General features: G+C 52.3%; 2 protein-coding genes across 4 annotated transcripts; one reads left to right on the top strand and one right to left on the bottom strand.

Moving 5' to 3' along the window:
- APOBEC3B (apolipoprotein B mRNA editing enzyme, catalytic polypeptide-like 3F) lies at positions 223-17,512 on the top strand. Its single transcript, NM_001097446.1, is given in 8 exon segments — positions 223-371; positions 2,511-2,661; positions 6,152-6,431; positions 6,836-6,950; positions 15,151-15,307; positions 16,235-16,502; positions 16,750-16,865; positions 17,185-17,512. Coding segments are annotated over 8 exon segments (1,257 nt in total). The 5' UTR covers positions 223-291; the 3' UTR covers positions 17,275-17,512.
- CBX7 (chromobox 7) lies at positions 25,721-45,876 on the bottom strand. Of its 3 annotated transcripts, none has more exons than XM_013997510.2 (6): positions 45,585-45,876; positions 42,947-42,990; positions 35,819-35,884; positions 32,617-32,683; positions 29,264-29,615; positions 25,721-28,869 (listed from the first exon to the last, which is right to left on the bottom strand). In XM_013997510.2, exons 1-6 carry the CDS (start codon positions 45,651-45,653, stop codon positions 28,715-28,717), a joined length of 753 nt encoding a protein of 250 aa, XP_013852964.1. In that variant the 5' UTR covers positions 45,654-45,876; the 3' UTR covers positions 25,721-28,714. The 3 variants fall into 3 exon arrangements, with proteins under 3 accessions (XP_013852964.1, XP_003126060.3, XP_020947133.1); XM_003126012.6 differs by having other exon boundaries at positions 25,721-28,872; positions 45,585-45,875; XM_021091474.1 differs by having other exon boundaries at positions 25,721-28,872; positions 29,264-29,336; positions 45,585-45,873.

The raw sequence follows: 60,948 nt of genomic DNA, 5'->3' as shown, positions 1-60,948 counted from the left end.
CAGCCAGGGGCTGTCCATCCTCCCCTCTTCCTCTGGCATCTTTACTTTCTCTTTCCCTTTGTGTAACATTGGGTCCTGCTGCTCGGAGGGGCCCCGGCTGCATCAGAGGCTGAGCTCTGCCAAGAGGGAGGGCCCAAGAGAAGGTGGGTCTGAGCCTGAGGAAGCAAACCACCCTGGGGCCCTCCCACCCCTGGTGCCAAAGCAGGAAGGAGGTGGGGCCTCCGCTGAGACGGCCTGGGAGGTCACTCTCAGATAAGGGGCTCTTCCTACACTGGAGCCCTGGGGGAGGAAATGGATCCTCAGCGCCTGAGACAATGGCCAGGGCCGGGACCAGCCAGCCGAGGAGGCTACGGCCAGAGGCCCAGGATCAGGTACCGCCACCCGCCCACGCTGTCCCACGAGGCCCCCCTCTCTGCAGCCCTTTCTAGGGCTGTGCCTCTGTCCTCGGCCTCCTCATCCCCAGAGCCCCGGCATTCCCAGCCTCTTTCCGTTCCCTCTCTGGGCTCCTTCTCTGCAGGGCCCACTCCCTTCTGGGGTCTTTGCCCTCTTCTGGGGGGGGGAGGGTGCCCCCACTCTGGCTTCCAAACTGGCCCCTCCTACACCTCCACCCAGCCCCGAGGGTCCTCCTGCCCTGCCCTCGGTCTGAAAGTCTGTCTGTGGGGCTGGATGGTCCCCTCCCTGCCTCTGGGGGTCTGCACCCCCTATTGGTCGGAAATATCTGTGCTGTCTTAATGCTTAGAATTTGGCTAAGGGAGGATGGAAGCCGTGGGTGAATTTTGTTCAAAGCACTTTGATGGATCTTCTGTAGCATTTAAACAGAGAGACTAGTTCTCTGAGGCAAGAAGATAAATCATGTCTTCCAAGAATATCTCCACAGTGAGCAGCAAAATAAATGCCGACTCTTCACAAATCTGGCCCAACCTAGGTGACCACGCTTCAGGTTTATAACCAAACCATGAATGGGGAACTTGGAGGAAAGATGGGGAGAAACCCCTCTGTTTTAAAATTAAGTAGGAGGGAGTTCCCATTGCGACTCAGCGGGTTGTGAACCCAACTAGTATCCATGAGGATGCAGGTTTGATCCCTGGCCTCACTCAGTGGGTTAAGGATCTGGCATCACCGTGAGCTGTGGTGTGGGTCGCAGATGTGGCTCAGAGCCCTGTTGCTGTGGCTGTGGTGTAGGCCGGCAGCTATAGCTCCGATTCGACCCCTAGCCTGGGAACCTCCATGTATCACAGGAGCAACCCTAAAAAGAAAAGAAAAAAAAAAAATTGAGAAAGAAAACCACCTCCAAGGCTGTCCACAGCTGCAAGGTCACATCATGGAAAACCTGGAAATGGCCTTGCCCTGTCAGGGGACCCAGGTCCATCATTTACTGCTCTTAGAGAAGGGCAGGCTCCTTGCCTCTCTGTGTTGCTGTTTCCTCCTCTATAAAGTGGGCATGGCTCCCGCAGGATTTGGGGAGGAGGAGATAGTTCAGATACAAACACTTGGGACACTAGCCGGAGCCTGTGAATGTAGGTGTTAAGCTGACATTAAAAAAAAAAACCAGAAAAACAAAAAAAACCCAAGGAGTTCCCACTGTGGCACAAGGGAATTGACAGTGTCTTGGGAGCGCTGGGACGCAGGTTCAATCCCCAGTTACCTGGCACACTGGGTTAAGGATCCAGCATTGCCATGGTGGTGACTTAGGTTGCAACTGTGGCTGGGATCTGATCTCTGGCCTGGGACTCCATATGCTACAGGGTGGCCAAAAAAGAGAAATAAATAATTAATTAATTAATTAAAAAATATATGCACAAGTAAAAAAAAAAAAAAGCCAACAAAACAAACAAACAAACAAAAACTAAAAAAAGAGTTCCCGTTGTGGCACAGTGGAAGCAAATCCAACTAGGAACCATGAGTTTGCGGGTTTGATCCCTGGCCTCGCTCAGGGAGGTTAAGGATCCGGCATTGCCATGAGCTGTGGTGTAGGTTGCAGACGCATCTCGGATCTGGCGTTGCTGTGGCTCTGGCATAGGCCCGGTGGCTGCAGCTCTGATTAGACCCCTAGCCTGGGAACCTCCATATGCCACAGGTGTGGCCTTAGAAATGGCAAAAGACAAAAAAAAAAAAAACCACAAACAAAAAACAAAACAAATATGCACAAGTGAAAAGTCAGAAGTGAATGGAACTGCAATATTGAAGGCTCTTGTGATTTTGGAGTGGAGAGGTTTTATTACTCTTAGATATTTTTTCTAGTGGGTTGGGGGGATGGGTAGGCAGGCAAACTGGAGTGGAGGTGGGAGGGCTCTGGGAAGGAGCAGTCTGGGCCCCTGTGGGAGAAGTCACCCACCCCGTTGTCCCAGCACCCTCTCCGCTCCCTCTCCCTGCCTGGAAAGTCTTCCAGCAGGGAATTCTCAAGGCCAAAGTGGGGGTTTTGGTCCTGGCGGCTGTGCTCAGAGGGCTCAGCTGGGAGTAACCCCAGGCAACCATCTCTGCTTTTCCCCTTTTCTCTCTTTTGGTCCCAGGAACCCAGAGGAGTGGTTCCATGAGTTATCTCCCCGAACCTTCTCCTTCCACTTTCGCAACCTGCGCTTTGCCTCTGGGCGGAACCGCTCCTACATCTGCTGCCAGGTGGAAGGAAAGAACTGTTTCTTCCAAGGCATCTTTCAAAACCAGGTATGGGCCCGATGACACCCCTAACGTGGGCGGGAGCTGAATAGAGGCACAGGGAGTTCCCATCATGGTGCAGCGGAAACAAATCCAACTAGGAACCATGAGGTTGCGGGTTCAATTCCTGGCCTCGCTCAGTGGGTTGAGGAACTGGCGATCCTGTGAGCTGTGGTGTAGGTTGCAGACGCGGCTCAGATCTGATATTGCTGTGGCTGTGATGTAGGCCCGGCAGCTGTAGCTCCGATTCAGCCCCTAGCCTGGGAACCTCTGTATGCTGAGGGTGCGGCCCTAAAAAGCAAAAAAAAAAAAAGAAAAAAAAAAAGAAAAAAAGAAAAAAATTCTTTTTTGTTTTGTTTTGTTTTGAGTGTCTTGGACCTGCAATCTGAGAACACAGATTCAGGTGCAGCCTAAATTGTGTTCTGCCAGAGGGTTTTATTGGCAAATTGCGGAAGTTTTAGGATGCTTGCACTAATTGTTTTCCCAAAGTTATAATTGGGGGATATAATTACAATTGCAATTCATTGGTTTTCAGAGTATATTATGTCAATACTAGGAAAATGCCTTTTGCAGTGTGTCCGGTTTTTACCAAGAATGCAGACACAGGAGTTCCCGTCGTTGCTCAGTGGGTTACGAACCTGACTAGTATCCATGAGAATGCAGGTTTGATCCCTGGCCTTGCTCAGTGGGTTAAGGATCTGGTGGTGCTGTGAGCTGTGGTGTAGGCTGGCAGCTGCAGCTCCGATTCCATTCCTAAACAGGGAACTTCCACATGCCACAGGTTTGGCCCTAAAAAGTGAAAAGAAAAAAAAAATAATGTAGATACAGCAGTGATACATTCTGTCCTATGCCCTTGCCCAAAGCAATAGTTCAAATCTAGTTCCTGTTTCCAAGATGGGATGAAATTTTAGCCCCCCCAATGGAAAGAGATGTGGTACATATGTATAACGGAATATTACTCAGCCATAAAAAAGAACAAAATAATGCCATTTGCAGCAACATGGGTAGACCTAGAGATGATCATACTAAGTGACGTAAGTCAGAGAAAGACAAATATCACATGATATCTCATATATGGAATCTATTTTTTTTTTTTTTTGTCTTTTTGCTATTTCTTTGGGCCGCTCCCGCGGCATATGGAGGTTCCCAGGCTAGGGGTCCAATCGGAGCTGTAGCCACTGGCCTATGCCAGAGCCACAGCAACGCGGGATCCGAGCCGCGTCTGCAACCTACACCACAGCTCACGGCAACGCCGTATCGTTAACCCACTGAGCAAGGGCAGGGACCGAACCCGCAACCTCATGGTTCCTAGTCGGATTCCTTAACCACTGCACCACGACGGGAACTCCCGGAATCTAATTTTTGAAACGATACAAAAGAACTTATTTACTGGAGTTCCCTGGTGACCTAGTGGTTAAGAATCTGGCATTGTCTCTTCTGTGGTTCTGGGCGATCCCTGGCCCCCAAACTTCTGAATGCTGCAGGATTGGCCAAAATCAAAAACAAACTGACAAAAGTAACTTATTTACAAAATAGAAACAGAGTTACAGATTTTGAAATCACATGGAAACCAAAGGGGAAACGTGGCAGGGGGAGGGGACGGATAAATTAGAAGTTTGGGGTTAACACATACACACTACTATGTTTACAATAGATACCCAACAGGGACTACTGTATAGCACAGGGAAATCTACTTAATACCCTGTAGTAACCTATATGGGAAAAGAATCTGAAAAATAATGGATGTGTGTGTGTGTGTGTGTGTGTGTGTGTATATATATATATATATATATATATATATATATATATATAAAACTGGCGTGCTTGGCTGTACACCTGAAACTACCACAACATTGTCAGGCAACTATACTCCACTAAAACTTAAAAAAAAATACATTCAGTGCCATCTGGGGGCTCTCAGGGGTGTAGGCATCTTCCCACACATTTGCTTCCTAAGTCCTTGGCCCGCAAGGCCCCTCTTTGACCCTCCCGGAACCTGATACCCGATGGCCTTTGGCTTATCCCCCTGGGCCTGTTTAGAGAGTCTGCTGGCAGTGGTTCTCGGATCCTCCTCATCCCTGAGCTTGGCCTCTGGCAGTCTTGGAGGAAAGTGTGTGTTTGGAAAGCAGGGGTCCTTGCCCACCACACCCCTGCCTCCTCTGTGCCCAGGGCCTGTGATCCCACAGGGAAGCACCCATACCCTTTGTCCTGCCTGCCCCCTAGCCAGCTCTGGGTGTCCCCATCAGGTCTCCCTGGATGACGTTTCTTCTCACTTTTTCTACTACCCGGGATTCAAAAAGTTCAGAGGAACCCATGAAATTAATATTGATAATGTGCGAGACAATACAGTCATCCCTCGGTGTGGGGGACAGAAGTTGGCTCCAGGACCCCTGCAGATACCCAAACTCACAGATGCTCAAATCCCTTATGTAAAATGGCAGCTTATTTGCATATAACCTACGCACTTCCTCCCACATCCTTTAGCTCATCTCTAGCTAACTTATAATACCTAATATGGGAGTTACTGTCATGGCTCAGCAGTAACAAACCCGCCTAGTATTCATGAGGAGGCAGGTTCCATCCCTGGCCTCGCTCAGTGGGTGAAGGATCCAGCGTTGCTCTGAGCTGTGGTGTAGGCCACAGACATGGCTCGGGTCTGGCGTTGCTGTGTGGCTGTGGGGTAGGCCGGCAGCTACAGCTCCAATTTCCTAGCCTGGAGAATTCCATAAGCCACAGGTGCAGCCCTGAAAAAAAAAAAAAAAAAAAAAAAAAGGCAAAGCAAAACAGCCTAATAAGATGTAAATGCTATGTCCATACTTGTACATTCAATGCCAATGCTATGTCATAGCTGCCAGCTTGGCAAACTCAAGCTCTGCTTTGGGGAACTTTCTGGAATTTTTTTTTTCCCGAATAATTTCCACAGGTGGTTGGTTGAATCCACGGATGGAGAACCCTCAGATACGGAGGACTGGCTGTAGAGCTAAGCTGTTATTTCAGTTATAGGCATTTTCTCATCCATAACTAATGTACAGCTTCTTCATGAGATGGTTTCCATTTGTTTTTCTTCATAGACTAAGTCACTGAAGGGAGTTGTGTGGTTTCACACTTGTCTCCCATCTCCATTCGGATGAGCCACATCTCAAGGGTCCTGGGGCCTGTGTGGCTGGTGCCTCCCCTGAGGGACAGAGCAGCTCGGCGGCCCTCCCAGGAGACGGCTCCAACAGGCCTGGACCCCAGGGGATGTGGCCGCCAGCAGGTGCTCAGGACACTTGCAGAAGGTGGATGTTGGAATGAATGGATGAGTCGACGAAGGTGGGAAAGGATGATGATGCAAGAAAAGATGGGGAGGAAGGCAAGGGAAGAAGGGCTACATCATCGACAGCAGGCCTCTCGGCTCCCACCCCGAGCCCCTCATCCCCAGCCCCTGCGGCCCCCAGCCCGGCCACATGGCCCCCCCCTCCAGCCAAGAGTGTCCCCTTTCCGCCTTCCTCTCTGCCAGGTCCCTCCCGACCCGCCCTGCCACGCCGAGCTCTGCTTCCTCTCTTGGTTCCAGTCCTGGGGGCTGTCCCCGGACGAGCATTACTACGTCACCTGGTTCATCTCCTGGAGCCCCTGCTGTGAGTGTGCAGCGAAGGTGGCTCAGTTCCTGGAGGAGAACAGGAACGTGAGCCTGAGCCTCTCGGCCGCTCGCCTCTACTACTTCTGGAAGTCAGAGTCCCGGGAGGGGCTGCGCAGACTGAGTGACCTGGGGGCCCAGGTGGGCATCATGTCCTTCCAAGGTGAGTGCAGGGGGGCGGGGGGGGGGCGGTGGAAGGGGGCTAGCAGGCTCCCCCAGGGAGGGTGAGTGGGAGGAGAGCCTGGGAGACAAGGCAGAACTGAGAGCACGCAGCAGGGAGGGGGCGGGAGGGGACCGTGCCCAGGGCACAGGAGGGTCAGCACAGAGACTCCCAGGCCCCAGACCTGATGGCTCGCTCCCGTCTTTTTTTTTGTCGCACCTGCAGCATATGGAAGTTCCCAGGCTAGGGTTGATCAGAGCTACAGCTGCCGGTCTATACCACAGGCAACGTCGGATCCCTAACCCAGTGAGCGAGGCCAGGGATCAAACCCACGTCCTCATGGATCTTAGTCAGGTTCATTACCGCTGAGCCACAATGGGAACTCCTCTCTCCCTTGTGTACCTCAGACTTCCAACACTGCTGGAACAACTTCGTGCACAACCTGGGGATGCCCTTCCAGCCGTGGAAAAAACTGCATAAAAATTATCAACGCTTGGTCACAGAGCTGAAGCAGATTCTCAGGTGAGGCTCCCCCGCCCCCCTCCTCCTCCCCCTCCCTTCTCCTCCCTCCTCAGCCTCCTCCCCTCCCCGGCCCCCAGGCCCTCTGCCCTCAGGCTGCCCCTCTCTCCTTCCTTCCCCCAGTGTATCCCCCTCCTCCCTGGAGGGCTACCCATCTCCCAGCGAGAGACACGCCTCCGCCCATCTCACGCATGAACCATATCCTGTTACTGAACTGAACATAAATGGGCAGGAATATGTATCCGAGTGAAAATCATAAGATTTGAGAAACATCCTTCAAGACAGAGTCCACCTATCAGAGCCTTGATGGCAATGGCTGTATTCACTTGCTAGGGCCTCGGCCGCAAAACCCCACAGACGGGGTGGCTTAACAAGAGGCATCTATTTTCCCACTGGTGTGGAGGCTAGACATCCAGGATCTTACATGAGGTACATGTTGTATCCTCTTGTGGTTTTTTTTTTTTTTTTTTTCTTTTTTCTTTTCATCTTTTTAGGGAGGAACCTGCAACCTATGGAAGTCCCCAGGCCCAGGGAAAGGTTCGAATCGGATCTACAGCTGCTGGCCTACGCCACAGCCACAGCCACACCAGATCCGAGGCTCATCTGAGACCTAACCACAGCTCACGGCAACACCGGATCCTTAACCCACCGAGGGAGGCCAGGGCACGAACCTGCGTCCTCGTGGATGCTAGTTGGATTTGTTACCGCTGAGCCGCAATGGGGAACTCCCTAGACGCCCAAGATCTTGGGGTGCTCACGCCAGGTGGTGAGCTCAGGTCTTCCCATCTGTCCTCTTGCCGCTCTCCCCTAGAAGCCCAAGATCAAGGCGTTGGCCGGTTGGGCTTCTCCTGCCATCTCCCTCCTTGGCTCATATACTGCTGCCTTCTCCCTCTGTCCTCAGGAGGTCTTTCCTTGGTGCAGGATCCCGGGGAACCCCTGGCGTCCCTCTGTGGGTCCCAGTTTGCTCTTCTCACAAGGACATCAGTCCGATTGGATTAAGACTCATTCTAAGAGCCTCCTCTTACTGCAGTGACCTCTTTAAAGGCACTACCTCAAATACAGTCCTGAGGAACTAAACTAAACGTTGGGACTTCAGCATATGGATTTGGGGGGACACAGTTCAGCTCATATAATGACCACAGGCCTCTTTGAGCTGAGCTGGCACCACGAGAGCAGGATCCTTGTTCTGGGTGGTCTCTCTCCAGGTTATGCCCCCCCCTTGACCCAGACTCATCTGCTTCCACTCCAGACCTTGCTGCCCCGAGGGCCCCACCCCCACCCCACGCTCCCTCTGTTGTCATCGTACCCCAGCCTCACCCGGCTCATCTCTCGTGCCATTCCCAAATTGCTGCCAGAGATGAAGCTCTGGGGATGGTGATGGAGAGTGAGCAAGGAAAATATATATATAATGGTTAAGTTCACGTTTAAAGAAGTTTTTAGGAAAAAAGTAGGATTGAGATTATCGGAGCTTGTTTCCACCTGCCCCGCACTTTCCCCCCTTTTGTGCCACCCTGTGGCATGTGGAGTTCCCCCGCCAGGGATCAGATCCGAGTTGCCGCTGTGACCTAGCCCTAGATCCTTAACCCACTGTGCTGGGCTCGGGGACTGAACCTGCATCACAGCGCTGCAGAGACGCCGCAAATCCCATTGCACCGCAGCAGGAACTCCTGCTGGAGCTTGTTCAAAAAGCAGAATAAAAAGCAGCAGGGCAGCCAAGTGTCAGGTCAGAGACCACAGCTCAGTTGCTCAAGGTAGATTAGGAAGCGGTCGTCTGGCCCATTGACCACAGAGCTGACTGCCACGTGAATGCAGGAGGAGGAAGTCAGTGGAGGTTCCAGAAAGGGTGGTGGGGTCTGTGGCAGGGACGGTGACGCGGCGCAGAGGGAGCTGGATGAGTTGGGATTCTGGGCAGGCCAGACACAGAGGAAGGAAGAGCAAGTGGGAAGCTGTTTGGTTTGGATCCATCCATCAAGGCGTCGTGCAGAAAAGGTCTGGATGTGAACTGTCGGTGACAGCAGTCATTGGTCCCTCACTGTCCCTTCCTGTTGGCCCTGCTGCCTGAGGGGCTTGGACAGAATCTGGAGGGGTCTCTGGCTGCTTTGGCTCGTCTGCCTTGATGCTCTCTTGGTCACTGTTTCTTTCAAGGAGGGGGGCACAGAGGGCCATGGTTGTGGCTGACATTTCCTGATGGTCTCGGTTATCAGAAAGGGCCACGTGGCCAGTTTGAAATGTCTCGCCTGGAGCGCACCTCCGTCTCCACCCATCTCCGGCCGCTCTCGGGGATTCTCCAGCATTAGGGAAAGGCCAGCAGAGGGTTTGAGCCTTCTAGCCCATCCTTCCTGCTTCCCAGGCCTGGGGTGGCTTAGCTCTCTGAGTTTGACCAACCCCTCAGTGTGCCACTCGGATCACTTTCCCTGGAAGGACCCAGCTCATTCTAGAATCTTCTGTTGTCTGTGGCCCTGGGCATTAGGACAGATGGAGGTGAAGGGGATACCATTCCTGTGGGTCTTTGAACCTCCTGGGCAAGCTCTTGTTGTCCCTGAGGCCACAGCAGGGCCTGAGGGGCAGAAGAGGGCATGTGCTGGGTCAGAGGGGCAGTGGAGTGACAAGCTGGGAAAAGCTAATTTAGGAATCACATTTGCATGTGATCTGGACGGGAGGTGGCCGTGCTGCTCTAGGACCTAGGTTTCAGTTTTCCCAAGAGCTCTGGGTGTTCATCTGGAGGTCTTGGTGGCCACGTGACAAAGTAACCAGACAGCTTTAAGGCTGCATGCTTCAAGTCCAGGTCCTCTGTCCCCGGCCCGGGAGGGCCTCTGGGGGCAGCGAGACCCCTTCTCTCATCTCCTTTTCATGGAACAGTGAGGAAGCAGGAGGAAGGAACCTGGCCAGGCTGCCAGGACAGCCTTTCAGTTCTGCCATTTATTTGCCATGTGACCTCAAGAAAGTGTCTTAGCCTCTCTGTGCTGTGACCTCATGGAAAGTGTCAGGATAATGAGTCTCCCTGCTTGATGCTAACAGGGGGCTGGGGTAGCAGATGGTGCACTGGATCTGCTCAACGCAGGGCTGGCGATGAAATCCAGAGCACTGACCCCCAGCCCTCACTTTCTGTCCTGCCCAGAGTCTTGTCAGGATACTGAATGACAATGCAGGGGTAGGGTGGAGAGGGCTCCAGCTTGCACCCCCTCTCCCACCTCGGCCTGCCGCCCCGCCCCCCCGCCCCTGCCACCGCCAGCAGGAGCCAGCCTCTGTCCCGCACTTTGCAGCCAGGGTCTGTCCATCCCCCCACTTCCTCTGGCATCTTTACTTTCTCTTTCCCTTTGCAGTAACTTTCGGTCCTGCAGCTGCATCAGAGGCTGAGCTCTGCCAAGAGGGAGGGCCCAAGAGAAGGTGGGTCTGAGCCTGAGGAAGCAAACCGCCCCCAGGGCCCTCCCACCCCTGGTGCCAAAGCAGGAAGGAGGTGGGGCCTCCGCTGAGACGGCCTGGGAGGTTGCTCACAGATAACGGGCTGTCCTAAAGCAGGGCCTCTGGGAGGGAAAAGAAGGCAGGGCACCCATGACCAAAGGCTGGGCTGGGACAAGCCTTGGGGGACAAGGAGTCTGCCTCAGGACTCCCGGAATCTGGTAAGTCAAGAGCCCAGAGGGAGGAGAGCAGGTGGGTCTGAGAGACCAAAATTCACCCTAGGGCATCCCGCTGCAGGTGACCGAGGCCGGAAGGGCCTCTACCACTCAGCTGTAGGAGGACAGTGTAGGGGGACACTCTCAGATAAGCGGCTTTCCCAAGGCCAAGGGCAGCCTAGTGAGAGGGAGGGGCAGCCAGAGAGCCCAGTGCCCAGGGCAAGCTGCGACAAGCCTGCAGTGGAGGCTGGAGCCAGGCTGCATGGACCAGGTACTGCTGCTGGTTCTCCTCTTAGCCCGGGGCTCTGCCTCCCGCCTCCCTCTCGCTCTCAGCCCCGGCTTCTCTCCCCTCCTGGCTCCTTCTCTGCAAGGCCTTCTCTTGCCTCAGGCCCCCCAGGGCTGCCTCTGTCACAGCCTGTCTCTCTGTGTCCCTGGCCGAATTGAGGCCGAATAATAATTCAGGTCGTTCGTGTAGGAATGTGGGCTTCGATATATTCCCTGACAGATGGCCATGGTTTAAGATTTGTAAAAACTCAGCAGACAAACGGGCCTTGCTTGTTGGAAGATTAACTCTTGAAAATACATTTACTTTGGAGTTCTCGTCGCGGCTCCGTGGTTGGCGAACCCGACTAGCATCCTTGAGGACACGGGTTCGGTTCCTGGCCTCGCTCAGTGGGTTAAGGATCCAGCGTTGCCGTGAGCTGTGGTATAGGTCAAAGATGCATCTCAGATCCCGCGAGGCTGTGGCATAGGCCGGCAGCTACAGTTCTGATTCGACCCCTAGCCTGGAACTACATATGCCGCAGGTGCGGCCTCCAAAAGACAAAAAGACCAAAAAAAATTTTTTTTTTAATAAAATAAGTTTTTTAAAAAAGAAAGTACATTTGCTTTACGTCAAAGTGGGAATTAATCCCTGACCTATCCATTTGATGGTTACCCAAAGAATGTAAAGAGCGGTGACTCTAAGTCCAGGGGAGAGAAGAGCAAGAGGATCATAAAATTCGGGGAGCATCCCCACCTCTAAAATCCTATTGGACAAGGCGCGATATAGGTAAACTGGGCAAGGCCGCTGGGAAAAAGAACTGACATCTGGACCTCATGTTGGTACCTGCCCTCGTCCTTAAGAAATAAAAACCTCCTTAAAACAATAGAGAGGGAGACTCTTCCCTCCCAGTATCTGTGCTGGGAGCGATTTGCTTTTGCTTGCTTGCTGCCTGTGTTCACGAAGTTCATTCTTTGGCTCCGTGAACAAGAACCCGGATTCTGGTAACATCTTTCCGGTAACAATATCCCAGAGGCACGGCCACCAGGTCTTCCTAAAGCTCTTGGTGCATCTTCCATCCTAGACTTTAGGCTTAAGGATAACTGAAGCAGTTTTTGGAGTCAGTTATAAAAGCACTTTTTTTTTTCTTTTTTTTTTAATTAAGGCTGCGCCTGTGGCACGTGGACGTTCCCAGGCTAGGGGTTGAATCAGAGCTGCAGCTGCCAGCTTATGCCACAGACACAGCCATGCGGGATCTGAGCCGCATCTGCTGCCTACAAGCTCGGCTTGTGGCACACTGGTTCCCTAACCCACTGAGCGAGACCAGGGATCGAACCCGCATCCTCATGGACACTATGCCAGGTTCTTAACCTGTTGAGCCACAATGGGAACTCCTATAAAGCATTTTGAAAATTTTTATTTTAAAGGCACATTCTGCAAAAAAGATTCTCATTTCTACTCTCTGTGGAGGCACAACTGCCCAGGACAAGAAGAATACGCATTTCCCATGAGGACACTACCAATTCTGAAAAATTAACTTCTTAGAGTTCTTTCTACTATACCTACAATTTTAGCTATTCAAGGTCAGGGTTCAACATTTGTGCTGTGAAGATAAGTCCTCTTGTCTAAAATTTGGAATATTTCTGGAGTGTCTGGGTTTCCCCAGGACTGGGGGAGTTTCCCAGAGCATGGGAACTTCAGGGCTAAAATCAGGAAAATTCTAGGCAAATGGGGCAGTGATCATCTTATCTGTGCTGTGAGTGGGATTTCCCTTCTAATCCTTACCATGAGGGTGGCCGGTGGCCCTAACGGGGAGTGTGAACTTCAGGCAAGGTCACTGGCGGTTAATCAAAGGCCGCAGTCCAGAGATGGTCTCCTTGGCGATCATTCTCCAAATCCATCTAAAGTTTTACTAATTAGGAGTTCCCGTCGTGGCGCAGTGGTTAACGAATCCGACTAGGAACCATGAGGTCGCGGGTTCGGTCCCTGCCCTTGCTCAGTGGGTTAACGATCCGGCGTTGCCGTGAGCTGTGGTGTAGGTTGCAGACGCGGCTCGGATCCCGCGTTGCTGTGGCTCTGGCGTAGGCCGCCGGCTACAGCTCCGATTCAACCCCTAGCCTGGGAACCTCCATATGCCGCGGAAGCAGCCCAAGAAATAGCAACAATAACAACAACAACAACAACAACAAAAAGACAAAAAAAAAAAAAAAAAGAAAGTTTTACTAATTAACGGAGTTCCCATTGTGGCACAGCGGCAATGAATCTGACTAGTATCCATGAGGATGCAGGTTCCATCCCTGGCCTTGCTGAGTGGGTTAAGGATCCAGCGTTGCCGTGAGCCGTGGTGTAGGTCGAAGCTGTAGCTTGCTTCCTGAGTTGCTCTGGCTGTGGTGTAGGCCGGTAGCTGCAGCTCCAATCAGACCCCTAGCCTGGGAACTTCCATATGCCACGAGTGCGGCCTTAAAAAGCAAAGAAAAATAAAGTTTTACTAATTAACACAAGGGATGTCAGAGAGAGGTTTCCACTGATGAAACAAGGGGCTTCGTCAATGAGAACAACAGGTACCGGAAAAGGTTTTCAGTCAGTGGAACTGGTGGTGTTTCAGTGAGTTGGCTGGAAGTGAGTATGGCGAGGGTTTTCTGGCCTTGCAGGACCGAGGGTGTTGCTCCCCATGGTCTGGGCCCTGCGGGCACCCTTCGCTTGATTCCTTTATTCAGATGCAAGTTCCAAGGCGCAGAGGTCACCCGAGCCTGACTGCCTTGTCAGCCAAGCCACATTACCTTGGATGGAGTGTCCAGAAGGACAACTCACTGGGGCCATCAAGCCTCCCACGCTGTTCAGTCTGGCATTGGCTTGGTCATGAGTGTCCATGTGTGGCGGGGGTCCGGCCACAGGGTGCCTTCACGCCCCGCCCTGATGCCTGGCAGGAGCCTCCTAGTTAAAGCCACCTACTTCTGTCGGCACAGAGCCAACAGCATTCATCAGAAAGACCCTGGGGAGTTCCCGTCGTGGCACAGTGGTTAATGAATCCGACTAGGAACCATGAGGTTGCAGGTTCGATCCCTGCCCTTGCTCAGTGGGTTAACGATCCGGCGTTGCCGTGAGCTGTGGTGTAGGTTGCAGACGCGGCTCGGATCCCACATTGCTGTGGCTCTGGCGTAGGCTGGCAGCTACAGCTCCAATTGGACCCCTACCCTGGGAACCTCCATATGCCGCGAGAGTGGCCCAAGAAATGGCAAAAAGACAAAAAAAAAAAAAAAAAAAAAAGAAAGACCCTGGTAGCTCTGGATTCTCACACGAGCTGGGCCACTTGCAATATAAATTTTTTTTTTGTCTTTTTAGGGCCACACCCTTGGCATTTGGGGGTTCCCAGGCAAGGGGTCAAATTGGAGCTATAGCTGCCGGCCTACACCACAGCCATAGCAATGCCAGATCCGAGCCGCATCTATGACCTACACCATAGCTCATGGCAATGCCGGAGCCTTAACCCACTGATCAAGGCCAGGGATTGAACCTGTGGCCTCATGCATACTAGTCAGATTCATTTCTTTTGAGCCATGATGGGAACTCTGCAATATAATATTAAATAGAAAAAAACCCAAGATCCAAAATGGAATACTCTATGGAGTACAATCACAGTTACTGGGAGAAAGAGCTATGTGGGCCATCAGCCCAAAGCCTCTGTCACAACGCTTCCTTGGTGACAACAGATTTTCCTGTTCATGTGCCTCTGTGCTCTTTGTACAGACAGAATTTCGATACACACAGCTCAGCAAAGAGCACAGACTCACAGGGAGCACCAGCTTCCATTCCCCCTCACTCCCTGGAAGACAAGGATTCTGACATTAGCCATGGGGTTCAGGTGCTTGTGGGTCCTGAATGGAGGAGTCTGGGGCTCAGGTCGAAAACATGAGAGCTGAGGAGTTCCCTAGTGGGGCAGTGGGTTAAGGATCTGGTGTCGCACGGCTGTGGCATGGGTTTGATCTTTGGCCTGGGAACATCTGCATGCCGTAGGCGCAGCCAAAAAAAAAGATGTGTCATATTTAGTTCTCAGGGCAGGGGCCCCCCACCCAACCCAGGCATCCTGCCTACAGTGGCCTGAGTGTGGGCTGTGGGCAGAGGAGGCTCTGCCAGGCTGGAGGTGGGAGGTGGGAGAGATCACTCTCCCTGCCCCCGCCCTCCTGGCCAACAAAGAAGGATGAGACTCTCCCTTACCTCCCCTTAGGGGCCCAGGTGAACCCAAAGAACTGGGCTCTGTGGCGGAGAGCCTGGGGTGACGCCAGAAAACACTCTCCGCAGCTTTGCTTTTCTCCTTCCTGTTGCACAGAAACACAATGAATCTACTAAAAGAAAATATATTCAAACAACAGTTTGGCAACCAGCCCCGGGTCTCGGCGCCCTACTATCTGAGGAAGACCTACTTGTGCTACCAAGTGAAGGGGCCCGATGACTCCATTCTTGACAAAGGCTGCTTCCAAAACAAGGTGCCAAATGGGTCCTCTGGGCACAGGGCAGGCAGGGGCTCACCTCATCCTTGCAGGGAAAATCCTGAGGCTGAGTGGGGTCCACGTGAGCCCAGCATCCCTGGAACTCTCTGCATTCTTTCCCATCCCAGGCCACCGCAGGAGCCCTGCCCTCTAGCAGAGCCGTCCTCCTGCTCCCCTTTGAGAAGCAAATATTCCCTCCTCCTCCAGACTCAGCTCAGCCAGCTCTGCGGGGCTGGGGGGAGCCAGGGGCTCGCCCAAGGACTGAGCCCCTAACCTCACCTCCGAGATCTCCATCCCATTTCGGCCTTTCCGCCCATCTTCCTACCTGGCCTATCCCTCCTCCCTCCCTGACACGCTCCTCCATTCAGCGTCTGCAGACCACCTCCTGGATGTGTCCCAAAGGCAGGTGGCAAAGTAGTCAGGACTATGTCCTGGGCGTGTCTGTTTGACAGCCCCCCTTCTCGGGGCCCTGGGGCCCTGATCCAATTCCCGCCGAACTCCAGGTGCCTGGGGAGTGTGGAATTAACGGATGAGTGAGTGAAGGAATAAATAAGGAAGGAAGGAGGTTCTTTTCTTGTCCTGGGTAAGTTCACTTACTGAAAAGTTTACAGGACAGAGCCTTTTTCTTCTTCTTTTTCTTTTAAGGGCTGCACCAGCGGCACATGGAAGTTCCCAGGTTAGGGGTCTAATCAGAGTTGCAGCTGCCGGCCTACGCCACAGCAATGTGGGATCCAAGCCACATCTGTGACCTACACTGCAGCTTGGGGCAGCAAGGAATCCTTAACTCACTGAGTGAGGCCAGGGAGGGACCCCACATCCTCATGGACACTATGTTGGGTTCTTAACCCCCTGAGCCACAAGGGGAACTCTTGGCCTCTGCCTTCTAACCGATTCTTCCTTCTTTCTGTCTGGGACCCTGTTCAGAAAAAGCGACATGCAGAAATTCGTTTTATTGACAAGATCAATTCCTTGAATCTGGACCAGAACCAGTGCTACAGAATCATCTGCTATGTCACCTGGAGCCCTTGTCACAACTGTGCCAAGGAGCTGGTTGATTTCATCAGCAATCGGCACCACCTGAGCCTGCAGCTCTTTGCCTCCCGCCTGTACTTCCACTGGGTCAGGTGTTATCAGAGGGGTCTGCAGCGTCTGCAGGCAAATCGGGTTTCCGTGGCTGTCATGAAAGGCCCAGGTAGGAAGACAGACAGAGCCTCTGGTGGATGGGTACAGCTCCAAGAGAGAGAGCCACCAAGTAGGGGTGGGGGTGGGGGGCAGGTAGGATGGTGGCCCAGCTGAGACCCAAAGTGTGACACCACCGGGGAAGGAGAAATCCCAGGGGAGAGGAAGTGGAAAGGAAGGGGGGACCCTGGCCCTTTGGGGTGCATGCTACCTGTTCCCCTGCCCTTGGGGCCTGACTTGGTCTCCCTCTCTCATCTCAGAGTTCAAAGACTGCTGGGAAAAGTTTGTGGACCACCAGGGGGAGAGCTTCCCATCCTGGGAGAAGCTGGAGCAATACAGCGAGAGCATAAGCCGACGGCTCTCAAGGATCCTGCGTGTGAGATGCTGGCGTCTCCTGCGCCCCCCCCCCCAACCCCTTCCCAGCTTCAGCCCTTCCTTCTGTCTGGCGCTCTTCTTCCTTGCTCTCTTGCCACTGCCCCCCATTCCTTTCTTTTTTCTCACGATACCCTCTTTTGCTCCTGTCTCCCAGGGGTTCCCAGTTCCTTCCTTCTCTCCGTTCGGAGACGCTCATTAGCTCGTGGGTTTTGACTCCGTTCTTTTTCTTGTCCCAGCACTTTCAGCATCACTCCTCCTCCTCCTTTTGCTCCTTCACAGTTTCCCGCCAATCAAAGCTTTCTCGTGTCTCTCTCCAACAGTTCGCGAATCAGAATAATTTAGAGGATTCCTTCAGAGATTTGCGACTCGGTTCCCCATCACCTTCATCATCAAGAAGTGACTCGAGATGACAGACAGTTCCTGGGGTATCTCAGCGCTGACTCGTAGGAACCAGGAACAAGCTCCACGGGCAGCCTTGACCCTTGCCCAAGTCGAGGGACCTTTCTTTCCTCTTCCATTTTGCTCTTTTCTAAGTGGGTAAATATTTTTATAATTGAAAAAAAATAACTTGAACGCCTGTAAAACTTCCATTCTTGCATTGCTTTCTGAAAGGGGAATCAGGTCTTTCCAACATTAAAAAAAAAAAAATGAGAATAAAGAACTTTTATATTATAGTACGAAGGGAAATTTTGACTTTAAAGACTTTAATACTATTAAATGTTAGACATACCCTAAAGTGATTGTTGCCAAAATAGGTTAAAACTAACCAAATCTGAGACATTTTGAGCATTCGAGTAAATAGTGACAATAATGGATGATCGCTATTGAATAAAATAGGAAGCCACGAATCCATACTAATGTAAATAAGTACATTGAACGCCTGGCAAGGAATGGGATTGTACATAGTTTCAAGTTACAGGCATGCCTGGCTTAATTGGGCTTCAGCCTGCTTTGCAGATACCGCGTTTTCTACAAACCGAAGTTTGCGGCAACACCTGGCTTCCAGCAAGTCTATTAGCATCACTTTTTCCGACAGTATTTGCTCCCTTTGCGTCTCTGTGTCACATCCTGGTGATTTTCGCAATATTTCAATCGTTTTCGTTATTATTACATTTGTTATGGTATCACCTGCGATCCGTGATCTTCCGTGTTACTATTTTAGTTCGTTCTTTTGCATTTTTTTAATGAAGGTAAATACGTTTCTAAAGACATGATGCTATTGCAAACTTAATAGACTACGGTATAGCAGAAACAAAACTTTTCTATGCACTGGGAAACCAAAACATTTGTGTGACTTGCTTTATTTCAGTAGTCACTTTATTTTGATAGCCTGGAACCAAACCGCTATGTCCGGTACCTCGTCCAGAAGATAGTTGTTAATTTCAAGGCAAAACGAGTAACTGCACAGTGGAGAAGCCGTGCAGACAACGTCTTATTCAACTAATCGAAGTGGACAACCTGAGCAGTAGTACCCCTGATGGGTACCATGACAACACACCATCGCTCTGTTGATGTGCCTGCTGAAGATGCAGGTTCTGAATCTCATCATGAGTGATGACACGAAACTTATATTTTGAGACAAGAAAAATTAAACATAAAATTCTCTGTGCGTGTGTTTGTTTGGGTCCCCTCCCAATGTGCCGGGTACATCTGCGTTACACATTAACCAGAGCTCTTCAATGATGCGAGTGCCTGCTGGACCATAAAGATCAATTTTCCCCCTGTTCTTCTGATGCTAGCAATGTATCTTCTTAAAGAATACAGTTCTTAAAAAAAAAAAAAAAAAAGAATACAGTTCTTGGAGTTCCCATCATGGCTCAGAGGAAACGAATCTAACATCCCTGAGGACGTGGGTTCAATCCCCGGCCTCGCTCAGTGGGTTAAGGATTTGGCATTGCCATGAGCTGAGGTGTAGGTTGCAGACACGGCTCGGATCACAGTGCTGCTGTGGCTGTGGTGTAGGCCGGTGGCTACAGCTCTGATTTGATCCCTAGCCTAGGAACCTCCATATGCTGCCGGTGCGGCCCTAAAAAGACAAAAAAATATACGGTTCTTTCTCAGCTCTGCAGGGGTTCACTGTGACTTGGTGCTTGCTTTGTCTGTGATTACCTGGACTGTGTATCCTTAGTGACCTTTATGTAAAATATCAGGATGTCACTTTGATGTATGATCCTTTGTCCTGAAAATGTATACGACCACGCCTTTGACTTCTAACTGAAAAGCCCAGTAGAAGGAAAACCCCCCTCGTCCGGACTCGGAAGAGGCGACACCCCAAATCACTCACGAGAAGCGGTCTTGATGCAAACAGCAAGAGGATTTTTATTCCAAGCGCGCTGGGGCCCACAGTCGTACGCCACGCAGGGGTAGAGGACTGCGGCCCCGAGTGCGGAATAGGGACAGCTTTTATGGGGTTCACAACAAAGCCCGCGCTTCGCAAACCAATCATTTTAAAACATCGAGAGCCCGCGCTCCGTGGACCAATCATTTTAAGACATGGAGAGCCCCCGCTCCGTGGACCAATCATTTTAAAACATTGAGAGCCCGCGCTCTGTGGACCAATCATTTTTCTACAGTTCCGGAGGTCCGCATTTGCGCGGGCTCCTGGGCAGAGTGACAGATTGCAGTTGAGATAGGTCACTAGGGCTTTCAATGTGTAATCATTTCTTCTAAGGTGCCAGCAGTCTTACAGAATCCAGATAAGCGATTAGTCAACTCATTTCCTGTTATCTTACTTAGGCCAGGATCACGCACTCAAGGGCCTATTTTACGTTCTTTCACCTAGTTTCATACAGAGAGCAGGCCCTGGAACAGCAAGAAGTGTGACCTTCTACCTGTTTACTGGCAGGGAGCAGGGTCTGGAATTCGAGGGCATCTAGGGCTTTTTAGGAAGCTGGAGTTAGGGCTCTTTACTACCTTCTTGGGGTCTTGGAGGGTTAGGCTGCATTTTCATCCTTTCATAACCAACAGGCAAAACGATTTTCAGAGCTTTCTGAGAATCTGCTTCCTGGGTTATAAGCCTCAGTTTGGCTCAAATAAAAGTCCTCTTTTTCTTCTTGATAGTTAATTGATTTTCTATTGACATGAGGAAACATCAGATGAGCCCAAATTCAGGGCCCATTTCGAGTGGCTCACTTAGCCCCTCCCACCACCCCCGAGCTGTGGGGAGCTGGAGAATGAGCATTTTGTTGGATACCTGCCACCTCCTCACCTCCCAAATAATGACGGTTAGATTCACAAGAAGACTGGTTGGCTCTCGGTAGGCAACTAACTATAAGCTGATTTATGTCCCCCCTAAAAGTCTTATGCAGGAGGCCTAACCCCCAGGGCCCCAGAATGTGACTGCATTTGGAGATGGAGCCTTTTTTTTTTTGCTGCTGCTGCTGCTGCTGCTTTTTAGGGCCACACCTGCGGCATAGGGAGGTTCCCAGGCTAGGGGCTGAATTCGAGCTGTAGCTGTGGCCTACCCCGCAGCCACAGCAACACCAGATCTGAGCTGCTTCTGTGACCTACACCATAGCCACAGCAACGCAGGATCCTTAACCCACTGAATGAGGCCAGGGAATTGTACCCACATCCTTATGGATACTAGTTGGGTTCTTAACCAGCTGAGCCACGATGACCACGAGATGGAGCCTTTAAAGAGGAGATTAAGTTCCACGAGATCAGAGGCGTGGATCCTATTTCCGCCTGACTGATGTCCTTACAAGAAGAGGGATCGGGACACAGACACACACGCAGGGAGGACCACGTGAAGACCCAGGAGAAGCCCCGACTGGGGACAGAGGGGGCTCCAGCCCCCAGCACCAGGAGCAAGCGTTTGTTTCCCTTTTCTGTCCCATTTTCCAGGACAGCTGGGAACCTTCAGGAAGTGGGGAAGGCTGCCAGCTGCCCTCTGCAGGCTGGGGTGCTCTCTCTCACCCCCTCAAGGCCCTGCCTTCGAGGGTAGGGTTCTTTTCTTTCCTTTTTCATGGAAACCAGCCCTGTGGTTCTCCGTGTGACTTCTCAAGGTCTGCGGCCTCCTCTCCTCCTGCCACCCTCCTGATCCCAGGCTCCATCTGCCTCCCTTCCCTTCCTCCCACTTGCCTTAAGTCATTCCTCCCTGGTCCCTCTTTTCTCTTTCTCTTCGGCTTTTCCTTTGTTTTAATTTATTTTTATTTTTTTATTTATTTATTTATTTATTTATTTATTTATTTATTTTTGCCTTTTCTAGGGCCGCTCCCCGTGGCATATGGAGGTTCCCAGGCTAGGGGTCTAATCGGAGCTGTAGCCGCCAGCCTATACCACAGCCACAGCAACGCAGGATCTGAGCTGTGTCTGCGACCTACACCACAGTTCACGGCCACGCCGGATCCTTAACCCACTGACCAAGGCCAAGGATCGAACCCGCAACCTCATCGTTCCTAGTCAGATTCGTTAACCACTGCACCGCAAAGGGAACTCCCTAATTTATTTTTAAAATTTTGGCCACACCCATAGCATGCAGAAGTCCCCAGGCCAGGGATTGAACCCATTACCCAGCAGTGACCTGAGCCACAGCAGTGACAATGCTGGATCCTTTCACCTCGGGGCCACCAGGGAACTCTGCAGCTTTTCCTTTTAGAAGGCAGTGAGGAGTGGAGCTGGGATGTTTACCGCTGAGCTCTGGAAAAGTCACTTGCATGAGCTCTCCGAAGGCCTCGACGGGGAGGTCCAGCGAGGCTGCCCCACACTTTTGAGGAGAGAGTCAGAAGCGGACCTCGTCCAGCTGTCCACCACCGAGGGAACAAGAGGAGCGGTGGCTCTCAGGCATGGTCCAGGGAGCCCCGGGCGTCCCCAGGACCCTTTACAGGGGTCTTGGAGGCCAAAAAGTTCACATAATGATGCTTAAGATGTTGTTAGCCTTTCCCACTCTACACCCTCATAAGTGCACGGTGGAATTTTCTAGAGGCTACATCCCACAGGTTACTGCAACAGACACTGCAGAAGCAGATTGGGGGATCCAGCTCTCTTCTATCAAGCCAGACATTAAAGAGATTTGGGAAAAAAGAGAAAAAGGAAAAACAAGACCAATTCTTCAGAAAATACAATTGTCTTTCATGACATGTTACTTATATTCCTATGTAATAGGTTGATTTTTTTAATGAATTAATGCATATTTTAAAACTTTCTCCATTTTTTTAATATGGCAAATATTGACAGATATAACCTATATACATAAAAGCCCTCTGGGAGTTCCCTGGTGGTCTAGTGGTTAGGATTCGGCATTTTCACTGCCACGGCCCAGGGTCAATTTCTAGTCTGGGAACTCGGATCCCACATTAAGCTGCTGCATGCTTTGGCCAAAAAAAAAAAAAAAAAAAAATCTCTTTGGGCTTCTCAAAAATTTTTAAGAATGCAAAGATTCACGACACCAAAAGTTTGAGAATTGCTGGTGGAGAGGTTAGTACCGAGACAGAGGCTCAAATTCCTGGCTCCCGACAACCTGGCTGCGTGGACTTGAGCGGCTCGCCATACCCTTGCTGTTTGGTTCTTTCCGAGGGCTGGGAGGGAAGGATCCGTTCCAGGCCTCTCTCCTTGGCTCGTAGGTGGCCGTCACCTCCCCTCTATGTCTGTTTCCTGGCCCCACTTTCCCATCAGTAGCACTGGATCAGTGCCCATCCCAATGGCCTCATTTTCACTTGATTGTCTCTGTAAAGACTCACGGTCCAAGTGCAGTCATAATCTGAAGCACTTGAGCTCAAGACTTCAACATAAAAATTGAGGGGGATGAGGGCGGTGGGGCTGGTTCCGGAGCCGCAATTCAACCCATAACACACTGAGGCTAAGTGAGAGGTCGTGAACAGAAACAGATCTTCAGGGTGGGAGGTGGAACCAGATCCCCCACCAGACAGGCAGCAACAGGGACCCTTGTGATAATCCTGGACGTGCTATGGGCTCGCCATACCTGGGGACTGGGAGGGGCCACAGAGATAAAGTTCTGCATACACAGCGGCTCTAGCCCTGAATGGCGGAGTTGGCTCAACGTGAAAGTCTGAACCAAGATAGTGGCAGCCCCAGATCAGCCCGTTCTCAACTCAGGTCGTGCTGTGAAAGCCAAAAGGCCTCTTCTAGGTTTTTGTTTGTTTGTTTAGAGAGTGTGGCACTCAAGCCACAGCATATCGGCTCAAACACAAAACCTGGAGCTGACACCTGTGACAGGCCTGGCTCCCTTCTGATAAAGAGATAACGTGTTCTATCAAGCTCTCCTCCTCTTGGTAAAGGGACGGCTTACTCAAGCAGGCCTTTATCTGGAATGAGGAGCATTTTGGACCCCCGGCATATCAGCAAATCACCCCATCCCTTCTTCTCTGGCTATAAGAAGCAGCAGCCAACTTCCACTGGGGTTGGCTCCCTCTGACCATCAGGAAGTCACCCCGCTGTGCTAGCAGCATTTCCTATCTCAATAAACTCTTCTAAATTCTTCTTCCCACCTGCACCAGGACCACAACAAGGAAGTATAGTTCTTTTTCATATATGTATATCAAATCACACATATATATATATTATTTATGACAGTGATAGGGATGGAGTAGGCACAGGTAGATTTAGAAGTCCCAATAAAGGACCACAGATAATGAGGGAAATTTTGGGGACGTTGAGAGATCACTGTAAGTAAATAAATTGCTTATAAAAGCCATCAGAACAGGGCAGGCTTGCTTGATGAGTGGAAGTGCCTCAGGGCATTGGATGGGGAATGGTTCGAGGCTGCATTCAGATTCAGGATTTAACAAGCTGACAAGGATGCCTGGCGCCAGCCCAGTGCACTGCCAAGAAGTCTCTGGGAGGCCTGGGCACGACCACAGCCTCCTCTGGGATGGAGATGAAGATGCAGTGCCGAGGAGTCTGAATCCTTATTTAAATAAATTTACTTATTTATTTTTGCTGCACCGCAGCATGCAAAAGCCCAGGCCAGGGACTGAATCCATACCACGGAAGCAACCCGAGCCACAGCAGTAACAATGCCAGATCCTTAACTGATAGGCTACCAGGGAACTCCCTGAATCCCCTTCTGGATTTTTTTTTTTTTTTTTGGTTTTATTAAGGCCGCACCTGCAGCATATGGAGGTTCCCAGGCTAGGGGTCCAATTGGAGGTGTGGCCACTGACCTACGACACAGCCACAGCAATGCTGGATCTGAACTGCATCTGCAAGTTACACCACAGCTCAGAGCAATGCCAGATCCTTAACCCACTGAGCGAGGCCAGGGATCGAACTCGCATCCCCACAGATGCTAGTTGGGTTTGTTAACCACTGAGCCAGGACAGGAACTGCCCCTCTTTGATGTTTGACACTGCAACTTACAAGCCTCACCCCTCCCCTTCCTCTTGTGCCCCACCCTCACCCGGGCAAGCTGCTAAGAAAGCCTGGGTCCCTTCTTTGGCACCAGCAAGAGATTCAAACCACACAGGCCCCTGCTCAGCACAGGAACGCTCAGCCTGGCCCACCTTCAGCTGTAGGAAAACCCAGGCCATTCTAGACCCGAGAGGCCCACCCCGCCCATCCCACCGACTTCGTTTATGTGCATAATTAACATCTTCACGCTCCTGGTGTGCGGGTGGCATCAGCCTCAACCTCTGAACTGAATTTTGGGTGCAGGTCCGTCTGCCTTTGCAGGCGACCGTAACTGATGCTACAACTGCCTTGGCATAGGTTTGAGGAAGCAGCCAGAAGGCTCGGGTTGGTGGAAATTTGGGGATGGTTTTATCACATCCGTCCATGTTCTCTCGAAAGGGGCAGCCTGGATCTTGGCTCTGTGCCCGTCGGGGAGCACTCCCCACAGAGAAGACCCTCAAGAAACAAGAGCTGGGATGACCCATCTACCCATCTGATGGTGGATGCCAGCCAGCCTCTGTCCTTGTCTCCCCTGCCCACACACACACCCACCCGGTGCCTACCCGACAGGCCCAATAGAGCAGCCACAGTGGAGGAAGTGGCGGCTACACCTGGGGCCACCAGTGTGGGCTTCCTCTCAAAGGAAAAAGCTGGTGCCAAGCCTACTTACTGTAGCTGGTGGATGCCCAGCTTGTCAGGGCAGACACTCTGGTGAGCCCTCGCTGTGGTGCCATCCTCCGAGGAGACTGGTGGGGACTTCACGGCAAGGTGATGACTCTGGACTCCTTTCCCACTGGAGGGCTTGGCTGTTGATGCCTGTCAGACTGGACAGGACTCAGGATGTGGGTTTGCCTTCCCTGTTCTCAGCGTCTGTGCCACCACCACTACCATCGCCCTGTGGAGCTGGGGCCTTGGATCCATTTCTCCTTCTGCCACTGCCACTTCCATGGCCGTGGCCACCACTGTCCCTCACCTGGGTGGCCGCAGCGGCACCTGACCTGTTCACCTGCTGCCTGACCTGCCTCTTCCCAGCCAGTCTCTCTACTCTGCCAGGGATGGACCCAAGTATAGATCTGCTTGGAGGGCTCTCCTGTCACTCCTTTTTGCTCTGACCACCACTCTCTGGGTTCAGATGGGGTGCTGAGCTTGGCTGAAGAGAAGAGTAGATGAGCGTTAGCCTGCGGCAGCTGTGGGTGCCAACACCTGCGACTGGAGAGACCTGGGATGCAGGTTCCACAACAGAGTATGCTTGGCAGGAAGCAGAGAAAAGACCAGAAGCACGGCCTGGCCTCTGAGGAGCCCCTGCAAGGACCTTGACAGTGGGCATCCCCGGCCGGGTTTCCACCCCCCCAGCCACTGCCCACCCGTCGCCAGAACGCATCTGCACTCTACCTCCGGAGGGCTCAGAAAACTGAAGGACACGTCCAAGAGCACGGCCAGCGACTGGCAGCCCTCTGCTCGGCACAGCTGTGACACCATCTCAAGGAAAGATCGAGTGCCCGAGAGGTTTTTTTAAAATCATCTTTAATGTATTTTTAATAATTTTTTGCCTCGTTTACCAGATAAATCATCTAAATAAATAGATGCTGTACAGTCTCTTACCAATATCAGTACAAAAATAAACCCACACTCTGCATCCGCTCTAGCTCTCCCTGCACACGCGCACTCAGCAAAGGCATGTGCTTGAACCGACTCGCGCCCCCAACCCTCCCGAATACATTCATGTAGTCAGAACAAAGCTTGATGCTCATTCTGTGCAAAGGCAGCGTTCTTGTGCTGAGACCTGGAGGCCAGGCTGGCCGGTTATGAAGCAAAAGCTAAACCAAGCGAAGCGCCTTCCCCCAGGCCGGGAGTGGAGAAGGAGGCTGGCCCTGGGGCCACCATCCTAGGAGCGGCGGGTGGTCCTCGAGGGGCCCGGTCCTCGAGGGGCAGCATTACAAGCGGCTGTGCCAGGGGCGGAGAACATTCTCCTGGCCCCACCCCCCAGCAAAAGAAAAGTACCAACCGGTCTCTCTACATTCAAAGCAGGAGGGGGGCTGCGGGAAGGAAAGACAGGTGGTCCAGCTTTTTCGAACCCCCCCCCCGTGAGTACTGGCCTTCTAGGGTGGCAGGAGAGTGGGGAGGCAGGTCATGCCCACCTTGCCCCCTCACCCTAGCCCCGCTGGGATGCTCGGGGCTGGAGGAGGCCTTCAAGGCTGCTCCCAACCCCTCATAGAGGTCTCGGTTCTGGGTCCTGGGTGGGAGGGTCCTAACCCCCTGCAGCCCGGCCCCCAGGCCGCCTCTGCTCCCAGGGCTCAGCCCTCCCAGAGGCCATGAAGGGCTGAGAGAGGCAAGCAGTGCTCTGCTCCAGCGGGGCCTCACCCCACACAAGGGCCGCCCCCTCCCCCAAACCTGCAAACTGCATGAACAGCTCCTCCAAGTGAGGCAGGAGGAGGCCCATGTCCCCTGGGGGGTGGGGACTGTGACATCTACTGGAAGCTGCCAGTCCCAAGGCCAGAGTCCCTGCCCCCCCCCCGCCTCTGCTGGGGGCCCCTGAACTGGGACAGCCTCCAACCCAGGATGCCATCCTGTCCCCTGGTCACCCGCCACATACTCCTCTAGACTCAACCCCCTAAGCCGGGGGTGAGTCAGGGGGAGGGCGCGATCCCCCAATGGAAGCACTGAATTGACCCTGGACAACAGAGGATTGAGGAGGAGGAGGAGACAGAGGCTCAGGGTTCTGGGATCTTGCCAGCAGGCCGCCCAAATAAAAATTGGGTGCAGGCTGTCTTTGGTTCGGGAACTTGGGAAGAAGGGGTCTAGGGGAACACTGCCCTATCCGAGCCTCAGAAAGATTCTGCTGACTTCCTCCGGACAAAGCAGAATGTGGCACAGCCCTGGGGGAGGGGACAACGCGGAGCGGGGAGGGAGCCAGGCTTTCACTTGCTCCCCTGGTGCCCACCCCAATCTGGCTTTTTCACCCCTATAGGGACTGACAGGGGAGAGAAGTCCCTCCTCACTGCCAGGGGAGCAACTACCTCTGTGCAAACTAGAAATGGAGCACCCCCTCCCGGCAGACACAGCCCCCAGCCGGGGTGTGGGGCTTGTGTGTAGCCTGAACCACCATCCGCTGCGGCCCGACCACAGGAAGACATGGCAGAGGTGCCCCCACAAGAGAGCAAGGTTAGCCCCAGCTGCAGCATTGCGGGTGGACGGGGAGGAGACACAGAGTGGAAGGAGGAAGGGTGTCCGGAGGTCAAGGGCTGCCCTGAGAAGGTGGTGGGATGCTCCCTCCCTCGCTGACCACCCACACCCAAGTCTGGCTTGGCTGAGTCGGAGGGGAGAGCAAAAAAAGAGGGGAGAGGGAAGGGCTGGAAAGTCACCTGAGTCAGAGAGAACAGGAGCCCCTGGGGCTCCAGCGGGTGCACGGCGCACCTGCACAGACACCTGCACACCTGCGGCCGGCCAGGTGAGACCACGAGACTGCATCTGCACGCCTGGAGCATCGGAGACCATCTCGCCACCTCCCCCGCTCCGCTCCCTGACCTCCCCAAGCTGCCACCCTCCCCTGCCCGTCAGACCCTTGCCCTCCACTGAGCACAGCAAGCACACTGAGCTGGATGGGTCTCGTCAGGTGAAGCGCCGGGGCGAGGTGAGGTGAGGGGGGGGGTGCCCACAGCAAGCTCTTTTGTGCTGGGAATCACCCCCCATTCACCTGGTCAGGGTTCTAAACAGGAGGTTTGCAAGACCCACTGCACACATCTGTGGACACGCACATGCAGTCCCAGGGGCACGAGGGGCAGTGTGCACACACCTGTGTGGCTGGGTGTGCAAGCGAGCGGTTTTCACAGGCCGGGGAACGGGGTTGGGAGGGGGGCCTGTCAGTGGCAGGGGCTGGGCTGGCAGCTGCCCCTGGGGGAAGGGATGGGACAAGCCCAGCCATCTCCAACCCTTCCCGGCCCCTGAGCTCTCGGGCCCAGACACTCTTGGTCAAAGCCAGCCTTTGTAGCCTCCGTAGCGTCCCACAAAGCTGGCGTGGAAAGTTCAAAATAAAGACACCCCCCCACCACACACACACACCGAAAAAAAAAAAAAAAAAAAAAAAAAAAGGAAAAGGGGGAAGAAGCAGAAAGGCTGGGGTGGGCAGCCCCAGGGGAGGGCTCGGGCCTTCCCTCCTCCTCTGGCCCCGGGGCCAGCTGCTGGGGCTGCTGCTGTTTAAAGAAGAGCGGTGGCAGAGGTGTCCCGAGGAAGCTGGCCCTGTCCCATCCTGCCCTGGAGATGACACCCCAAGTGACAGAGCAGCGCCTGGCCTCCCCAGGCCCGGACCCAAGGCCTCTCTGTAAACGCGGGCACAGAGAAGGGTGGGGGCGGGGGGGTGGGAGAGTGTTGGGTTCAGACCCGCTTCTCCTGTTCAATGTTTTTTTAAATAAAATAATTACCCCGCCCCAACCCCTCCCTGTATCTGGAAGTCCCCACCCCAAGCCCGAAGGAGAAGAAATTAAGAAGAGTAAAAACGGTGACTCAGAACTTCCCGCCGCGGTCTCGGAAGAAGCCCTCAGCTGCCTGAGCCTCTCGGAAGGTGACGGTGATGGAGTTGGCGGTGATATCGGTCACTGTCACTTCACTTGAGGGGAGCGTGGGTGTCCAGGAAGGGGGCCCCTCGGCCAGATCTGCATCTGCTGCAGCCATGGGACACAGACAGACAGATGGGGGACAGTGTTGGCAACAGGGTGGGGACGGTGGGCATGAGTGCGGGCATGTAGACCACCTCCCACCCCACGCCACCCCCGGGCCAGAGCTCCTTGCGTCTCCAGCCAGCTCAGGGCCTAGCGCAAGGCTGGACACACGGGAGGCGGACGCACACTAGACTGACCTTCCCTGGCTGGACACGAGCTCTGAGGGGGGCCACAGAAAGAGCTCCGGGCTGGGTGCCAGGGTCCCGCAGGTTGGTGTGGCCTCGGGAGCACCCGGGCCCTCCCTGGGCATTGGACCAGCGGGACCAGATGACTCCAGGGTCCGTGCTCGCTCTGAGGGCCCCTGAGCCTGAGCCTTGGGGCTGGGCTGCCTTACCCTCCTCTTCGGGGGGCTGCTCAGCAGGCTCCCACTCGCTGGCCGCCTGCAGGACGTCCGGGGCCGGTGACTCCTGCAGGAAGAGCTCCCGTCGATGGCTGTGACTCTCCAGGTTGGGCCCGCGGGGCGGGAACTTCTTGCGTGAGAGCCGCAGGTACTTGTGGGCCTTGCGGGGCTTGCGGAGCGGGAAGGGCAGGGTGGGCACCAAGGGGCCCTTGTCCGCCAGCTCGGGCGCCCCCGCCTTGACCACCCCCTCAGGGCTCCCGCTGCCGAGTGGGCGCGCCAGGGAGAAGCAGAGCTTCTCCTTGCCCTTGGCCTTGTGGGAGCTCCGCAGGTCCATGCTGTACAGCCGCTGCGGGGGCAAGCCAGGGCACGGCGGGTCAGCCCTGCCCTCCCGCCCACTGCCGCGCCTTCGCTCATGCTGTTCCTCCCGCCCGGAGTGCCCTTCCCCATGTTTCACGGCTCAGAGCCAGCCAGCACCCACCCCGCACCCCAGCCCAGAGCGCTGCCCCTGACCAGCCCCAGCCCCAAGGCCTGGACCGGCTCAGCCTTCATCTAGGCCCCAGAGTACAGCCGCATCTCCGGGCACTGTGAATGGCTCGGGGCTGGGGCCTCAGGCACGTTCTTTGGCTCACAGCAGAGGGGCACACAAAAGGTACAGACTGCAAACTGACCAACAAAGAACAAACCTGGATTTATGAGGCAGATAAATTAAGGAGTCTGGGTTTTTTTTTTTTTTTCTCTTTTGGGGGCCGCACTTGTGGCACATAGAAGTTCCCGGGCTAGGGGTCAAATCAGAGCTACAGCTGCCAGCCTATGCCACAGCCGCAGCAACGCCAGATCCAAGCTGCACCTGCAACCTACACCACAGCTCATGGCAACACCGGATCCTTAACCCACTGAGCGAGGCCAGGGATGGAACCTGCATCCTCATGGATATTAGTGGGGTTAATAACACGCTGAGCTACAAAGGGAGCTCCCGGGAGTTATTCTTCTTTATGGGCAAAGAATCTTTCCTTCTAAAGGGTCCCCAAAGCTGAAATGGCCGGCTCGCCAGGGAAATGGCGTGAGGCACACGGTCCTGAATCTCTTGGGGCAAGTTCACCAAGGGGTACACACAGCTCTGGGTTGCACTGTGTCACTCAGCCACCCAGCCACAGGGCCGGTGCACTGCCAGTAGCCTGCAGATGCCCCTTGATCGCTCCAGGGCACTCCCTGGCTCTGAGCTGTGATGTGGCCCCGTCTGGGTCCAGCCCCCTGTTGATGCCCTGCCTCATTCTTGTTATGGTAGGCTGGAGGGCACATTCTCCCACCATTCAAAGGCTCAAGTTTTATAACTTTTCAACTCTGGGGGAGAAATTTATACAAATCCAAGAAAGACCCTTGGTGCTAGGATGTTGGGAGGGCCTGGACCACTGTGGGACCGAACCTTCTCCTGCTCGCTGTCCCTGGAGGCCAAGGGCTCCCAGAAAGAGAGTGGGGCCAGAAGATGGGGCCTGAAGGTCACATCTCTCAAGCTGGGGGCAAAGATTACACGTGCAAGCTCCATTCCCTAGTCCCACCTGCCAACACCCCTCACCCGGCTTGGGCAGTGGTTGTCAAGGTGATGGGAGGAGGGCTGAACTGGGAAGAGACAGCAAAAAATACTGCAGCACTAGGAGGGCTTATCCTACATGGAGCTTTACGATAACCCACGCCTTCGGCCTGGCTCGTAGGCCATCACAGGCCTAGTAAACCCTTACAATTCTGTCCTCCTCTACCTCCCGTGAGAGAATTCAGCTGCTCATGGATCCGGGAGCACCAGGAGTCAGATCGGGGTTTTAATCCAGCTGTGTGACTCTGGGCAAACCACTGGCCTCCCTGAGCCTCAGTGTCTCCATCCATGGAACGATGAAGAAACTCTAGCAGCCTGCCTCCAGGAATTCATAACGGGTGGAGCCCGGTCTACACGGAGTACTCTGCTGTGGGACCTCCGAGGCTAGATCATGAAAGACACCGTACTTCATCCTTGCTCACTCTCTCTATCAGATCAGCCATTCTGGGGGAGACTGGTGGCCACACCGTGAGGCCACCCAGCGGCCCTACGGAGGGTCCAGCCGTGAGGAGTCAGGCCTGTCAACATCCACAGCACTGAGCTGCTGGGCACAGGGGTAGCCACTCTGGGGACAAATCATCCAGCCGCGGTCAAGCCTTCAGATGAGGGGACTTGCAGCCAACATCCTGACTGTAACCTGAACCAGAACCACTAAGGCACCAGCTAAAGCAGATTCCCGACCCACTGAGACTGTGTGACATATGATGAGTGTTTATTGCCTTAAGCTGCTTAGGTGGGGGGTGATTTGTTACACAGCAAGAGATGACTAGGACACCTTCCCTGCAGGCTTGGTGTGCAGGTGGCGCCTGCTCCTTCGAGAAGAGCATGGAGCACAGAGCTCAGCGTGGAGGTGTCTGACGGATGCTACTTTCCTCCTCGGGACCCAGTTCACACCAAACCCCATGGAACAGGCCCACTGCAGGAAGGAAGGCCTGTCTAATCTGGCAAAAGCCTCAGGTGATCTACGATCAAGAGTGGACAGGAGGCTGGACAGGGCTCACACCGCACATGGGCCAAGAAGCCTTATTTTCTGGCTTCCAATTCCCCGTGGGCCTTATTAGCTTAAGGACAGCAGGTATTCTTATCATCCTGATTGTACAGATGAGAAAACTCAAGCTCAGAGTTTGGCCTGGAACCAGCTGACCACCCTGCTTCAGGCTCCACCCTCTTTTCAGAGCAAACCAGTGAAGGCAGCAAAGTGTCCCCAAGACTTGGGTGCCAGAGTCTAGACCCCACCTGGGACAGAGGCTTTCCTTTCACTCAAAATGTCCTGTCAAAAGCCAGGACATTCCAAGCTATGCTTCTAGAGTTCTGTGCATCTCCTTTTCTGGGATTCTAAAATTCCAGGCTCCCCCGTTTCCTCAATTCTCAAGTTTATGCTTCTGAGCTTCACAAATACCACACTTTGTACTTTGGGGACTTTCAGCATCCAAAAGGCTTACTTACAAGATTCTAAGCTTTCAAAATTCTAGGATCCCATGAGCCATACACCCATCCTCCCTCCCTCCACAGCACCTCCCACCTGTGGGGTCTCCCAGGGCACCAGCCCCACATTCTGGCTTTTCCCAACTCCTCCCAGTGAAACTTGCCCACTAAGTGCCCCGTCCCCCACCTCCCCACCACAGTGCTCTGGGTGGAGCCAAGGCGGTTTAGTGGTTCAGCTGAACTAGCCACTAGCCGGTGTATTACACGGATGGGGCAGGGGCTGGTGGGAGGAGCGAGGGGGCCCTGTGGGTGGGCGCCAGAGCTGGCAGGTTACCTGCAGCAGAAGCCGCTTGGGTTTCGGGCCTCTCTTCCTATAACCCGACGCTCGGTCTCTCTCCTCCCTGGGATGCAAAGCAGGTGGCAGAAGAAAAGGAAACACTGGTGACATTTAAGGGAAAGCAAGGTACCCGCTCCACCCGGCCCCTCTGCTGTCTATGGGGGAGGGGGAGACCCTCCCCAGGCCACCCCCAATCCTGGGTCAGGGCTCCTCCCGTTGCTCTCTTTAGACCACGGCAATGGGCCATGAGTTCAACTCCCAGGGCTTGGTCTTCCCATCTGACTAAAGGTGAGGGCACAGCCAGGGGTCCCAGCCGCTGAGGTGGGACTTGGTGGCGGGGGGGCATCTCCAAAAATATGTGAAGCCATCTTCATGGCTCCAGGGTCATGCCAGAGCTGTGCTCTCCGTGCGCTGGGCACACCCCCAAAGCCATGTAGTTCCAGTGTCCACTCTTAGGACACTGGAGTTTCTACACTCAGTATAGAAACCTCAGTCAAATTTGCCTTGTCCCAGGGGAGCTGATGGGAAGGTCGATGCGGCCTGTTGTACCTGAAGCTCCACCCAGGTCTCCCTCCTTCCCCCGTTTGGCATCTGCACACACTTGAGCGGGGGGTGGGGTGGGGGCTCCCACGTGCCTGCATCAGCTGGGGAAGGGGAGGGCAACTAGCCTGTCCCCAGCAGATGCCAGATTCTCTGCAGGATGCCCTCCTCACAGCACAAACACACAAGATACAACCTGAGGATGTGCCCAAAGCCACACATGACACAGAGAATAACACGCCAGAGACCCCCAAGTGTGCTGGAAGTGGTGGGGAAATTCAAAGCCATTTCATTCTATTTGACTTCATTCCTCGCACAATTTCGAGGCGGTGGTTGCCACCCCCTCCCAGACCTCAGACTCCAGGGGCATCTGGCCAGGTCAGGCCTGGGGACCCAGTCAGGGCCAGCGGGGCACGCCTGGAGCCTGGGCCACGGAAGCTGCCTTCCCATTTGCAGCACCCCTGCTCCTGCCCCCGCAGACCGAGGGAGTGGGGGGCGGAAGGGGAGGTGGGCGCCTTCATTCCATCCGGCCCTCCCCTACCCAGGGCATGCTTTCTGTCAGCCCTGGATGCCTCTGCCCATCCATGTCCGTGTCCAGGGCTGTAGCCCTCAGTGTCCTCTCGGCCCCTCCCCCTTAGAGCCCCTTGGCTAGACTCCTTCTGAGTCTCTTAAAAACCCTGCAAAGCAGGTGTTCAAATGGTTATCACCCCCTTCCAGCCCCTGCTCACCAAGACCCAGAGAGGAGGAAGTCAGGTTTAAGTGGGTCTGCAGGGTCTCCAAGCTCCTCGTTTACTAGGAACGACTGACGGTTCCGACTCATCCAAAACAACAGCCAGCTCCTCCACCAGGACTCCCAGGGCCCTCCCTGAACCGCCCCCGTGCCCCCCCATGCCACCCCCAGGCCCCAGCCCCACCCAGTTCACGCCGCTCGTCAGGCCAGCCACGCGCACAGCCACGCCTGCCTCCGCCCAGAGCCCCTGAGCTCAGTGGGCTCTAAAATACCCACTGGGCTCGTTCCCTCGCTCAGCTCAGGTCTCAGGTCAACACGGCACCTAAGCCTCCCACGGAAAGCAGCAGCCCGTCTGGGCAGCGGTCAGCACTTACACCTGCCAGCGTACCTTTCACTGAGGGGCTCCACGCTGGAGCGTGAGCCCCATGAGGACAGGGACGTTTGTTGGTTTCGTTCCTTACTGTGTCCCCAGTCCCTAGAAGAGTGGCCCGCACAGAGTAGGACTGCAATAAAGACTTGCTGAACAAATGAAAGAATGAACTGGCTGACCCCTAAACACCATCAGGAAGACACGCCCACGCTTAATAGTCTGCCAAGCGCCTTCACACACCTCTGCTCCCCGCGAGGGCCCAGGAGGTCAGCACTGTTACCCCCATTTCACAGGCGGGGAAGCTGAGGCTCCCAGAGGAAACAGGCCCCGCCTAGCGCCTCACAGCTGGTGAGCGGCAGAGCCAGGCTGCTGACCCAGGCCTTTGACGCCTTCTGGGACATTCCACTGGGTTCTCCCAGGGTCACGACCCTTTGGGCTCAAGGCCCCACCAGTTCTCGGGAACCAGAAAGAAGCTGTGGGACAGGAGCACTGTGGTTTTTTAAGGAAAGAAGAGTGGGGATGTTTCCTTTGAATCAGCAGGAGACCTCCTGGGGGACAAGGGGTCAGAAGGGGGCGAGGGGGGCAGAGGAAGAGCATCACCTGGAGTCAGGAGCCCACCCAGGTTAAGTCCTCGGTGGGCTACTTGCCAGCTGCGAGGCTCCTGGACAAGTCCCTTAGCTCTTCCGAGCCTCAGTCTCCTCACCTGTCAAATGAGATCCTGGTCCCTGTCTCAGGATGCGACCGAAAGGAGCCAAATAAAAATGATTTTATAAAATGGTCTTGCAGGGGACAGGGTTGGTGGGTCCGGGAGATGCGGAAAGACTGGGCAGCCTGCTGGCAGGAGGGCAGGGACCGCTGGGGCCCCGGGGAAGCAGAGGAGAGTGGCCAGATTATGCGCAGAAGGCGCTCCCGCCAGGAGGAGCCATTTGGGGCAGCGGCTCCCTGCTAAGATGTGTCCAGAAGTCCGAGGCCCATCGGAGGAGCTGCCAGTCATGAACCACCTGCAGAGCACTGGCAGGTGTGGGGGACTGAGGGCCGGGGGCAGCTCTGCCCACAGCCAGGAGGTGGCCAAGCAGGAGATGGGCACTGAGGTACCCTGGCTCCAAAGCCGCACTCCCTGCCCTGGCCTTTCTTGAGCTTCATCAGACTTAGTGAGAGGACCTCTCTGGGGGAGCTCCCTCGGGTCCGTCACAGGGCACGACTGATCCTGCTGCCCTCACACGCAGGGCACCTCTATAGCCATTTTCACCTTCTTCACTGCAACTGAAACCCCTGCCTTCTGGAGAAATCTGGAGGCGGCTGACAAAGCAGAGAGACTGAGGCCTGGGGTGGTTGGCGGGGTAGCCATCATCACCAGCAACAGGAAAGGGACAGGGCCCTCCGCTGCCCTGGGACCTGGTGCCCACGCCCTCCCCCAGCTGCAGACTAGACTGGGCTGTCCCTGCGAGACCCCTGCCCCCCAAAGCCAGGACCCTTGTTCAGAGCCAGGCCAGCAGCGCTCCCCATGAAACCTCAGAGCCTGCCTTCTGCCTGGCCCCGGGGCAGGCTGAGCCCCTTACTTCTCCTCATAGGCCATGACCAGGCGGGGGTCCAGGATGTGCTCCTCCGGCTCCCACGTGCTGTACCTGCGGGGAGAGACAGGAGGTCAGAGCTGCCCTGCCCACTCCCCTTCAGAGGCCATAGCTACTCCACCAGGACCCACTGTTTGTAGGACTTTGCCCCTTCCTGGTCCAGTGTAATTGTCACCTAATCCCATGAACCATCCCTGGCCACCCAGACTAGGTCAGGGGCCCTGTGGGGGCTTCGATGACACCAGAACTCCCCCCACCCTGGCACTGAACTTATAAATGACTGTGTCCAACTCCCGACTAGACCCCCACTTTCACCACAGGTGAGGCGGGCGGGCCCCCAAGCCCTCGGATTCTCTTCCTATGAGAGCCAAGAGCATATGGTGAAAAGCAGGAGCTCTGGGTTCAAACCCCAGCTCTGCCCTTGCTAGCTGTGCAACCTCAGGATAGTCTATTCAGTGTCTCTGTGCCGATTTCCCCATCTGTGAAGGACTCTTGAGCCGATTAAACACGTTGATATGTCTAAGTGTTAAGTGCAGTGCCTGGTGCACAGGAAGAGCTCTGTGCTTATCACTGCTGCTGTCACTGGTCCCCCGGACGCCCCAGCCCCAGCAGGGCCTCTGCCTGAGCTGAGCTGCTCCCTCCTGGCTGGGCATGCTTCTGCACCATCCGGGCCAGGTCTGAGGTTCCCTGTCTCAGAGCCTGAAACAAAGCAGGAATTTGGGAAATGTTGGGTGACTGAATGGTTCAGTGATGCTACAGCAGGTCCCCAAGGTATTTCCACATAGGATCTTGCACCACTTCCAGGCCAGGCAGTGTTCACTGCTGCGACAGACCTGGGCATTCCCAGAGCTTGGCCATCTTCCTGCCACCTTCACTGCTAGTTACTCAGTATCAGCCTTTAAATCAGCTCATTTTTCTTTCTTTTTTTTTTTTTGGTTAAATTATTGTTATTTGTTTATTTATTCATTTATTGTCTTTTTGCGATTTCTTGGGCCGCTCCTGCGGCATATGGAGGTTCCCAGGCTAGGGGTCGAATCGGAGCTGTAGCCGCCGGCCTACGCCAGAGCCACAGCAACGCTGGATCCGAGCCGAGTCTGCAACTACACCACAGCTCACGGCAACACCAGATCCTTAACCCGCTGAGCAAGGCCAGGGATTGAACCCGCAACCTCATGGTTCCTAGTCAGATGCGTTAACCACTGAGCCACGATAGGAACTCCCTAAATAATTTTATTTTAAAAGCCAACTTCGGGAGTTCCCGTTGTGGCTCAGTGGTTAACGCATCTGACTAGGAACCATGAGGTTGTGGGTTCAATCCCTGGCCTTGCTCAGCGGGTTAAGGATCTGGTGCTGCCGTGAGCTGTGGTGTAGGTCACAGATGCAGCTTGGATCTGGCATTGCTGTGGCTGTGGCGTAGGCCAGCGGCTACAGCTCTGATTCGACCCCTAGCCTGGGAACCTCCATATGCTGGGGGAGTAGCCCAAGAAAAGGCAAAAAGATAAAAAAAATCAATAAAAGCAAACTTTGCATGACTCCCATAAATGGAAAAACCAGGATGACTCATCGTAAAGAGATGCTAGAACATAAAAAAATTTTAATTTAAAAACATACATATGTAGAAGTTAAGGATCCGTGGCTCAGGTAGCTGCTGGGGCATGGGTTCAATCCCTGGCCCTAGAACTTCCACATGCCACACATGCGGCCAAAAGAAAACGAAAACAAATATATACATATATGGGTATACACACACACGTGCGTGTGTGTACAAATATACATACAAATATACAAATATATACATGTGTTTATATGTGTACAGGTATGTATAAACAAAACCAAAGCAATGGACTATGATTCTGGCTGTGGTTACACCCAGGACTGCAGGATAAGGAAGGTGACTAGGTGTTAGGGAGGTATTAGGAGGCAGAGAGGCCAGGCAGAGCCCCTGCCCCCCTCTAACCGGCCAAGCTAAAACCGTCCCCTTAAACCACCCAGGACACTGTGAAAACTAACAGTAGTCCAACCTATATTCCAACAGCAAGCTGCCCAGGGACAGAATCCTTCCCTCCTTTCTTTCACTGACACTTCCCCACACTTGTTTCGGAGGCTGGGGGCCCTGAGGGCCACATGCTCAGGCAGAGCAGGCAAAGTCACACCTCCCTGCCTTTTCCTCCGGAGCGCCCTGTTAAACTCATCCTTTGAGAGTCGGGTCCTCGTGGTTTCCCCTGACATCCTCTCCACTCCCAGCACCATGAACCCTCCCCTCTGCTGCTGTCCCAGGCCTCATCGTTGCACTGCCCTGCCATACTTAGTGATCAATCAAGTTGGTGTCCTGGCTGGCAGACTGTAAACCCTCCCTAAGGCGCCCAGGCCCCAGCCCGCAGGTGTTCTGGGAACAGCTGCAGAAGCCACTGCAGAGTTTTGCTCAGCCTGAAGAAACGCTGAAAGTGAAACAGGGTTGATTTTTTTTTTTTTTAATTGTTTGGGTAAAGCCCAAACTATAAGCAACCAGAAGCTGGCAGAGACTTCACACCTTCCTCCCCGGCAGGTTAAATTTCCTCAACTGTAACTGTAGTAAGAAGGGGGGTGGGATTGCGTTCCTCCGTGTCCCCTGCCTGGCTCTCTAGACGTGCAAGTGTCTCTTCAGCGCTCTAGTCCTCGCTGCCCGGTCCACCTCCCGCCTGCCCCGCCCACTTTCTGTTGAGGTGACTGCTGTGTGGTTCCCGGCAAGTCCCTAACCTTCTCTGTACTTGAATTTCCCTGTTTTAAGAATCACTACTACCACCACCACAGTAACAGCAAAGTGCCAGAGCCGAGTACCCCAGGGATTCAGCCAGCCCTTACAGCACCCTTGTGAGGAGGTTATAGATCTTACAGATGAAGAAACCGAGGCAGAGAGGTTAAGCATCTTGCCAAGTTCCCTGAGCCAGAAAGTAGGCAGTCTGTGCTTGGAACTCAGTTGCGCCTTGGCTACCCTCTCCCTTGGGGTCCCTTTGAAAGGGTCAGAGGATTTAGAGGGGACAGTTACTGGCCTGGGACAGTAGGGGGTCTGAAGCAATGGGACAGGGGTAGACTTGGTAGCTGGAGGCCTGGCCCTGCTCAGTGCGGGGGCGGGGGGGGGCGGGAGGGGGTTGTTGCACAAGCACCTTCTCTGGACACCCCGCCCCTCCTAAAGCCGAGGCCCTCCTAAAGCCGAGGCCCTCCTAAAGCCGAGGCCCTCCTAAAGCCGAGGCCCTCCTAAAGCCGAGGCCCTCCTAAAGCCGAGGCCCTCAGCCGCCCTCCGAGATGGCGATGTGGGGAGCCTGAGGCTACAGGCAGGGCAAACACGCTTTGCAAACAGCCGGGCGCAGGCTGGACAGGAGCGCACAAAAGGCGGGCTCCAAGGCTGGAGAGAGGTCTGGGGCTGAGTCTCCCGGCCCACGGCAAGCGCTCGGCTGTGGGGTGGGGGGGGGGGTGGACTCCACCTCGCACCCCGAAGACCCGCGCCCCGCCCCCAAAGGCCCGCGCCCCGCCCCCCAGGCCCCTGGCTGGGCCGCCGCGCGCGCGCGCACGCATGCACGCACGCACGGGCGCGAGCTCCAGATTATCCGGCCGACCAATGGGGAGAGGGCGGAGGCGGGGACGGCGCGCGCCGGCTCGGAGGTAAACATGGCCACGTGACCGCCGCCCCGCCCCGCCCCCCTCCCGGGATAAATAGGCTCCTGCCGTGCCGGGGGCGGGGCGTTTCCCAGAGCCAAGCCCGCCCTAACCCCCAACTCGGATTTAGAGCCACCCGAGTGACTCTTTGGTGCAGCGGGCTCTCGGAGGAATGCCCCCGGCGGCGGTGAGCAAGTGACTCGGTGCTGGGGCCTCCGGTTCCTTATCCTTGAAGCGGGACTATCAACAAAAGTCCCTGTCTTTTGGAGCTGATGTGACGCGTTAAGCCACATAAAACACTCAGATCCATGGTACATAATGAAAGCAAGCAAGCGTTAATTGAATCAGTATCAAAAGCCTGGAAAGTGCAGACACAGGCCTGCCAGGGTCAAACCCAGGACTCTCTGCTGCAGCTACTCAGCCTGGCCTTGGAGGAGAAAGAAGCACCTCCTCTGACACTGTTATGGACCCTTTCTGGTCTCAGGCAGTCTTTCGCAGGGCTTGGTGAAGCTAGGGCCCCATTTTACAGATGGGGAAATGGCGATGTCCAGTTCAAATCGCTCCACCTGTATGATCTGGGGCGAGGACTCCTCTGCCAAGGGCTTCTGTCTCCCCATCTATAAAATAGGTTGGTGTGAGGCAAATACATGAACCGAAGCCTGATCCTAATAGTGGCTTATTTATAAGCAGCTTGGTTACTGCTGTACCACTGACAGTATCATTGCTAAAGCTCCATGAAGGCGGTCCTCCTCCAAAATGGGGTAGCATTCACAAGTGGGGACTGGCAGTCGGAAGGAAAGCACTCCAAGAGCAGAGCCCTAGGGTCCTGAGCAGGGTGAGATGAGAGTGGAGTATCTAAGGGTCTCTGCGGGCCTGAGAGCACCCGTAGCTGATGGTTGAACATTCTCTGCCCTGTGCCCCCAGCCCCTCCAGCCCCTCCCTGAGCCATTTGCAGTTCCTTCCAAAACAAGAAAGATAGCTCCTCTGCCCCATCTGCTGGGGAGGAAGGGCACTCATTTGTTTGCTGCTGGGGAGAGAGAATAGCCAAAGCTTGCCAAGGCTTAACTGGGGCCTGGCACAGAGTGGGTGTTCATTTAAATCATGGTTTGTTATTTATATAAGCCTCCCTGCCCAGGGTGGGGAAAGGTGCTGTGGGGCCGGAGAGTCTGACTCCCCCTCCTGCCCAGGCTGGCACTGCCCCAAGCCAAGACTCCAGGCCTGCAGGGAGCAGCCTGCCCAACTACCCACTCTCCACCCTCTTTCTCAGCCTGTTCTCCAAGGAAGGCCCCCGGAGGAGGGGAGACTGAAAACCAAGAGGATTACAAAGGAGCCGTGGTTCTCCTGATTCTCCCTGTGAATGAACCTGTTTTCTGCCAAGTGAAGTGGGGTGGAGAGTGGATGGCATGAAGTGGGTACCATGCTGCACTGCGTTGGCAGTTATATTACTGTCATGACCTCCTCACTCCAGGCCACAGTCGCCCCATTTGAAAAGGGAGAGGACTGATCTAAATTATTGCTAAGGCTATTTTGGGCTCTTGTGAGCAGCGAATCCCCCAGGCCCCTCTCCTGGTTGCTGGGAGACCCAGAAGCCAAGCTGTATAACCTACTATCAATAGCACACACTTACTAAGTGCTTGGTCCTGCTAAGCACGCATCAGGTACTCTACAGCCATCATCTAATCCTCACAGCGATGCTGTGTCGAAGTCTTTATTCCAATTTGGACACAAGGAAAGCAGAGGTCCTGCCATGTTGGGGACCTGCCCAAGGGCTCAGAGCTGTCTAGCCGTGAGCCAAGCCAGGAACCCAGGACCAAAGTGTGTAGGGGAGACAGAGATGCCCAGGTCATTTGGCCAAACAGGGCTCCCAGAACCCCCTTGGAGGTCGCAAAAGGCAGTCATGAGGGCCCATCTGGTGGTCTCAGCATGTTAGGAAAAATGTGGCCCCCAGGGCTGGGGGCACAGGCCAGCGGAGCCATGGAGGGACTGCTCTTGGAATGCCAAGTCCTTCCCTTCACTGAAGCTCTGATGGGCAGATGTATTCATTTGGGCTTAATAAAAGTGGGAGAAGGAACTTTAAATAGATAGGCACCTCTGTTTCGAGAAGCAGGTCTATAGAGGAGGAAAAATAGCTAACAGTCCCTTGAAGGCCAATGGGCTGGTGACCATACTCTGATGCAATGCCTTCTGGTGCAGAAGCTAAGAGGGAAGTGAGTGGCTAGGGAGAGGCCCACCTGAGCATCTTCTTTTTCTAGCTTTCCCGCTCCTCTTACTGCCTGGTCATCCAGACCAGAGGTCTACCTCTCATCTGCCCAGTGAGGAGGGGATTATCCTCCTTCAGTCCGAAGGTGTTTGGGAAGGGGCTGCAGGGGCAGTAGGAATGGACGAATGCATCATTTGGTTGGCCAGCCAACAACCCTAATCTTCAGGATGCCTACAAGCCTTTCACCCCACGAAGTGAAGGAGCCTATGAGAGGAGAGCAGGGCCTGGACTACTGAGCCCATTTTGCAGAGAGGGAAGCTGAGGCAACATGGGATGTCTTCCCCTCGGCTGTCTCTCACCATCATGTGTCCCAGACACTCCCAGGATCCAAATACCAGGTCAGCCCCAGTACCAGCCGAGCAGAAAGCCCCTGGCACAGACAGCAGAAGCTCTGGGCAGAGGGGGATTCCAGGAGTCAGTCTCTAGGAGGTAGGGCAGGGGGGTGGGGCACCCACAGACCAATAGGGAGGCCCCACGACCATCTCATTCCCTCCCCACCCCCAACAACTCCCTGCTGGGAGGTGATTGGTTGGTAAGAAGATCCCTGATTGGGCCTCAGCAGGAGAGGTGGAGCGACTGGGAGAGGTCCTAGACCAGCTCCCTGCGCCCCCAGTTGGGAGATGGAGGAGCCCCTGAAGAGATGCTCAGAAAGAGAGAGGCCCAGTTCAAGTCCCAACTCTGCCTCCACTTGCTGTGTGACCTAAGGCAAGCTGCTTACCTTCTCTGAGCCTGTTCACAGCTGCCTCACAAGGCTGTATGGGAACCTGCTCTGTAGACTGGAGAGTGCTGTCAAAAGGCAGGCTCTGTCCCTAGCTCTGTGGCACTGAGGACTGATGCCCCACTGGCTAGACTTGTCTTGCCCAACCCCACAAACCCGCGCTCCGCACTGTACTTGCTGCAGCTTGCAGGCGCCTGCATCTTGCAGAGGCAGCCATCTCTGAAGCCAGGATTCTGAGCCTTCACCTCCTAGGTGCCAGGAAAAGCCAGCAGCAGGGGAGCAGAGGCACCAACCAGAAGAGGCGGAGCACAGGGCTAAGTGGAGCCCACTTTTACCCTTACGTGCTCCAAGCCCCCCAGCTGGCAGCAGGGAAACTTGATGATTCAGTCGTGTCCACTGGCCCATTACTAGAGCAGCTGGAGTGAAAAGCTAGGCAGGAAAAGGGGTAAGAGGTGGATGGAAGGACGCACAGGCGGGCAGACAGACACACACAAAGGAACCTTACTTTGGGGGCCATCCTTTCCACTTCACCAGATATTCGACTTTACCCTGGGAAGAAAGAGAAGCAGACACATGAGATTCACGGATGCCCCACAACCACTCGCAGGACAGCAAGGCCCCTCACCTCTGCAGGTAGATGTCCCCAACACACACACACACACACACACACACACACACACACACACACACACACAGAGTCAGGGACCCCTCAACCAGATCCCCATCAACCACAGACCCTCAAACTTTGAGTGCTGTGTGACCACCAGACTATCCTCCCTGCTAGAGCACAGGGATACCCTGGGTCCCAGAGACCTCCTGGGCTTCTGGGGCAGAAGCTTGGAGCTCACATCACATGTGGGGAAACTGAGACCACGTGGGGATGTGCACAGCCAAAGATCCAGTGTCCAGCGCCCCCATGCTGAGTCCATAATTCTCTTTCCTTTTTTTTTTTTTGTTTAGTTTTGGCCATGCCATAAGCAGATCCTTAACCCTATGGGCCATGAAGGAACTCCAATTCTCTTTCCTTTTTAGATCAGAAGACTCTCCAATTCCTAGAAAACTCCTCCCTGGGGTGCCCCACATGGCTCTAGCCCCGTCAGCCCCATCCCAATGAGAGGCTGCCTCTGACCCAGAGGTGACAGTCCAGTGCTCCAAGATGCTCAATTCACTCTCAACTCTAGAGACTCAGGCAAAACCCCCAGAGAAGGCTGAAAAAGTCCTTGAGAAAGAGTGATCACCTCTCCAGAGATGAAAATAGAGCCAGGCTTCTCCCATTCTCATAGATGACAGGGGCCTTTAAAAGTCTGACCCCACGAGTTCCCGTCGTGGCGCAGTGGTTAACGAATCCGACTAGGAACCATGAGGTTGCAGGTTTAATCCCTGCCCTTGCTCAGTGGGTTAACGATCCGGCGTTGCCGTGAGCTGTGGTGTAGGCTGCAGACGCGGCTCGGATCCCGCGTTGCTGTGGCTCTGGCGTAGGCTGGCGGCTACAGCTCTGATTAGACCCCTAGCCCGGGAACCTCCATATGCCGCGGAAGCAGCCCAAGAAATGGCAAAAAGAAAAAAAAGTCTGACCCCAACCGATGGGTGACGGCCCCTCCACCACGGAATGTTAGGTCCAAGACAGGTCACCTCCTAATACCATAATACCTTCCCTCTCACCGTACAGTTCTCTTTCTGTGTGGCACACAGCCGGGTTGGACAGCATCTATATTTATTTCCTCTTTCATTGTGTGTCTTGTCTGCCAGATTGCCAGCTCCTCCAGGGAAGGAGCGCTCTCCTCGGGGCTTAGAATGGTGCCTGGTACACAACAGATCCTCAATGAATATATTTTGAATGAATGGCTTAAAGCATGAGGCTCCTCACTCTATGGCATTACCCCCAGGGGCCGTGGAGAAGTAAGCAGGTAATTGCCGTACCTGCTCTGGCCTCACTGCGTGGAAAGCACTGAGCTTTGTGGAACAGATTAAAATTGAGGAAACTCTGGAGGAAGGGAGAAGGAGAGGCAGCCCGGACTTGAAGACAGAACTCCGCCTCGTTGCAGTTGGGGCAAGAATAGAATGTCACGGCCCACCTTGACTGCCACTCTTAGCCCAAGATGCCAGGACTGGATTTTTTCTCTCCAAAGATGAGTTGGCAATCAGCCAATTGGAGCTCCTGGCTCTACTTTTATCTCTAACTTGCTGTGTGACCTTGACCAGGCTACTTCCCCAGCCCGGGCCTCAGTCTGTGCCTTGGTCAAATACAAGGAGATGAACTCTTTAAGACCTCTTCCTATCCTGCCGCTAGAATTTCCCAAGGGGCTGCGGAGAGGAGATAAGGCAAAAGGATGGTGGTGCGTGCTGGGGACAGGAACTTTCCTCAAACACTTCGTCCCCAGCCTCCAGTCTGGGGCCGGATCACTTTGCAAACGTGTGCACGGCCAAAGTCCAGCCCTGAGGCACAGGGACCAAACCCAGCGGAAGAGATGCCTCCTTAAATTGCAGGGTGTATGTTTTGGAGGCGAAGGCGAAGGGGGAGGAGCTTCGTGGATGCCCCAGCGCTGTAGGCAGCTTCTCGGAGCCCGGCTGGCCTGGCCGGGCGGGGCTGCGAGTTGGGGAGGGGAAGACGGGGGCGTGCACTGGCAGAGGGGAGAGACTCGGAGGTGAGGGTGTGGAAGGAATCGGAAAAGGTCGAAGTCCAGCAGTTAGACTTCAGAGACTAAGAGACGGCTTTTTCCAAAGCTCCGCCTCCAACTTCAAAGGACTTGGCACCAAGAGTCCAGAGTCCTGAGTTCGAGACCCCGATCTGCGTCGAACACACTAGGCAAGCCGTTTCTTCATTTGGGCCTCAGTTTCCCTATATTTAGAATGAGGGGAGGATGAGAAAGGATGACATTCAGGATCCCTACGGTCTGATCCTAATTTCTAGCTCTGGCGAGCTTATCTGCCCCCAGCATCCTGGGGTGACAACTTTTATACTACTAGCCCTACAAGGTAGCGGGGGAAACTGAGGCACGGGTTGGGGATGGGAGCCCGGCAGTGCGGAGCTGCCTGGGCACCCCTGCCCCACTTTCGCCGTCGCCTCCAGCTTGAAGGTGACAGTGCTGAGGACAAGAGGGGACCCCACAGGGGTCCTGGGAGCCGCCCCCGGGCAGCCTCACCTTCCGCACGCGCTTCTTCCGGATGCTCTCTACGGCGAACACCTGCTCGCCGATGGCTGACAGCTCCATGTGGGGCGGCGGGCGAGCGGGCCCGGGGCCTGGCCGGGCCGGGCCGGGGGCGGAGCTGCGGGGCCGCGTCTGCGGCGCGCGATGCTCGGGCCAGCGGGGACCCCGTCACCCTCGCCCGGGCGCGCACGCGCACGCGCACGCGCGCACACCCCCTCGCGCTCCCTCACGCCGCCGACGTTCCATTTTTGAACCTGCGCAACGTTTTCCTCGGCGCGCGCGAGCGAGCGAGCGAGCGCGCGGGGCGGGGGCGGGGGCGGGGCGGGGGCTCGGCTCGCGCTGGGCAGGTCACGCCCCTCCCTCCCTCCCTCCTTCCTGGCTCCGCCCCGCCCCGCCCCCACTGGAGCTCCGCCCCGCCCGACCTGCGGGCTCCGCGCCGCTCGCTGGAGCTGCGGGCTCGCGGGACTTATTTGGTGCAGTCGCTGCTCGGCTCCGAGCTCTTACTACCCGGACGCATTTCCTAAAATCCTCCCGGTGACTCTGAGGGGCCGGAAACGGCATGGCCCGGGTTGGGCAGATGAGGACACCGGCAGAGCGGGGAGACCATGTGCCCCACCTCGCACAAACGACAGGCGGGGTCGCGAAACGGACCCTTGGGGGGCAGGAGGGCGGGGACGGCCAAGGTTTCCCAATGCGTTGGGGCTTCTCCGCACGGTGGTCTTTCTAGATACCGGCTCCTGAGCGGCGTGATTTGGCCAGTCCTGAGCGGGCGCCCGCTTGTCCATTCTTCTGTCGGTCAGCGGGTCTGCCGGTGCTTGTGCTGAGGCTTCGGGATCCCACGCGGCGGCTACTTCGAGGCAATACTTGGCGACGGGTGCAGCCGCGACAGATCTAAGGTGCACAGTGGGACGGAATTTGGTGCCACGCAGCCACGAGTCCCCAGTCACATGCTTTTGGCTTTTGGCACATAAGTAGGTGTTCGACTGTTTCTGGAATGAATGCATCGGGAGGTCCCGAACGAACCGTTTATCCTCACCTCCCCTCTGTTTCCGCTACGGCGCCACCGTTCATCCTAGCTCGGAACCCTAGTCATCCTTGCCTCTCTGATTCCCAACTCCTGCTGCAATGACCCCAAGTCCCGCCTCTCTGATCTCCTCCCCTCCACACCCCATGTCCGTTCTCTGGGCAACCTTCTCACTGCCCACCCCTCCGAGCCGCCCGTGTCCACACAGTGCCAGAGGGTGCTTTCTGAAGTGCAGATCTGACGGAGTGCTCCGAGTGCTTAGAAACCTTCCGTGGCCCCCCTGTTGCCCTCTGTCTGGAAAAAACGCCTCTGTCTGGAAACAAAGAAATAGGTTTACACTGACTTTTTATCAGGAGCAGCGGAAGCCAGTGGGAAGGTGGTAGAATGATATATTCAGAGCCCTGACAGAAAATAAGCATCATCGTCGAAATTCAGTGAAATTTTATTTCAAAATTTAAGCACCCAGTGAAAACATCTTTCTAGAACAAAGTGTAATCATAACATTCATAGATACGAAAACCAAGACCTTGCCACCAGGAGACCCTCCCTAAAGGAAATTCCAACGGAGGAACTTCAGGCAGGAGGAAGATGATCACAGACAAAAGTCTGCTGCAATAGGGAATAAAGAACAATAAGGAACATGGATAGTATGTCATGATAACAATGTCTTCTGGATAAAAATAGAATCAAAATACACAAAACAATGACATATAACTTGGCTGAATGGATTAAAGTGTTCCAAGATCGTTTCATTCTTCAGGAGAAAAATGAAAATGGATCTCAGATAGACTTGGATGAGATAAGATTGAGTTCGATAAATAGATATTAAATGGACTTGGACACCTAGCAAAGTGTCCTTACCAGGGCAAACACAAAGAATGGAAATGCCGTGTAAAATATTTAGCCAAATTACTAGAGGAGGGAAACAGAATGAGAAAATCCTAAAGCAAGCAAGAGTGGAGAGACAAACACAAGACAGATGAGACAAATAAATGACAGATATAAAGTCAAGTGTGTTATAATTCAATAAGTGCAAGTGGACAGAATGTTGTGGTTAAAATACAAAGATAATCAGACTGGATAAAACTACTACATGCAATTTACAAGAGACAGTCCCCAAGCAGAACGAGTGAAAGTAAATGCATGGTTTAAAATATACGTATATATATATATGTATATATATATATAATGCAAATGCTAATGAAAAGAAGGTTGGCGCAGTTTCTTTAGTATCAGAAAAAACATCCCTAGAGATAAAGCAAGTCACTTCATAATAAAAATGGACCATTTGATGAGAAAGAACAGCTTCGAATTTGTATGCAAATACCACAGTCTAAAAATATAAGAAACATGACAAAGAGAACTACGCACAGAAATAGACAAATCCATGATTATAATGGGAGATTTAAAAATACATCCCCTTGTAATTAGTAGGACAAGCAGAAATCATTTCAATAAGGATAGTTAAAGAAAGTGACGAGTGGACTTTCACAGTCCACCATGGCGACAACTGCAGAATACTCTCCCTTTTAAGACATGTGAAATATTTACAAAAACAGTAAATCTCAAGACATTTCTCAAGTCTGAAATCATGTATACATCCCCTGATCACACACATATGAGCCAAAGATTGATAACAAAAAGATGACTTCAAAAGCCCCACATGTTTGGAAGTTAAGAAGTATGTTTCTAAATAACAGATGACTCAAAGAAGAAAGCAGGATAGAAATTATAAAATATTTTTAACTGAATTAGAATGGAATATTACATATTAAAAATTGTAGGATATAGCTAAAGCATAGCTTAAAGGGGAGTTAGTGGTCTTCAATGCGTATGTTGAAAAAGAGAAAAATTCCCATTTTGAGAAGCTAGAAAATCTAGAAAAAGAACAGTAAAGCAAACCAAAGAAAACAGAAAGAACAAAGTTGAGAACAGAGTAAAGATAAGAGCAGAAAGTCATGAAAAGGATCCGCAAAAGCAAAAATTATTTCTATGAAAACAGTAGTTGTATTGGGAACTCTGCGGTGAAATTGATCAAGAAAAAAGAGAGAGGACACAATTAGTTAATATCCAGAATGAAGAGCTTCAAGAGTCTACAAAAATTGAGAAAAAGAAAAGGAGAAGACAAGTATGAATCACTTTATTACAATAGCCTTTAGTGAAGTGGGCAAATGCCTGGGAGAATATCCCTTCCCACACTGACTCAAGAGAAAACCAGAAGGACCGCTCTCCCTGGTCACCACAGGCAAGTATTTAACAACCAGGCGCTGAGTATTCATGACAGGTGCTAGCTTTCCAGCAGAGTCCAAGAGCCCCCTGGCTCGTTCACTCTTTGATCTGCTTGTCATCACAAGGTCTGGAGAATCTGGGGCAGCCGTGGAGGGGTCGTTGCACGGAGGGGTTGGGAATGGTGGCTCTGTACCAACAGGTATGAAACCATTTTAGAAACGATTTCCGTGGCCCCGGCTGTACACCAGTCCTCTCCCCACAACTGCTAAAGGAATTGAATCGATCATCGGTAATCTTCCCACAAGAAAAACTCTGCCTTGGAGGGCTTCACCTATGAGCTCTTTAGAGAAGAGATCATTCCAGTCCTGCCCCACCTTTTCCACGTTATAGAAAAAGAAGGAATACTTCCCAGTTCTTTTGATGACGAGGACAGTACACAAAAAGAGAAAATGATAGCCAGTGTCTCTATGAGTATAAATACAAAAATCCTAAATAAAACATTAGCAAGCCAGATCTGGCAGTTGATAAACATGACAATACGTCAGGACAAAATTGGATCTCACTCAGAGACGCAAGATTGGCTTAACATTTGAAAATCAGTCAATATGCGGATGGTAATTAGACTACCTCTGGGGATTATCTTGCAGTGTATACAAATATCCAAACATTATGTTGTAGACCTACAAATAACATAATGTTGTATGTCAGTTACACCTCAAGAGAAAAGTCTTGGGGAAAAATGCCACCACTCATTAGCAATAAACACTGCCAAGCAAAAGAAAAGAAAAAAATCAGTCAATGTCATTCACCACATAAAAGTTAAAGGAGAAGGACATTTTGTTATTTCAAAAGAGGCAGGAAAATTCAACATGCTTATGTTTTAAAACTTTATAACAAATTAGGAATACAAGGAAATGTGTCTTTATCTTGGTAAAAGTATCTACAAAAATCCTACAGCAAATTGCCAGATTAATGCTGAGATGTTGAAAGCATCCCCCTTGAGATCAGTAGCAAGGCAAAGATGGAAGTTCCCGTGGTGGTGCTGTGGTAATGAACCCATCTAGTATCCATGAGCATGCGGGTTCGATCCCTGGCCTCACTCAGTGGGTAAAGGATCCAGCATTGCCGTGAGCTCTGGTGTAGGTCGCAGACTCGGCTCAGATCTGGTGCTGCTGTGGCTGTGGTGTAGACCAGCAGCTGTTTTGACCCCTAGCCTGGGAACTCCCATATGCTGCAGGCATGGCCCTAAAAAGAAAGAAAGAAAGAAACCTCATTATGTTCAGATTTGGGGTAGAAAATCCAAAAAGTTCTTTGAAATATTTATTAGAATTAATAAGAGAAACTAGCAAACTTTTAAAAATCAATATACAAAAATACGTTGTGTTTGGCATTCCTCAGTGCCAGCAGTAAATAATTAGAAGTAAAATAAGATATCACTTAGAGTATAATAAAAATATGTAAAGTCCCGAGGAATAAATCTACTGATTTATACATCTAGGTCTTTATGGAAAAAAAATCATAAAATTTTGTTGTGAGACATTAAAGTCTATCCAAAAATGGAGAGTTAAACCATGGCTATGAACCGAAAGACTCAGCCCTGGAACCAAGTCGATTCTCCCCCAAATTGGTCTACAGAGTCAGGGCAAACTTACTCAAAATCACACCGGTGTTTTCCTGAAGCTGGAGTAGTTGAGTGTAAAATTGACACACAAGTGCAAAGGTCTGAGACAAGCAAAGGCATCCTTGAAGGAAAGGAAGGGAGGCGAGACGATGGTGAGGGAATCACCCCAGCAGATACCCAGATATCATAAAGTTAAAGTCAACAAGACAGAACTGTTGACAAAAGAACGAATGGGACAAGGCAACCAAAATGAAAGCCCAGAGGGTACAGAGAGATGGATCGATCTATCCAGAAAGAGGGATGGAGAGCCAGAGACTGCTGGTCAGTGGGTTTGAACATTGCCATCAAGGGGGCTGAGATTATTAGCTCTTTCCCTGTGGGGGAAAATAATGAAATCAGACCTCCTCTACCCCCACATTAATCCCAAGCCTCAGTGTGAAAGGCAAAACTCTGCAACTTTCAGCAGATGATGAACTTGAAAGGGGATAATTTCTTTTTTCTTTTCTTTCTTTTTTTTTTTTTTTTACTTTTTGAGCAGATAATTTCTTACACAAGAAACACAGAGGGTATGTCACTCAGGAAACAATTGATAACTTTGGCTCCATCCAAATTTATGAACTTTTTTGACTCAAAAGACTCTGTAGGGAGTGAAAAGATAAAGAAAATGTTTAAAACAGCATAAATTGACAGAAGAGAATACGTAGAGCATTTCTGTGGCTCAATAAGGAGGATAAACAACCAATTGGAACAAAACTCCAGGCACAGAGCAGGTGGGCAAAGACTAGAACAGGTACTTCCTGAAGAGAAACCACGTGTGACCCATAAAATAAAAATCCCCACGACATACAGCTCCCCCCCCCCACCTGATGAGCGAAAATTGCAAAATACGATAATAGCAAGTGAAAGATGGAAGAGCATGAACCCTCAGATGCTCCAGGGGAGGAGAAAAGCGGACTCAACCACTTTGGAAATTAATCTGATGCTACCGAGTAAACGTAAACCCTCACATCACCCAAGAGCCAGCAGTTTGTCTGCTGGGGACACGCACTGGAACAGTTCTTGCACGTGTGCACCAAAAATCCTGTTTTAAAACGTCATCGAACCACATTTGCAAAAACTCGAACCCGGAAACAGCCCCCCATCCAGTCAGCTGGGCGAGTCAAGTCTGGAATATTCAGCGTGGAAATGGAATGAACTGGAGTGATGCACATCGGCGTGAATGAGTGTTTGAAAACAATGTTTAGCAAAAGAAAGAAGACTAGAAACCCTTTGGGGTCGCTTGTATACTGTTCAAAACCAGGCAGAGCTAAACACTAGTGTGCATAGGGCTGCGGGTGTAGATGGTAAAATGAGTCAAACAAACGATTATTGCAGAAATCAGAACAGCAATTTCCTCTTGAGGACGCAGGGGAACACACAGTCCTAGAGATGTGCCCCATTATAATTTGAAAGCTGTTTATGCTGGTGTCAGCTTTATTACTATCCTTTGAATGTCTCTATGTTTTATATACTCTTATGTATCCATTATGTATCACAATCCAAAAATTAAGTTAAATGAGATTTGAAAGAAATCTTTCTGAAGCTGTAGTTAAGGGCCAGACTCTACAGGGACTTTTCCGCTGTGTTAAGGATTTTTGTCTTTATCCTAAAAAGGATCAGAGAGTTGAGGAAAACTGCCGCTGAAAGAGAAACACGAAGAGTAATAGAAAAAACTGACTCCAAATGAAATAAAACAATTCAGGATATAAAAGATAACTTTGGGATGAAACCTCCTCAGAGATATTTTGAGAGATACCACGTAAGAAAAAGAGGAACAAGATGCTTGAGGAGGGAGCAATTGGAAAATAAAAAGAATCACGGAACATTAAAGACAGTACTGAAATGGTAAAAATTAACAGAAAAGCTCGTGGATTCTAGAGCATAGAATAAAAACATGGAGAATATGAAAGAAAAGACAAGAACTATAAAGGATCAATGAGGTCCAACAAGTGATGAGCGAGGTGGATTTTTAAAGGACTAATACCTATACACACTAACAAATGTCTGAATGTCAGGATTAAAAGAATGTCACTTTAAAAGCACATTACTTTAAAAGTTTTCTGTTTAAAAAAAATTGTAAAGAAAGAAACGTAAATCAGTCTGGCATTACCAATAACAGAGGTCAGAAGACAGCAGAGAAAGGTCTTCAAATTCTAAGGGAAAATTACTTTGAACCTGAAACTCTATATCTTCTGGGCCAGTTCAAGATGTTCTGTGTAACAGAAACTATAAATTGCAGTACCATAAACAAAAAGGAGGCTACTTCTTTCATCTAACCAAGTGAGGAAACATTTCTTGCTTGTTCAGTAGATCAGAGACTTTAGGGCCGGCATCTCTGTGATGCTGCAGGTCTTTACCTTCTAGTTGTTGCCACCTGGTCACAGGATGGCTGCTACAGCTCCAGACATCACACCCATTTCCTTTCAAGGAGGAGGAAGAGTACTGCATGCACATGTTACCTTTTATCCTGATTTTATCAGGAAATCAAAGCTTACCCAGGAAAATTGCCTATGGTTCAGTTGCCAGAAATATGTCACATGGCTCCTTCTGGTTGTCAAAGAGCCCAAGAAAACAAGTATTTATCCAAATTACATTTGCTTCCTCATACACAGAAAAGAGGCAAGAAATAAGTAGGGGACTGGATATCAGGTGGGCAACTAGCAGGTTAGCCTCACTAGCCAACCTCAAATGTGAAGGCTAAATAAAGAAAAATTTCAGATGTACGAGAGCTCTGAAAATTTACTTCCTGAACATCCTTTGTTAGGAAATTATTTGAAAATATACTTCAGTGAGAATGGCAAGGTATCAGTCAGGGTAAGTGATGCTAGCTATGAGACGAACACAGAGAAACACAGACAGACAGAAACAGAGAGAATATTAGTCATTAAATACACTAGGGGTTCACTTCTTGACCATCTTAGAGTCCAGTTATTGAAGGTTATTGACGAGGGGCAGGGGGGGCGCTCTACACGGTTATTCGGGATCCACACCTACTCCTTTTGAGGTCTCCACTGCAACATTCAGCTGATGGACAAGGGAAAAGAGTAAAGAAGTCACAGCACCTTCAGGGAAGTAACACACCTTCCAGGCACATTCTATTCGCAAGAGCTACCCAGCATGGGTGCAAGGAATTGGGCTATCTCCCCAGGCACCACGCAAGCAGAGGAGTGCACCGACTTGGGTGAGTAGCTGCAGTCTCTGTAAGAAGTGGAAACTGGAGTTCCTGTCGTGGCTTAGTGGTTAACGAATCCGACTAGGAACCATGAGGTTGTGGGTTCGATCCCTGGCTTTGCTCAGTGGGTTAAGGATCCGGCGTTGCCTTGAGCTGTGGTATAGGTTGCAGACGTGGCTCAGATCCTGTGTTGCTGTGGCTGTGGTGTAGGCCAGCAGCAACAGCTCCAATTAGACCCCTAGCCTGGGAACCTCCATATGCTGCGGGAGTGGCCCCAGAAAAGACAAAACAAACAAACAAACATGAATACCATATGATATCACTTATATCTGGAATCTAAAATATGACACAAAATAAACCTACCTACAGGAAAGAAACAAACTCATGGACGTGGAGAATAGACTTGTGGTTGCCAAGCGGGAGGGAAAATGGGACAGACTGGGGGTTTGGGTTAATAGATGCAAACTATTACATTTAGAATAGATAGACAGTAAGAGCCTACTGTACAGCGCAGGGAACTGTATCCAACCTCATGGGATAGAACACGATGGAAAATAATACTTTAAAAAAGAATGCATATATATATATATATATATATATATGTATGGCTGAGTCATTTTGTTGTGCAGCAGAAATTGGTACAACATTGTAAATCAACTGTATTTTAATTAAAAATTAAAAAAAATAATAAAAACCAGGAGTTCCTCTTGTGGCACAGCAGAAATGAATCTGCCTAGGATCCATGAGGATGCAGATTCGATCCCTGGCCTCACTCAATGGGTTGAGGATCCAGCATTGCTGTGACCTGTGGTGTAGACTGCAGACACGGCTTGGATCTGGTGTTGATGTGGCTGTGGTGTAGGCTGGCAGCTACAGTACAGCTCCAATTAGACCCCTAGCCTGGGAACCTCCATGGGCTGTGAGTGCAGCCCTAAAAAAAAAAAAGAAAAAAATCAGCTTGTTTCTCATCCTACTTTTGAGTTATAAGAATTCTTTAAGTATCTTAAGGCTTCATCCGATATATGTTTTGCAAATATTTTCTCCCAGACTATGAGTTGTTTTTTAACTTTCTTAAAGGTGTCTTTCAAAGAAAAAAAGCTTTTACACTTAGGTCCATTATGAGTTAATTTTTGTATATGATATGTGGTGAGGGTCAGAGTTTTTTCTTTTCTTTTCTTTTCCATGTGGTTATCTGTCTTGTCAATTTCTATCAAAAAAAAGACTGATAGAATTTTTATTAAGATTATTTTGAATCTGTACTTCAATTTGGAAATGATTCACATCTTAACAATATTGAATCTTCCTGTCCATTAAAATATGATAATTCTCCATTTAACAAGATTTAATGTTTACTTTTCATTTGATTTGTTTCAACAATGTCGAAATTTTCAGCAATGGTTGGTAGTTTTTGTTTTGTTTTGTTTTGTCTTTTTGCCTTTTCTAGAGCTGCACCTGAGGCATATGGAGTTTCCCAGACTAAGGGTCCAACTGGAGTATAGCCGCTAGCCTACACCACAGCCACAGCAACTTGGGATCCAAGCTGCGTGTGCGACCAACACCACAGCTCGTGGCAATGCCAGATCCTTAAGCCACTGAGCGAGGCCAGAGATCGAACCTGCAACCTCATTGTTCCTTGACGGATACATTAACTACTGAGCCACGATGGGAACTCCAATGTTTGGTAGTTTTAAGGGTGCCGTTGCTACATAGCCTTGTCAGAGTTATCCCTAAGAGTTTCATGCTGTTGTGTTCTTTTTAAATCTCAATTTCCAGTTGTTCATGACTAGTAATATATAACTACATTATTGACTTGTATCGTACAATGCTGCTTAACTTACTTATTAGATCTATTACCTTTTTTTGGTAAATTCCATCCAGTTTTCTATGTAGATGATCATGTCTGCAAATAAAGACAGTTTTCCTTCATTTCTAGTCTGTATGCCTTTCTTTTTCTTGCCTTATTGCATTGTCAAGAGCTGCAGTATTGAGAAGAGATATCTTTACCTTTTTCCTGATCTTAGGGAAAAAGCACTCAGATTTTTGCGATGTGGTATCAGCTACATATTTTTTTGTAGACACCTTTATTAGATTGAGAAAGTTTTATTCTAATCCCAGCTTGCTGAGTTTTTATTACAAAATTTATTTATAATAAAAATTTCTATTATTTGAATTTTGTCAAATGCTTTTTTTGCATCTATTGGGATGATCATATGGGTTTTTTGGTTTAGTTACTTAATAGGGTGACATGAGTTTTAAATCAATAATCAAGTTAAATATATTTTAAGTTTGCTTTTTAATTATAAAAATGCATATTCTCGGGCCCTGAGCAGTGTCCCAGACCCTCCTTCTGACTCATCTCTCACTCATCTCTCAATTGCATCCCCTTTTCCCAACCACCACCCTTCCCAGACCAAGCCACTAGCATCTCTCACTTCAGTCCCTGCCGCCTCTCCATCTGGTACTTGTAGCCAGAGTGACCACATCATTCCCTACTAACTAACCGCTGTGATGTTGTGATTATGATAAGAAATATATATTTCGTTTCCCATTTCTGACCCAGAGACCCTAAAACCCTTGGAACTTTCTAAATGATACGAGTGATAGAGGTGTGGGTTTTTTTGTTTGTTTGTTTTTTTGGCTTTTTTGCCATTTCTTGAGCCACTACCTCGGCATATGGAGGTTCCCAGGCTAGGGGTCGAATCAGAGCTGTAGCTGTTGGCCTACACCACAGCCACAGCAACGCCGGATCCTTAACCCACTGAGCAAGGCCAGGGATCGAACCCGCAACCTCATGGTTCCTAGTTGGATTCGTTAACCACTGAGCCACGACGGGAACTCTGATAGAGGTGTTTTGATAGTCAGAACAAACCCCTTTCAATCCTGTCTGAGTTAATGTTAATAAGGTGTCTTTTGGAAAGTGACTAAGGATGGGGGCTGGTTGCCAGGGAAGCCAACCAGATGCTTAGAGAGTTGGAGCTTTCAGTTCCAAGGAGGGGAGAAGGGCTGAAGTTTGAATCGATAGCCAGCGGCCAATGACTTAATCAATCGTACCTATGTAATAAAGGCTCCATAAAAAAAACCCAAGGGAGTGGGATTCAGAGAGCTTCTGGTCTGGGGAACACCTGGAGGTCCTGGGAGAATAGTACCCCAGAGAGAGCGTGGACATTCTGCATCCCTTCCCTATACTTTGCCCTAAGCATCTCTTCCATCTGGTCCTTCCTGAGTCATTTCCTTTTACAATAAACTGGTTATCTAGTAGGTAAACTGTTTCCTGGAATTCTGTGAGCTGCTCTTGCAAATTAACCAAACCCAAGGAAGGGGGTGTGGGAATATCTGATTTTTAGCTGGTGGCACAGAAGCACAGGTGACAACCTGGACTTGGGATTGGCTTCTGAAGTGGGGGGCGTGGGGGAGGGCAGTCTCGTGGGACTGAGCCCTTAGCCTGTGGGATTGGGCATTGTCTCCAGGCAGAACTGAGTTAATTGTTTTCTGGTGCTAAAAAAACAAAACAAAACACTGGACCACCCTTTAGGGGTTTTCAGCTCAGAGCCTCCATACTGGGCATATGCTGTTCCCTTCATGACATTTTTGTCCCTGTCTCTCCTCTAATTACTAAGGGCCTCTACCATTCACTATTGTTTCCATCCTTCAAAATAAATCGCCAGCGTCTCCTCCTCCTCCTGGGCTGCCTATTTACCTGCCCTAGCAAAACCCCCGGGCTTTGCTCAGGAATAGCTCTCACCTGTGCTGTCAGTCTGTGCGCATTTCCCCCCTGCAGACTGGGAGCTCCTCCAGGAGGACAGGGAACAGGTTTAATTCATCTTACCATCCTGATGCTCTGCCTGGGGCCAGGCCCACAACAGGGGTTTTGCATTTGTTGAGTGAATAAGTAAAAGCTCAGTGAGAGGCTGGCCTTCAGCAAGGCAAGAGAAGGAGAGATCTACTGGAGGCTACACAGCAGGAGGTAGAAGAGTCAGCCTGGAGTTCCCGTTGTGGCACAGCGGAAACGAATCAGACTAGGAACCATGAGGTTGCAGGTTCGATCCCTGGCCTCACTCAGTGGCTTGAGGATCCGGCGTTGCTGTGAGCTGTGGTATAGGTCACAGACGTGGCTCGGATCCCGTGTTGTTGTGACTGTGGTGTAGGTCGGCAGCTACAGCTCCAGTTAGACCCCTAGCCTGGGAACCTTCAAGGGTGCGGCCCTAATCGAGGCTCAGGGGTTCAAATACGACTAGTATCCATGAGAATGTGGGTTCCATCCCTGGCCTAGATCAGTGGGTTAAAGATCACGCATTGCCGTGAGCTGTGGTGTAGGCCGGCAGTTACAGCTCCGATTTGACCCCTACGCTTCTGCGGCTGGCAACTTCCATATGTTGCGGGGGCGGCCCCTAGAAAGCCAAAAAAAAAAAGAAAGAAAGAAAGAAAGAAAGAAAAGAAAAGAAAAAGAGAAAAAAAGGAAAATTAATTACAGGATGCTGAGTGCCCAGAGTTGTCTTAAGCCCTGAAATGCAGTGAGATGTTCTCTGACCACTAGGTGGCGCCAGGCCCCCAGGCGTCTGGCTGCCCCGCGCAGGCTCTGCCGAATTCCCATAGGATGAAGGCCCAGGGAGGCCAGAAACAGCAGGGCCCACAGCCCCAGTGCCAGAGCCTGGCCCTCAGGTCTTCAAGAGGTCCTGCCCCATCTGCTTTTCTGTGCCAGAGATTCCACCCATTGGAGATGGGATGCCTGCTCTACCCTGCAACATCCCGCAGCGAGGAGGACTTCAGATGATGGGTGTGTCTGAAAAGCAGTAGAAGAGAACAGAATTTGGATCCAAGAGAAGAGGATTTGGATCCAAGAGACCTGGGCTCGAGTGTTCACTCTGACACTTACTGGCCATGTGACAGCCACTCCGAGGCTGGGTCTTGCTGTGTGCAGGCACGTTCTGAGTGCTTCTATGTGTTCCCGCATTAATCCCTCCCCTGCCCTACGGTGTAGGAACTAGTGTTAGCCCCATTTTACAGATGGGGGAACTGAGGCACAGAGACGCTAAGTAACTAGCCGAATATTACCCAGTTAGGAGGTGGGTCCTGTTGGGGAGGGATCCAACGTGGATGCAATGCCTGGGGCTGGGAGGAGAACAGAGGGTGGACACAGAGGCACAGGAAGGAGGCTAGAGGGTCCAGGCTGGCCTGGGAAGCCAACCAGACTGAGGAGGAGCTGCCGAGGGGGCAGAGTCAAAGGAAAAAGGCAGAGGGGGCACCTGGGAGCCATGCGGGAGAGACGTGGAAGGTGCTGGAAGCTGATGAAAACCCCTCTCCCTCGGGTCTGTCTGGCATGGCTGCAGAGCCAGGACTGAGCCTGGATGGTCCAGATGCTGACACACACTTGAAGTCTGAGCGGGCCCTTGGCCACTCCCTGGAATGAGACCCTCATCTCACAGAGGATGCTGAGGCCCAGAGGGAACAGCTCCACAGAGACCCCACCCTGGTGCAGAACAGGGGTCCTCCTCAGCCATTTGGGATGACCCTCTGTCGCTTCCTGTCCTTGAGACCTGTCTCCCTCCCATGAGGCCCCCTGGGCTCCTCCCTGCCCCGTCCAGCCCCCTCTCCCTCCCTTGCTCCAGGCACAAGCCACCCACAGACTGTATCCCCTTTCCTGCAGCCCATTCGACAGCCCCCAGGAGGATTTCCACCAGGCCCCAGGGCAGGTGCGTGGGGGGCGCCGGATATGGAGACAGGAGGACAGGTGCAGGCAAGCAAGTCCTTTCCTCCTTTCCGGGTCCCACCTGAGGCTCTCAGGTGCAGCCTCAAACCCCAGACCCTGTGTCTGGGGCCCGGCTTCCGGGCTGAGACTCACTTCCTCCCAGCCTCCGAGGCACCTGCTCCTGCCCCCACCACATCTGCTTCTCCATCCTCTCCCCCACCTGGCCCGAGCCTCTGTTCCTTTTCCTCCTCAGGACGCCCCACGGTTACCCGATCTCTTCTCAGGCGCCCCTCCTTCCCTCCCTTCCCAGGCTTCCCCTCCCTCAGCCCTCCCTGGTACCCACCTGGCCCCCTACAGCTCAGCGCCTCCCTGGGGGGTGGGGGCAGGAGAGCTCCGAGGGGCCTGGGGCTTCCTCCACCACCCTCAGGCTCTGTCTGGGGAAATTGACACACCAGTCCAGGGGCTCCTCAGAGGCCCAGCTGGGGCTTGAGCCTCTCTGTGTCCCCAAGGCCCAGCGTGGAGCCAGCCCAGGGCAAATACTGCAGTGTGGCATTCCTGAGATGGCAGGTAGAGTGAGCTGAGCTGGCCCCCCCGCTCCACTATTACAAGCTGTGCAGCCTGGGGCAAGTCCCTCCACCTCGCTGAGCCTCCATTTTCTTGTTTGTAAACTAGGAAGACTGAGGCTTACCTTGTAGGGTTGTAGTGAGTTATTGAAATACTGTGTGCAGAATAAACATCTCAGTTAAGGTGGTTCCTACGCATTCATTCAATAAATACTGACTGAACCCTTACTTTGTGTCATTATCACTGAGTTCAAAAGAGAAGAGACCAAGTGGGTAGACCCCAGATTCCCTGATCCCCCAATCTGTGGTCTCTCCTGGCGTGTCCCCCCCATTCCTCATCAGCCCAAAGATAGCTCCCTAAATGATCCAATTGCAAGTATCCCTGCCCTGCTCAGAAGCCACCAGTGGCTCCCTGCTGCCTGGAGTACCAGGCGCCAACTGCTGGGTGTGGCCCTCGAGGTCGTCCATGACCTGGTTCCAACCCCTCTTTCTCATTGGGTCTCCCCTTATTTTATGAGAGTCCCGTGGGCACAGTTCCAGTGCCCAGAACACACCCCTGAGCACACTGTCCCCTGGGTAGGTCAGCGACCCCTTTCATCACTGCCAAGCGAACTCCTAGCAGCTTCTTCTGGTCTGTCTCCTCTGTATGGCTTCCTGGCCTGCCTGGGGCTGGCTTCGAACCTGGGTCAGCCTCTTCATCTAAGCGTCCGGCCCCTCGCGCCCCAGCGCTGACCCCGCACCCCCCTCTTCTATCAGGAGCATTGGCAGGAGCGCTGGGCCAACGGCTGGTGCTGGAGCCGTCATCACAGAGGACAACCCGCGCTCTGCCACCGTCCAGCCGGTGTCGTTCACATTCACCACATTCTGAGGACTTGGATGGTGGCCCCCTCTGCCCCAGAGCCTTCGCTTTGTCTGAGCTCCTGGGCCCCTTCCAGGTAAATGGGCAGAGTGCCGCCCGCCGCCCTCCGGAACTGCAGGCTCTCCTCCACGGTCAGGGCACAGGACCAGACTCTATTGTCCAGCA

The sequence above is a fragment of the Sus scrofa genome, chromosome 5 (genome assembly GCF_000003025.6).
Source record: "Sus scrofa isolate TJ Tabasco breed Duroc chromosome 5, Sscrofa11.1, whole genome shotgun sequence".
Classification (NCBI taxonomy): domain Eukaryota; kingdom Metazoa; phylum Chordata; class Mammalia; order Artiodactyla; family Suidae; genus Sus; species Sus scrofa.
This window is presented reverse-complemented; position numbering and strand designations above follow the sequence as displayed.

Bases quoted from the DNA above. Each gene is read 5' to 3' on its own strand.
- CBX7 (XM_003126012.6), bottom strand. From the start codon at position 45,653: ATGGAGCTGTCAGCCATCGGCGAGCAGGTGTTCGCCGTAGAGAGCATC. The intron at 32,684-35,818 runs GTAAGGGGCTCA...TTTGCATCCCAG, and splicing joins GTCATGGCCTATGAGGAGAA to GGAGGAGAGAGACCGAGCGT. The intron at 29,616-32,616 runs GTAACCTGCCAG...TTGCCCCCGCAG, and splicing joins CCAAGCGGCTTCTGCTGCAG to CGGCTGTACAGCATGGACCT.